Source organism: Eumetopias jubatus, unplaced genomic scaffold (assembly GCF_037043125.1).
Source record: "Eumetopias jubatus isolate StellerSeaLion01/CBP00866 unplaced genomic scaffold, mEumJub1_p1.0 scaffold_8, whole genome shotgun sequence".
NCBI lineage: Eukaryota > Metazoa > Chordata > Mammalia > Carnivora > Otariidae > Eumetopias > Eumetopias jubatus.
In genome coordinates this window covers 83,775,961-83,848,049 of record NW_028274814.1, presented here as the reverse complement: position 1 = coordinate 83,848,049, position 72,089 = coordinate 83,775,961, and the positions used below count along the sequence as shown (strand labels likewise).

The window sequence follows — 72,089 nt, the reverse complement described above, 5'->3', positions numbered from 1 at the left end:
TTCAAGCTACCAGGTTTCCTTCTCCTCAGAGAGTGGAGGATGGATTTTAATTACAAATAATGGTTTGCTGTAACTTGTTCAAAATCAAAAAATAAAAGTTGTTAAATCAAATGGTTATGGGATCCAAATATTTTAAGACTTTCTCTAAGACCTGAACTGACATCATGTTACCGAATAATTCCAGTATGTATTACTAATTATTTCACTGATATATTATCATCCTTTATAAGTAAGCCCCTCCACAAGATGTCTGGTTTGCCTCCCATTTTAACTGACTACCATCATTCAATTGAGCCTTTTTTCTCTAAGTTGAATTTTTAATCTCAGACGTGTATTGACTGACAGATGATGTTGGACCTCATATATTACTAGGTGTAAGCCAAATAGTTATAAGAATTTTTTTTGTGTGAAAAAAAAATAAGGGTTTGCATCATGGGAATTCCTACCACTAGAAAGCTCCATATGCAAACCATAGCAAGAAGTGTTCTCATTAACTTCATGAAAAACCAATACACGTCAAATAAATTGATTTTTACATAGTTGTCAAAAGGCCTAATGTAAAATAAAAGAGGAAAATGAACACTAAATGCCTTAGAAAATATTCAATTAATTATTTCTTTGTCATACAAAATGTCTAGTTATGATAAAATGCACATTTTATTTGAACACTGTTTTAAAAGCTAACTCAGTGTTATGTACCTTATTTTATGTGTTTAAGTTGGGTAAAATATTTAGTCAGTGCTCTGATTGGTAGGACACTGGAACCCTTCTAAATTATTCAAACATATTTACTTATTCAAAAAATATTTATCGAATACCCATTACATGGCAGATGCAGGTTCTAAATGAGGAGGATAGTGACTTCTGGTCAATGTCTAACAACTGCCTCTCAGGGGGTGGAAGTGAGGGCTGCTCTGTAGAGATGATCGTGTTCTAAGATGTGAAGTCCCCCAAATGGCCGGTTGCAAGCTACTGATGTGGGCTTTCTGAATGCAGAATTGAGAAGACACAAGCACTGCTGGCTCTTGGGAAGTGTATAGGCAGGCCCTGCACCGTGTTGCTGGGACCACAGCATTTGTCTGCAGAGGAGACAGAGATCCCTGCTCTCCTGGGGTGAAGGATGTGAGAGAATACAGACAATGAGCTATAAGCATGATTGATTTGTAAATTATAAGGTCTTTTATAAATTAATAACTATTTTTTGAAGGAAGAGAAAACTAAAAGCCTTGGAAGTCTGGGGCTACTATAATTTTAGGTAGTGTCATTGGGGGAGGCCTTATTGGGGTGACATGTGGATATCTGGGAGAGGAGTGTGTCTGGTTTAAGAACCATCTAGTGTAAATGCACTAAGGCTTTAGCAGGAAAATCATGTTATTTGCAAAGAAAGACTTACTTGTTTCTTCCTTTCCAATACTCCTAAATGTATTTGTGTTTGTTCTGCTAGTGCCCTGGATAGAACCTCCAGTATAGTACTGAATAAACACAATGATAGCGAGCTTGTAACTGATTTTTGTTAAAATGATTTTTCAATGAACAAAGTATATTATGAAACAAATAAGGTTTTGCATCATTTGCATTGAAACGAATTGTATGTGTAAGCTATTATATCAAAATTGCCGGAAAAAGTAAGAGAGTGTTATAACGCTTTGTCATGACTATATTTATGGTCTTTGTATAGTAAATTAAAAATGTTAAACATGACTTAATATTTTCTGAATTTCTAGAAAGTGTTTTTTCTGATGAAATCATAAAACAGTTTCTCTCTTATGCTTTTGTTCTGTCTTTTTCTGTCTCTTAATTTTATAAGAATCATTGTGGAAAAATTGGAATTTAAAAATATTTAAAAGAAGGAAATGAGGTCAGTCTCATAGTTACAGAGTGGAAAGACTGGCTAAAGGAAGGGAGATGCATGACAAAGGGATTGGAATATAAATGGAAAAAATATATATATATTCAAATATCCTCAGTATACTGCTGGCAATAGAAATATAAGCAATGAAATAAAACTCTAGTGAGACTATGTGGATATTCATAGACTTTCGAGGGGCCCTGGTTTTTGTTTAGTTGTTCTTCATTATGCCTCTAATTTATGACAACACTTTTTTTTTTCATTTGCTTGAGAAAATACAATCTTCCTTGCCCTGTCCATGAAGGCTCACTTGACTTGCTGGTTCCTTAGGCTGTAAATAAAGGGGTTCAGCATGGGGGCTACTGAGGTGTTTAGCACAGCAACTCCCTTGCTCAGAGACACTCTGTCTTTTGCTGCTGGATTAATGTACATGAAAATGCAGCTGCCATAGGAGATGGAGATGACAATCATGTGGGATGAACAGGTGGAAAAGGCCTTTGTCCTCTGACTAGCAGAAGGAATCCTCAAAATTGTTCTGATGATATATATATAGGACAGAATTATTAATGCCAAGGTGAACAGTAGAGTAAACACAGCACAGGAAAAACACACTATCTCTAGGAATTTTGTGTCTGAGCAAGAGAGTTGCAGCAGCGGAAAATAGTCACACGTGAAATGGTCTGTAACATTGGACTTACAGTAATCAAACTGTATGAACAGCACAAGTAATGGGAATATGATTAAGAATGAAGCCAACCAAGAAGCAAAGACAAGGAGTATGCAGACCCTGGGATTCATGATGGTCATGTAATGCAGAGGTTTGCAGATGGCAATGTAATGGTCATAGGACATGGCAGCGAGAAGGCAAAATTCAGTGACTCCCAAGAGGATGAAAAAAAAGAACTGAGCCATGCAATCATTAAAGGAAATGGTTTTATCCCCTGTAATCAGGGTGCCCAGGAACTTGGGTATGCTGACAGTTGTGAATGAAACCTCTAGCAAGGAGAAGTTTCTGAGGAAGAAATACATGGGAGTCTGGAGGTGGGAATCCAGCAGGGTAAGGGTGATAATGGTCAGGTTTCCAGTGATGCTGAGCATGTAGGTGATGAACAGAAAGACAATCACCCCCTGAAGCTGTGGATCATCTGACAATCCCAGGAGGATAAACTCTGTTATTTCTGTGTGGTTTTTCATTTTTTTCTTCTCTTGTATAATCTAGAGGGGGAGAAAAAAAGAAGCAGATTGTAGAACAGAGGATTGTCCATGGATAGTTCTGGAATTTGTCTCTGGAAATAAACATATTATGCCTTACTGATTTAATTAATAGATCTTTAAGACAACTAAATAAAGTAGGTAACATGTTTTAAAGCAAGTTTTTAGCATATGCTGTACTCTATGGTTTACATAGAATGTTTCTCCATAAAATCCCTATTTCACAGATTGGAAACTGAATCTAAAAAGAGTTTTAAAAATCTTATCCAAATCATGTACCCCAAATTAGAAGAACAGGGGTTTTAATTAGTTTTTATTTTTTTGCATGTTTGATAACTGGAATAGAAACGCTGCCTGTTGATACAAATGTACTTCTTTCAAGGGTCCCCTTCTTAATGGGACATTACTTGTCCTTTTTCAACCACAATGAAAGTGTTTCATTTCCTCATTTTGTCTCCTAATTTCCTGTATTATTACTTACTGTACTAGTGTAATATAGAAAAGAGAGATATGTCAGGAAAAGGTCATTCAAATGGAGATGTCTGCAAAATTTGAAATTCACTGAAGTTAAATATTTAACAATGAGACACATTTCTGTGTTTTCACTCTGGCTCACATTCTCCTTCAAACCACCTATTCCTGATCTCAAGCCACAGACAATGACTTCATTGACATAATGTCCTCAGATACTACAGGGTATAGAATATGAAAAGCCAGAGCAGAAATTTAGTAGGTTGGATCTACATATTTCATGAGATAAAGAAGCAAAATTGTATGAATATCTAAAATAAACATTGTCTTCTACAGAACGGTTTTTCCTTCAAAGTTTTTTCCATCTAGGGGCGCTTGGGTGGCTCAGTCGTTAAGCGTCTGCCTTCAGCTCAGGTCATGATCCCAAGGTCCTGGGATCGAGCCCCGAATCGGGCTCCCTGCTTGGTGAGCCTGCTTCTCCCTCTCCCTCTGCCTGCCGCTCCCCCTGCTTGTACTCTCTCTCTGTCAGTCAAATAAATAAATAAAATCTTAAAAAAAACTTTTTTTTCCATCTAAATGTTAGTATAGTCTCTCTCTATATGTATTCTACTTTCTAGCCCATATTATATTTTTGTATTTTTCCTTTTATTTACATCAGCATTCATTTATAGAAGCTCTATTTTGTCAACACCCTGGAGTAATCAATGAATCAGTACATGAAATCCCTTTATTTTCTCTTCCTGAATAATAATAATAAAATAACAACAACAACAACGACAGTAACGCATTGTAGAGTGAACCTAAAAGTTTCCTCAATAAATTGAGCCAGTCTATTATCTAATCCCTTATTCTGTGCATTCTCATTAAATAGTAAAGTTTTCGATTCAGAGTCATGGGAGAAGTTTTGCAGTAGGATATTTAGTTTCAAGATGTAGGTTTGTTGATTATTGGTATATAATGACATAATCCTGTGAAATTTCTTGGTCTTTTTTTCCCTTATTTGCCTGAGTTCTCTTTTCAGTCACTTCACTGGTAGCAAAAAATATTGCTGTTAATTATTTAAGGCAAATTCCAACTGAGATGGATAGTGCCTACTGGGAAAGCATGTGAGAGTCACAAGAAATGAACATTTCTTTTGCTATTTCTCAGAGACTGGAGGAAACAGGCTGAAGAACACTAACAAGAGAAACAGACATCACAATGACATATTTTGTAAATAAACTTATGGCAATTCAAGTGTATGATGGATATTTTAATTATAAAAGTCATTGTTCTCAATGAACAATCCTCTGTAATTAACAGCTGTGTATAGACTCTGGTCTCTCAACCATTTCTGTGATGTTTTTGCTAGAGAAATGAAACATATATACCTGAGACTTGAAGATGTAATTTTAGGCCTTCCTTCCTAACTACTCATCCATGTTTCTTTTTCCCAGTCACATATAAGTTACGGTCACAAGTTTAGTATGCTCTCTGCTCCTTCTTGTTTCAGTGAATTCTAACCTGTCCTGGATAGTTTATTTTTATTTATTTATTTATTAAATTTTATTATGTTATGTTACTCACCATACATTACATCATTAGTTTTATTTTATTGCTGAATTACCTGTGTGGCTCATTGAAAGTGAAATTTAATCTATTTAATGAACAAATACTTGCGAGTGTGTTAAATGAAATAACTGATATGTGAATGAAATAATAAGCACCAACCAATTACTTACTTAAATAAATGACTTTTAGGACAGTTCTGCCATTTCGTATGAATTTTAAGGATGGCCTTGTTGAGAAAAGAACAGTATCATCCCCTAAATTGTCCAATTTCAAAATGCAACAATTTAAAAAGACCTATTAAGGATTAAGAAATTGCTTTTCCTTACTTTTTCAATAATTGCAGTAGTGGTAAGAAGATCCCTAAATTCCACAATATAATTGGAAACTAACTTTATTATTCTGCATTCTCTATGTGTGCTGAAATCTCTCTTCTTAAGTTAAAAGTCCTAAAAAAGTTGTGAACACGTATATCCTCAAGGCGATTTGCACCCATACCGTTAGTACACAGTTTTCTAATCTATCTTTTTCTCTTATTGACACTTTTTCTTGGTGTTAGGTCTATATGCCAGGCTAATTTGTCAGAGAAGAGAGCAAAATTGTGGTTTAATTTGATATCTTGATTAATTGTTCGGTGTATATCAAGTACTAATTTTTTTTGTGGAATGATTCGTTCCAGTTTTGATGAAAAAAGGTTTAGTGACATTTAATCTCATGTAAGAACTTCATGGTGACTGAATGCAAAAAATCTCCTAAGAACCAATGTAGATTTTTTTTTCAGATTATTACTTTAGCAATGCCTTAGAGTATTACCCAAATTAATTTGAATGCAGTTTACCTGAATCCTCTGAAAAAAAGAAATGACTTTGCTTTTTGTTCTAATGGAAAGGGGAAGTTTGAATCCCAAGTCAGATCAGAGCACCAACCATGATGAATAGGAATAATGAAGGAAAAACAGTAATCACCTAAATCACTTTGCAAACTGTCGGTTTTCATAGAGATGTTCTACTTATATCCTGATTATCTCAGTTTGTTAACTAAGTATCTACATTTGCAAATAATTTTCAACTTAAAAAAAAAGGAAAGGAATTCTTATAAAATGTATGGCATCAGAACTTAATTTATAATGTGTGGTATTATTGGAGCAACTTGTGGGCTTTGCATTCAAAGAGAAATAGATTAAAAATGTAATTTAGGGGGTAGCCTGGGTGGCTCAGTCGCTAGGCGTCTGCCTTCGGCTCAGGTCATGATCTCAGGGTCCTGGGATCCAGTCCCACATCGGACTCCCTGCTCAGTGGGGAGCCTGCTTCTCCCTCTTCCACTCCCTCTGCTTCTGTTCTCCCTCTCACTGTCCCTCTCTGTGTCAAATAAATAAATTAAAAATCTTTAAAAAAATAAAAAATAAAAAAAATGCAATTTAGGGGCAGCTGGGTGGCGCAGTCGGTTGAGTCTGACTCTTGGTTTTGGCTCAGGGAGTGATCTCAGGGATGTAAGATAGAACCCTGCCTTGGACTCTGCACTCAGTGTGGAGTCTGTCTGAGATTCTCTCCCTCTCCCTCTAAAATATATAAGTAAATCTTTCTTAAAAAACTGCAATTTAGCCACATTATAGTATTGGGAGTTTGGACAAGTTTCTTAATCTCTCTGACTTTTAGGTTTTATTTTTTTGTATTTTTTTTGAAATGAGAACAATATATCATGGAATTAGGGCTAATTTAATTACAAGTAAAATTAAATTGTACAAAAATATTATAGCATGTATTCCTAGATATCAGTTATTATTATCTTATTACTAAAAATAAAATCAACAATCACATTTGAGGAATACAGCCCCATTGAAAAAAATCACAAAAACCATTTTTGTGCTCACTCATTTAAGAGACAGTAATAACGCTGATGATCTTATCTTATTTACTCTTTTTGATAATCCTATGTTAATTTGAAGAAACTGACAATGAGAGAGGTTAAATGACATAAACAAGATCAGACAGCTACTACATGTTAGACCTGAAATACTAGTCTCTTTCTGCCAGGAAATGGAGCGTGGGCTACTTAGTTAACCTATATTCAGTGGTTTCAATCTTAAAACTTACAATCTTCAATTAAAACTCAGAAAAAGTAATTTTTTGAAAATTAATAAAGGAATAAATTATTGTGACAAACAGGAAATGTAACATGTTCATCTTTCATAACGCTAGATACATATAGAAAGAAATAGCAACCTCAAATTATTCTACATGATCTGATGAAAAGTTGAGTTAAGCATTAATGAATTAGTGCTAAGAAAAGGAAATTTGTCATTGGTTTCAGTTTTATAATCTTACCTCTATTTGTCATACAAATGTACTGCATCAGCTGGTTGAAATGATACAAAAAACACATTGACAACTATTTCATTTTTAGGTTAAGAGATTCAGTATTCCTAAAAATCACTCTCAATACATTTGGAATTACTTTATTTCTATAGTTAATATTCTATTACACATTTTCCATTGCAGCTATGGGAGCAAAAATAGTGAAGAGAAGTTAGATTTGGAGTTACTTTGGGCCTTTCTGGACAAAGATTCTATACGGATTTTCCCCTGCATAAGGCACATATTTTATTTACCATATATGCCCATGTCTCACAGCAAATACTCCAGTGAATCAAATGTGACAAGAAAGGCCTTGAGGAAAGTACACTAAGGATTATACAAATGTTATCAACATTTGCATCAATAATGGAACAAGAAACTTTTGGAATAATGCTCAAAGAGATAGAAAGGGCATAAGAAGTAAGCCAGAAGCATATGGAATATTTTGCATATGATCTAAATGAGAAAATAACTAATGTGCGAAGCTTTTGGGAGAGGTTTCCTGAATTTCCTAAGTCAGGATTTCTCTCAAGAATAGATTGATTCCTACCTCAGGGTCTGAGCTCAGCGCAGAGTTGGCTTGGGATTCTTTCTCCCTCTTCTCTGATCTTCTCCGTGCTCATGCTTTCTCTCTCTCTCCCTCTCTAAATAAATCAATAAAATCTTTAAAACAAATAACAGACACTGTTCTGAAATCTATAAATAAAGAAACCTGTCTCTCAGTTCAGAACTTTGATACTACACCAAGCTATTTTTAATGAGGAAACTTACTCCATTATACTAAGTGATATATATATTGATCTCATTATGTTAGTCATTTTTGAATATGAATTAATACAAAAGTTTACTTTCAACATTTTATAATTTTTCTGTCGAGTGAAATGTTCACCAAAAGTCCAAAAATAGTGACTTTTATCTTGTTAAATACTCTGTTATTCTGATTCAACCACAGTATTTAATAAATTATGTGATCAAAGTAATTTGAGGGTTATGATCTAATTGTTCATATCACAGCTAATCAGTATAACCAATATCCATAAAAAGAGCTATTTTAACAGATATCTTTTTATTTTATTTTATTTTTTATTTTTTCTCTTTAAATTTTATTGTTATGTTAATTACCATACATTACATCATTAGTTCTTGATGTAGTGTTCCATGATTCATTGTTTGTGCATAACACCCAGTGCTCCATGCAGTATGTACCCTCTTTAATACCCATCACCGGGCTAACCCATCTCCTCACCACCCACCCCCTAGAACCCTCCGTTTGTTTTTCAGAGTCCATCATCTCTCATGGTTCGTCTCCCCCTCCGATTTCCCCCGCTTCATTCTTCCCCTCCTGCTATCTTCTTTTTTTTTTCTTAACATATATTGCATTATTTGTTTCAGAGGTACAGATCTGTGATTCAACAGTCTTGCACAATTCACAGCGCTCACTATAGCACATACCCTCCCCAATATCTATCACCCAGCCACCCCTTCTCTCCCACCCACCCACCACTCCGGCAACCCTCAGTTTTTAACAGATTTCTTTAATTTGCTTGATACAGATCAAAATTCATGCAAAGAACATATAGAAATGTGAGATTAAACAGAAAAGTAATGTGTTCTAAGACATATGAAACATTCAATTTGCAGTACTTCATATAAGAAGTCGCAAGTCACCACTTGGGTCTAACAATAAGAAAAAGATGAACAGCCTGAAAAATCCACTGTTTTAGATCCTTAGAGTGGGCAAATCACTGCCCTCAAGATTGAAAATCAGACAGATAAACCCAAGAAGTGAAGGTTTCAGGGAGCAGAGGCTCATGAGCAGAAACTGCCTTAGGGTCCAGTGCTAGAGTCGGAAAACCTGAAGTATAACTGACTATTTGTGGAGGCTCAGTGAGGAAACTCAGAGTTAAAAGCTCTGGGGGGACCAAGATATATGAGGCCTCCACCATATTGTGAGATTTACTTCCAAGAGCTCAACCAGATTCAGACGGGCAGTGTCAGAAAAATCACCGTGTGCTTCAGGGGAAGAGGAAAGGGACCATTTTGAAATCCATGAGAGTGGTGTGTTCTTAAGAGAGCCAGCCCTCACAGAAATATAGCTGACCAGAGCCTAACACTAGAGAGCTTAACTGACCCCGGACAAGGCAATACCCAGCTCCACTATCCTCTAGCCTTCCATGTGGGAGAAGGGAAATACCCAACTCCAGCCCACTCTAACCTTCCTATTCTACTTAAGTGGGGAGAAAAAACTGAGAAACATATATGAAGTTCACAGCCCAGAGGCCTAGGCTCACTAAGAGACTGAGCCCTAACCGTAGGACTATAGAGTGCTTCCCTCTCCCTATGCCTGACCGTCCCATTTCTAAAGGTCTACGTGCTCTGGTTCTTTTTACCCAGTGCATCCTGTCTGGGTGTCAAGAAAACAGTACAAGCAAAACAAAGGCAAAAAATTGTTTTTAAAGAGGCAGAGAATGATTTAGAACCAGACATGGCAGAGGTGTTAGAATGATAAGACTGGATATTTGAAAAAACTATGATTAATATGACAAGGGCTTCAGTGGATAAAGTAGATGGAATACAAGAACAGAAGGGAAAGATAAGCACAGTTACAATCCAAAAAACCCCAAGCAAACAAACAAAAAACCAAACACCACCATCACCAGCAACAAAAACAATCCTGGAGGAAATAAAGAATTCTTTGGACAGACAGAGATTAAAGGTGTGTGTTGTCAGTATCAAGGCTTGAAGGAATTGTTAACAGCAATGCTTTAAAAAGAAGGAAAATAATGTAGTTCACAAAGTCAGATCTACATAAAGTAAGGAAGAGCGTTGCGGAAAGAATAGTGCAGGTAAGATAAACAGAAATTGTTAACTTAGGGCACTTGACATCTTCCAGGTGATTGTGGGCTGCTGAGAACAAGAAGGATCCAGATGGCAAGATGTTACCTCAAGGACCTGAGTTCACACAGACAGAAACAGAGCGAGGAAGAGATCACAAACATCATCAAAATAAGAAAGTGGGCAAAATCTGCTAATTGGGAATATCCGCATGGAAGTCTGAGAAGACACATCCTTGGAAAAGGTTTGAGAGGCCCCCAGAATTTTACGGACTGAAGTTGGACTGATTGGTGATGGTCTTCCTCGGCACAAACCCAGGTTTGCAAGACTGTGAGAGATGGTTGTTTTTTCAAGTATGTACGTATCAACACAAAGGTACAAGGAACATGAAGAAACAGACAAAAATGGTCCAATCAAAAAACAAAATCATCATCAGCAGACTCTAGAGAAATATAGGCACATCTGACAAATTCTTCAAAATAACTGTCATAAGATGCTCAATGAATCAGGAAAGTGGCATGTTTTATTGTTTTTGTTTCAAATCTTTAATAAGTATAAATATTTTTTAAAAAATGATAGAGAACATGGAAATTCTATAAAGAGTGCTACTCAATATCATGACCACTATTTACCTTGTAATATGCACTAAATTTCACAAAATATAAAGCTCTGCATTTAAAGTGCAAATTGCAACTACTTATTATTTCTAAGAACTGAATTTCATATAATTCCTATATTAATATAGGAACTCTAGTTTTTTTAAATGTTAAGAGATCACCAATGAACACCTTGAAAATACACAAGAAATCACACACTAGTTTTCAAACTACATTTGAAGTATGATGTGGTATTATATGTACCGTTTAAGGAATTTATTAACAGAATTAAAACTATTTTCTACATTGTGCTGTAGAGTATGTCTTATAGAAATACATTTCATTTCCACAAAATTTTGTAGGAGAAATAAAGTTTACCATATTTTAAAATCAGTCAATTAACAACGCATTGGAGAAACTTGGGTATAGAAGTGGAAGAAATGAGCTGGGAAAATATTTAATTAACTATAATGTGGCATATAAGAGACTATAGGAAGAAGCATACTGATAGAGATATTTAGGAATTTCAGGATTTTTCCTAGTTACTCTTTACAGTGTCCTCCCCCCCAGAAGAAATCTTTCATTTACTTGAAGAAAATACTACTTTATGGACCACATCTTTGAAGGCTTGTTTTACTTGCTGGTTTCTCAGAGTGTAAATGAAGGGGTTGAGCATGGGGGCAACAGAAGTATTGAGAATAGCTACTCCTTTTGTCAATGATGCCTTTTCTTTTGCAGAGGGATTAGCATACATAAATATACAGCTTCCATAAGAAATGGAAATGACAATCATATGAGAGGAACATGTGGAGAAAGCCTTTTTTCTCTGACAGGCAGATGGGATTCTCAAAATCGTTCTGATAATATACATATAAGATAAAATCACCAATGCCAAAGTGAATAGCAAAGCAACCAAAGCAAAGTAAAAGCCAATTACTTCTAGGAGCCATGTATCTGAACACGACAGTTGTAGAAGGGGAAAATAGTCACATGCAAAGTGATCGATGACATTGGAAGCACAGTAATCCAGCTGGAGTAGAAGCATAAGGGGTGGGAAAATGGTCAGGAACCCGCCCAGCCACGCACAGAGCACAAGCAGGGTGCAGAGTTTCCTGTTCATGATGGTGGTGTAATGAAGGGGCTTGCAGATGGCAACGTAGCGGTCGTAAGACATGGTAGTTAGAATGTAAAATTCTGTCACCCCCATGAAAATAAAGAAAAAGAGTTGGGCTGCACAGTTGTTGTAGGAAATAGTCTTATCCCTGGTGATAATTGCCCCCAGAAATCTAGGAATACACACAGTTGTAAATGAGATTTCTAAGAAAGAGAAGTTTCGGAGGAAGAAATACATTGGTGTCTGCAGATGAGGGTCCACCAAGGTTAGGGTGATGATCGTCAGGTTTCCAGTGACACTTAATAAGTATGTGATAAATAAGAAGAGGAAAATCACAATCTGAAGACCAGGATCATCAGAGAGGCCTAGCAGGACAAACTCTGTGATCGCTGTGTGGTTCATTTCTTTCTCTCTCCTTTTCTTCTTTAAAGGTATTTAGGTGGCAAGAGAATTAAAGGGAGGACATGAAAGGTGTAATTCATGATAATCAATATCACCATCATTGATACAATTGTAAAATATATTCTATAGTCCATGCTGATCTTATTTTCTTTTGATCCTCTTGTTTGCCTTTGGTTGTAATACATATTTGTGAGTTCTGCTTTATTAATTTTCTTATTTGAAATGTAGCAGGAGAAGTTTGGAAATCTTTATAAATAACCCACATCATCGAAAGATGGTAAATAAAGTCAGTACTTGCTTTGTCCAATTTATGCATATCATTGCATTTTTGTTGAAAAATTAAGACAAATATGCATTTTTCTTTCTTTTCTGTCATGTATTTATTAAAGGATACCACACCTAAAAAAACAGAAATGGATGATCTTAATTTCATCATAAGGTAAAAGTGAAATTTAGAAGACTAAAGTAACAACCACTATAGTTATAGGTTTTATGATATGAGAAATCAATTAATAATATTCTTAACAAATAAAGCTAGGGATTGATTATAAATTATTTAAATTGATTAGTAATTTTATTTTCACATTAATACTTTTAGGTGTAGTTATCCATATTATATGAGAACGTTCTATACATATTATGTAGTAATATATATGTATTTACCATATGATTGAATAAATAACCTAAATATTTTATTTAACAGAGAACATATTCACTTACTTCCTGGTTTGTCTTGTAAGTCCACTGAAATCATTAATGTCTGACATCTTTGTGACTTGCTAAAAATGCATATATAGAAACATTCTTATATTTGAGCTTAAAGGGACATACAATATTTATTTTTTTATTTTACACTGAAGTACAAATTGAGAAAGTACTTGCCTCAGAGCTTAGGAGTGCTGTCACCCAGATTTTCTATTTGAAAATTCTTTCTTAGTTATTAGCTTTATGAAAAATGTTTGCGTCTCCTGTAACTCTGCCTCAGCCTTATCTTTTACATGAGAACACTGATCCATAAAGATATTCCAGAAACATATAGGAAAACGTCTGCTATTTCTACTAACCTACTCAGCTAATTCCCAGCTGTGCTGGATATCCGGTGCTGTAGATTTTGATTGTTAAATTTATGACAGTCCTCTCTTTTGTTTTAGACTGTCAAATTTGTGTGTGAAGAATAGAATGCAAATTATTGCTTCTCTGCCAGACTCCAGCAAAGTTCACCCTAATCAAATTTGATTTACTTTGTCTCTCTTTTATGATGGCTCAAAGAAAATCGTTCAGGAAATAAAAATGAAATGCCAGAAACCTTAAAAAATGTGGAAATAATACCATAGTCCTCTTCAGTAATGTTCATCTAAAAACTTAGGAAAGCACTATTTAAAGAGAGTACTGAGAGGGATATAACATCATTGGGGTAGGAGTGCAGATACTTAAACTAGATTAGCTTCCCTTCGCTTGGACTTAGAGCTCAAATTTTCCAAGTCTACTTGTTTTGACCTCAAAAGAAAGTTGTTCATTGATCTCCTGGGAACAAGGCCAAGTCCAGGCCAGACTATATATTTAAAGACCATGAGGGATTTCTGGAAGCCATCCTTGCATTTCTCAGTAGCTTTTTAACTCTTCTCTATAGTGAATCTCCCTTGAGAATGGTTGTGTTCATCTTTGTATCCCACAGAAGACCTATCATGCTGACTTCTCCAAAATAATTACTTCCATTAATCACAATTACTTAATATTTCTTGAGTAACAAAACATTTGCGAAATATTTCTTACAAAAATAAAAATCATAATCTAATTTATATTTAATCTTCTCAAAATATGAATTTTTCAACTTATACCCTTTTTGCTGTTGTTTATCCTTAGGCTTTATTAATGTTGAGGCATCAGGAAGCAAGGCCATTTCATAATTCTAAGTTAAATAATAACTATTAAAATGCACATATAATACTCACATTTTTAAAAAACATGATTACATTGGTTAACCAATTTAATCCTTTTTACAAGTAGCAATATTTAATTGGAGTGTCAATTTGCCCATCTTATTTTTCATCTTGGTCTTTATCTTAAATGGTGCCTTCTTGTGTGCTAATTTAGGGAGGCTCAGAACGAGCCTTCCTGCATTCTGGTCAGGGCATCCATTAACCTTCAGGGGGCTTGGATCACATAGCCTAAGGGAGGTCATTGCTCTGGCATGAACAAGACGGCAGACCAAAGATGGAGTCAGGATTATCATCACACCTATGCATAGATATGATATTATAACTACTTAATATTAAATAAGTGTTATATATCTAAATAAAATAACAAAACATGCATTTAACATAAAATACACAATAATGAATTTATATAATGAAATAATAATACAGTCACCAATTTAGAACTAAGTCACAGTTAGGATGCAGTTTGGAAATTACTTCCTAGAAGAGGGGAATTAGAACAGAGTGTGGTGAAAAATGGAAGGAAAAGGTAGGCATAACTCAAATTTATGACTATGCATACTGTATTTATTTAACCTAGTTACAGGAGCCATCAGTAAAGGTGCATGCTGGCAGATGTGGCTTTATATCAGAGGGAGTGATACCCCTGTTCACTTCATTTATATTTTTTACAGCTTTTTGACGTATAACATTGTGTAAGTTTTAAGGGTACAATGTGTTGATTTTATAGACTTGTGTATTGTGAAATGATTACCACGAATAGGGTTAGTTAAAACATCTACCACTTATATATTTACCTTTTCTTTTTTGTGGTGAGAACATTTAAGATTTACCCTCTCAGCAACTTTAAGTATATAATATGGTAATCTCGTAGATCAGTTTTGTCGCAAGAATGAAATGGTGTCATGTTTTTACCCTAAAAGCCCAATTAATAGGCAACAAGAAACTCTTATATTCATGAAGGGCACATGTGCAGTAATGCTCACTTGACTGCATGCTCATTCCCATGATTTCCTGTAATTGCTGTTTAGATTTAGAGGCTTAATCCACGTTTGGGAACTTTTTTTGCAAAAATTTAAGTTTGGGAATTTTTTTGCAAATTTCAACAGGAGATACATGTTTAGTTGTCTTCTGTTTTTATTCTTAGCAACCATTATTGATCAATAGCTGGGTCCTTTAATTCACTATGTGTTAAAAATGGTTATGTTCTTAATCTGTCATTTACCATCTGCTTATTCCTTGTTACAGTTTATACAAAAAAGCCCAGATGAATGCCTACTTTATTTCTTTTTTTTAATTTTATTTTATTATGGTATATTAATTACCATGCATTACATCATTAGTTTTTGAGGTAGTGTTCCATGATTTATTGTTTACATATCACACCCAGTAATCCATTCAATATGTGCCCTCTTTATTTTTTATTATGTTATGTTAATCACCATACATTACATCATTAGTTTTTGATGTAGTGTTCCATGATTCATTGTTGGCATATAACACCCAGTGCTCTATGATGTATGTGCCCTCTTTAATACCATCACCAGGCTAACCCATGCCCCCACACCCCTCCCCTCTAGAACCCTCAGTTTTTTTTTCAGAGTCCATAGTCTCTCATGGTTCATCTCCCCCTCTGATTTCCCCCTCTTCATTTGTCCCTTCCTACGATCTTCTTCTTCTTCTTTTTTAAACATATAATGTATTATTTGTTTCAGAGGTACAGGGTTGTGATTCATCAGTCTTACACAATTCACAGAGCTCACTGTAGCGCATATTGTCCCCATTGTCCGTCACCCAGGTACCCCTATCCCTCCCACCCCCACCACTCCAGGAACGCTCAGTTTGTTTCCTGAGATTAAGAATTCCTCATATCAGTGAGATCATATGATACATGTCCTTCTCTGATTGATTTATATGCTTAGCATAATACCCTCTAGTTCCGTCCACATCATTGCAAATGGCAAGATTTCAGGGTTTTTTGTTGGCTGCATAATATTCCATGGTATGTATATACCACATCTTCTTTATCCATTCATCTGTCAATGGACATCTTGGCTCTTTCCATTGTTTGGCTATTGTGGACATTGCTGCTATAAACATCGGGGTGCATGTACCCCTTTGGATCACTACATTTGTATCTTTGGGGTAATACCCAATAGTGCGATTCCTGGGTCATATGGTAGCTCTATTTTCAACTTTTTGAGGAACCTCCATACTGTTTTCGAGAGTAGCTGCACCAGCCTGCATTCCCACCAACAGTGTAGGAGGGTTCCCCTTTCTCCGCATCCTTGCCAACATCTGTCGTTTCCTGATTTGTTAATTTTAGCCATTCTGACTGGTGTGAGGTGATATCTCATAGGGGTTTTGATTTGGATTTCCCTGATGCTGAGCGATGTTGAGCACTTTTTTCATGTGTCTGTTGGCCATTTGGATGTTTTCTTTGGAAAATTGTTCATGTTACCTGCCCATTTCTTGATTGAATTATTTGTTCTTCGGGTGTTGAGTTTGATAAATTCTCTATAGATTTTGGATACTAGCCCTTTATCTGATATGTCATTTGCAAATATCTTCTCCCATTCTGTCGGTTGTCTTTTGGTTTTGTTGACTGTTTCCTTTGCTGTGCAAAAGCTTTTTATCTTGATGGAGTCCCAATAGTTCATTTTTGCCCTTGCTTCCCTTGCCTTTGGCAATGTTTCTAGCAAGAAGTTGCAGTGGCTGAGGTCAAAGAGGTTGCTGCCTGTGTTCTCCTTTAGGATTTGGATGGACTCCTGTCTCACATTGAGGTCTTTCTTCCATTTTGAGTTTATTTTTGTGTGTGGTGTAAGGAAATGGTCCAGTTTCATTCTTCTGCATGTGGCTGTCCAATTTTCCCAACATCATTTGTTGAACAGACTGTCTTTTTTCCATTGGACATTCTTTCCTGCTTTGTCGAAGATGAGTTGACCATAGAGTTGAGGGTCCATTTCTGGCCTCTCTATTCTGTTCCAATTGATCTATGTGTCTGTTTTTGTGCCAGTACCATACTGTCTTGATGATGACAGCTTTGTAATAGAGCTTGAAGTCCAGAATTGTGATGCTGCCAGCTTTCCTTTTCTTTTTCAACATTCCTCTGGCTAATCGGGGTCTTTTTGGTTCCATATAAATTTTAGGATTATTTGTTCCATTTCTTTGAAAAAAGTGGATGATATTTTGACAAGGATTGCATTAAATGTATAGATTACTCTAGGTAGCATTGACATCTTCACAATGTTTGTTCTTCCAATCCATGAGCATGGAACGTTTTTCCATTTCTTTGTGTCTTCCTCAATTTCTTTCATGAGTATTTTATAGTTTTCTGAGTACAGAACCTTTCCCTCTTTGGTTAGATTTATTCCTAGGTGTCTTATGGTTTTGGGTGCAATTGTAAATGGGATAGACTCCTTACTTTCTCTTTCTTCTGTCTTATTGTTGGTGTATAGGAATGTCACTGATTTCTGTGCATTGATTTTATGTCCTGCCACTTTACTGAATTCCTGTATGAGTTCTAGCAGTTTTGGGGTGGAGTCTTTTGGGTTTTCCACATGCAGTATTATATCATCTGCAAAGAGTGAGAGTTTGACTTCTTCTTTGCCGATTTGGATGCCTTTTATTTCTTTTTGTTGTCTGATTGCTGTGGGTAGGACTTTAGTATTATGTTGATTATCAGTGGTGATAGTGGACATCCCTGCCATGTTCCTGACCTTAGGGTAAAGCTCTGAGTTTTGCCCCATTGAGAATGATATTTGCTGTGGGTTTTCATATGACTTTTATGATATTGAGGTATGTGCCCTCTATCCCACACTCTGAAGAGCTTTGATCAAGAAAGGATGCTGTACTTTGTCAAATGCTTTTTCTGCATCTATTGAGAGGATCCTATGGTTCTTGTTCTTTCTTTCTATCAAAAAGAATTACAGACCAATATCCCTGATGAACATGGATGCAAAAATTCTCACCAAAATACTAGCCAATAGGATCCAACAGTACATTAAAAGGATTATTCACCACAACCAAGTTGGATTTATCCCTGGACTGCAAAGTTGGTTCAACATCCACAAATCAATCAATGTGATACAATACATTAATAAAAGAAATCCAAAATCTGTAAGGAGCTTATCAAACTCAACACCCAAAGACAAATGATCCAATCAAGAAATGGCAGAAGACGTGAACAGACATTTTTCCAAAGAAGACATCAAAATGGCCAACAGACACATGAAAAAATTGCTCAACATCGCTCGGCATCAGGGAAATCCAAATCAAAATCTCAATGAAATACCACCTCACACTAGTCAGAATACTAAAATTAAGAAGTCAGGAAATGACAGATGTTGGTAGGAATGTGGAGAAATGGGAACCTTCCTACACTGTTGGTGGGAATGCAAGCCACTCTGGAAAACAGTATGGAGGTTCTTCAAAAAGTTGAAAATAGAGCTACCATATGATCCAGCAATTGCACTACTGGGTATTTACCCCAAAGATACAAATGTAGTGATCCGAAGGGGTACGTGCACCACGATATTTATAGCAGCAATGTCCACAATAGCCAAACTATGGAAAGAGCCATGATGTCCATTGACAGATGAATGGTTAAAGAAGATGTGCTGTATACACACACACACACACACACACACACACACACACACACACACACACACAATGGAATATTATGCAGCCATCAAAAGGAATGAAATCTTGCCGTTTGCAGTGATGTGGATGGAACTTGAGGGTATTATGCTGAGCGAAGTAAGTCAATCAGAGAAAGACATGTATCATATGACCTCACTGATATGAGGAATTCTTAATCTCAGGAAACAAACTGAGGGTTGCTGGAGTGGTGGGGGGTGGGAGGGAGGGGCGGCTGGGTGATAGACATTGGGGAGGGTATGTGCTATGGCGAGTGCTGTGAATTGTGCAAGACTGTTGAATCACAGATCTGTACCTCTGAAACAAATAATACATTATTTGTTAAAAAAAAAAAGAAAGAAGAAGAAGATAGCAGGAAGGGAAAAATGAAGAGAAGGAAATCGGAGGGGGAGATGAACCATGAGAGACTGTGGACTCTGAGAAACAAACTGAGGGTTTTAGAGGGAAGAGGGGTGGGAGGATGGGTTAGCCTGGTGATGGGTATTAAATAGGGCACGTTCTGCGTGGAGCACTGAGTGTTATATGCAGACAATGAATCATGGAACACTACGACAAAAACTAATGATGTAATGTATGGTGATTAATAGAACATAATAAAAGAAAAAAAAAAGAAAGATACCTCTGACTGAGAGAAGTTAGTAATTACTAGCACACGTAAACTGTTGGTAGGATTAAATGAGTCAATACAAAGAAAACAGTAGATCTAGAATGTAGGAATTGCTGAAAAATTTTATGTTATCTTTGACCCCCTTCTACCTTCTTTCTCTTCCTCCTCATTAGCATCATAATTACTATAAATAGTACAAATATTTTAATATGTCTGAGTTTCTAATCTTTTAAAATATTTAAGAGATATTTATATTTTATTCCCAGCCCCTTGGTGATTGTGTTTATTTGATTTCATGGAAATGACAAATAGAATCAAAATTTTCTAACATTCATTTCTATTACTAGGTAAGAATGAAAAGTTCAGAAATCCGCACCTATCCTGACGCTCTTTCCATCAAACTAAATGCCCAGTGTCTCTTCAAAGGAAAACCACTACCATTCAAAATCATAATCACTGACCCAATTGTATTACTTCATCCACATACATTTGAATAAAACACTTGAATTTACAGAAAATTCTGAAACAATATTCAGTTGATCAAATTTACTGAGTTCAGTGATTGGGAAACTTTAATATGGGAATGGAAAAAAAGGGAAAATACATAACTCTAGTAAAGGAAAGGGAGGTTTAAGAAAGTGTGAATAATAGTATTTACAAGAACTTCATTCTTTGAATGCTACTCATACTTTCATTTACTGGAGAAAAATATAACCTTTTGGATAGTATCCTTAAAGGCTTGCTTTACTTGCTGGTTCCTCAGGGTATATATGAATGGATTCATCATAGGAGCAACAGAAGTATTTAAAATAGCAACTCCTTTGGTCAGTGATGCCTTTTCTTTTGCAGAGGGGTTGGCATACATGAATATGCAGCTTCCATAAGAGATGGAAATGACAATCATGTGTGAGGAACATGTAGAAAATGCCTTTTTTCTCTGACTGGCAGAAGGCAGTTTCAGAATTGTTCTAATGATGAACATGTAGGACAGAATTATTAATGCCAAAGTGAAAAGCAGAATCACTATTGCAGAGTAAAAACCAATCACTTCCAGGAGCCACGTGTCTGAGCACGATAATTGCAAGAGGGGAAAATAGTCACAAGTAAAATGATCAATGACATTGGAGCCACAGTAATCTAACTGGAGAAAAAGAATAACTGGTGGGAAGATATTTAAGAATCCTGCCAGCCAAGCACAAAAGACAAGTAAAATGCAGACTCTTCTGTTCATGATGGTTGTATAATGCAAGGGTTTACAGATGGCCACGTAGCGGTCATAAGACATGGCAGTTAGAAGATAAAACTCAGTTATTCCCATGAAGATGAAGAAAAACAACTGAGCTGTACAATTACTGTATGAAATCGTTTTGTCTCTGGTGATAATTGTGACCAGAAATCTAGGAATACCAACAGTTGTAAAAGATATTTCTAATACAGAGAAGTTCCTGAGGAAGAAATACATAGGGGTCTGTAGATGGGAGTCAACCAAGGTGAGAGTGATGATGGTCAAATTACCAGTGACACTTAATATATATGTGATAATTAAAAAGAGAAAAATCAGAATCTGAAGCTCTGGGTCATCTGATAGCCCCAGAAGAATGAATTCTGTCGGTACTGTGTGGTTTTTCATTGCTGATCCTTTCATCCCCCCTTTAGAATGGAAAATGTATCTTCCCCTATAGGACATAAAAAAGTTAAAACAGGATTGAGGTTAGAGTATAGAATCTTAAGAATATCCATGATGATGAATAATCTATGAAATCCAAAAACAAATGTTTTCCTTCAGCAACTCTGTCCAATTTCTACTGGACCTCACATTCAAGTAATAAATATTATTTGAAGTTAAATACTGATTTCTTTTTTTTAATTAAATATTTTATTTTTTATTTTAATTTTTGTATTATGTTCAGTTAGCCAGCATATACTACATCATAAGTTTTTGTGTAGTGTTCAACGATTTATTAGTTGTATATAATACCCAGTGCTCATCCCAACATGTGCCTTCCTTAATACGCATCACCTGGTCACCCCATTCCCCCATCCCCATCCCTTCTGTAACCCTCAGTTTGTTTCCTGGAGTCCAGGGCCTCTCATGGTTTGTCTCCCTCTCTGATTTTTTCCCATTCAGTTTTCCCTCTCTTCCCCTGTGGTCCTCTGCTCTATTCTTATGTTCCGTATATGAGTGAAACTATATGATAATTTATTTCTTTTTGTTGAAAATACACTATCACTGGCCGTGGATAAAAAATAATATCTTGTGCTAACATTTAAGCGGAAGCCTTAAATATTCTAATTTTTTAAGAAATTAATATTCTAATTATTCTTTAAAATATTTAGCTCAGTTTATAAAAACATGAAAATACTCTAATTGTATTTTTCTTTTCCTCAATATTATAAAAACTGGACTGGATTTTGGATAATCTAAATATAGCATTTGAAATCTCACGGGGGCATTTACTTTTACCTCCACATTTTATATTTTGAGTTAGTTAAGAAAACTTTCACAAGATTAAACATTTAGTCAACACAGTAATCATCTCGGTGTAGAACGTGCATGTTTATCCATGGGAATGTTTTGTTGGCATTCTCTCATAAATTACTTTCTCAAGGTTTGGTTGATGCTATCACCCTCTTATTTTTTTTCCTTTTCTGATGAAAAGGCAGAAGGACAAGAAGGTAACCTTCTATTACTAAATTAAATAATTGTCTAGAAATAGTTTAATTCATACAATGCATAATGCTTTTCTTTTCCTTTTTTTTTTTTTTTTACAATACAGCTATGGAAAAGGAAAAAGTAGATGGTCAAAATAATATTAACTGGGAAGCAGATATTCTTTCCAGTAGGGAATTTTCAAAATAATCCTGTTTCTGTAACAGAATACAATTTCAAATTAGAAAAAAGTCAACAATCCAAGATTTATTTCTGTGATTTCATTAATAGTTTCTTGGTAGTAAGCAATTATTTAATTTTTAGTATTGAAAGGGTTGTAATTCCATAAACATATGTACAAACACTTTTTAAAAAACATTTAAGTAAAATGAGGAATATATATATTGACGAAAAAATTTACTTACTTCCTGATTCTTCTTGATGATTTAGTCTCAAATTTTATCATCTGATTTGCTTAAACATTTACACAATTTCAGAGCTGGTAAATCGAGTTAGCAAAATATTTGGTTTCTATTGTGCTTTCAAAACAAGTGTGTTGATTTAACTTTTTCTTGGTTCTTAAGAAGTATAATTCTCTTTGACTCTCAATGCCCTTCATTCCTGATACTATAAAATGCTGACAGCATTTTATTATAATACAACTCTTTCTTGCTTTTCATCTCTCACTCAAACTCCATGTACAAATTCAGTTACACCTGGGTTGACTGGTACTCTTCCATTTGCCTCTTTTCATATAATACAAAACACTTATTGATTAAATCATTTTTCTTTCTATTCATGCAATCGTTTAAAATCAGTATTTTGTAATTCTATGATTATAGATCTATAAAATGTAAGTAGTATTTTCCTTAGGTTCAGGGACTGCTATATTTTCCTGCAAACGCTATTGTGAAAATCAGTATTTTGTAATTCTATGACTATAGATCTATAAAATGTAAGTAGTATTTTCCTTAGGTTCAGGGACTGCTATATTTTCCTGCAAACGCTATTGTGAAAATCAGTATTTTGTAATTCTATGACTATACATCTATAAAATGTAAGTAGTATTTCCCTTAGGTTCAGGGACTGCTATATTTTCCTGCAAATGCTGTTGTGAAAATCAGTATTTTGTAATTCTATGATTATACATCTATAAAATCTAAGTAATATTCTCCTTAGGTTCAGGGACTGCTATATTTTCCTGCAAACACTGTTTTGAAAAATAGAAAATACGGGATGTTCTTCTCTATATATGCATAGAAATGGAACTGGACTTATTTTACCTGTGTCTTTTTGTTGGCCCAGGGGAACTCATTAAGTAAATAGGGTGCCAAGGAGAAGAATCATTAAAGATACAGGTGAATCATTTCAATAAATATTGATTAAAAATTATAAAAAGCAAAATGATTGAGGTAAGTAGGCAAATATACAAACAACGTGATTCTGGGTGTGTGAAAGCTTGATTTAGAATTTCACTCTTCCATGATTGTACAAGGAATTCACATTTTTCTCCCAGAAACTGGACTAGTCTTCAGTAGAATTAGTATGCTTATATCCTTTGAATTTTGGCAACTTAGAGAAGATTTCTTTACCAGAATGAAATGGTGGAAAACACTGCTATGGATTTCTAGTATGACTTGATTGTCTTCTGAAAAGAACAACCTATTAAAGACTGATGAGAAGGTTTATACCTATATTGGCCCTTTGAATTTAGGGTAACCCTTCAGAGCCCCTCCTTAATGTGGCTTTTATTTCATTTAAAATTTTTTTTCTTTAAATTTTGTATTGTTATGTTACTCACCATACATTACATCATTAGTTTTTGATGTAGCGTTCCATGATTCATTGTGCATAACACCCAGTGCTCCACGCAGAACGTGCCCTCTTTAATACCCATCACCAGGCTAACCCATCCCCCCAACCCCCTCCCTCTAGAACCCTCAGTTTGTTTTTCAGAGTCCATTGTCTCTCATGGTTCCTCTCCCCCTCCGATTTACTCCCCTTCATTCTTTCCCTCCTGCTATCTACTTCTTTTTTTTTCCTTAACATATATTGCATTATTTGTTTCGGAGGTACAGATCTGTGATTCAACAGTCTTGCACAATTCACAGCACTCACCATAGCACATACCCTCCCCAATGTCTATCACCCAGCCACCCCATCCTTCCCACCCCCACCTCTCCAGCAACCCTCAGTTTGTTTCCTGAGATTAAGAATTCATCATATCAGTGAGGTCATATGATACATGTCTTTCTCTGATTGACTTATTACAGTCAGCATAACACCCTCCAGTTCCATCCATGTCGTTGCAAATGGCAAGATCTCATTCCTTTTGATGGCTGCATAATATTCCATTGTGTATATATACCACCTCTTCTTTATCCATTCATCTGTCGATGGACATCTTGGCTCTTTCCACAGTTTGGCTTCTGTGGACATTGCTGCTCTAAACATTGGGGTGCATGTACCCCTTCAGATCCCTACATTTGTATCTTTGTGGTAAATACCCAGTAGTGCAATTGCTGGATGATATGGTAGCTCTATTTTCAACTTTTTGAGGAACCTCCATACTGTTTTCCAGAGTGGTTGCACCCGCTTTCATTCCCACCAACAGTATAGGAGGGTTCCCCTTTCTCCGCATCCCCGCCAACATCTGTCGTTTCCTGACTTGTTAATTTTAGCCATTCTGATGGGTGTGAGGTGGTATTTCATTGAGGTTTTGATTTGGATTTCCCTGATGCCGAGCGATGTTGAGCACTTTTTCATGTGTCTGTTGGCCATTTGGATGTCTTTTTTGGAAAAATGTCTGCTCATGTCTTCTGCCCATTTCTTGATTGGATCATTTGTTCTTTGGGTGTTGAGTTTGATAAATTCTTTATAGATTTTGGATACTAGCCCTTTATCTGATATGTCACTTGCAAATATCTTCTCCCATTCTGTCGGTTGTCTTTGGGTTTTGTGGACTGTTTCTTTTGCTGTGCAAAAGCTTTTTATCTTGAGGAAATCCCAATAGTTCATTTTTGCCCTTGCTTCCCTTGCCTTTGGCGATGTTTCTAGGAAGAAGTTGCTCTGGCTGAGGTCAAAGAGGTGGCTGCCTGTGTTCTCCTTTAGGATGTTGATGGACTCCTGTCTCACATTGAGGTCTTTCAACCATTTGGAGTCTATTTTTGCGTGTGGTGTAAGGAAATGGTCCAGTTTCATTCTTCTGCATGTGGCTGTCCAATTTTCCCAACACCATTTGTTGAAGAGACTGTCTTTTTTGCATTGGACATTCTTTCCTGCTTTGTCGAAGATGGGTTGACCATAGAGTTGAGGGTCCATTTCTAGGCTCTCTATTCTGTTCCATTGATCTATGTGTCTGTTTTTATGCCAGTACCATACTGTCTTGATGATGACAGCTTTGTAATAGAGCTTGAAGTCTGGAATTGTAATGCCGCCAGCTTTCCTTTTCTTTTTCAACATTCGCTGGCTATTCGGGGTCTTTTCTGGTTTCATACAAATTTTAGGATTATTTGTTCCATTTCTTTGAAAAAGGTGGATGGTATTTTGACAGGGATTGCATTGAATGTGTAGATTGCTCTAGGTGGCATTCACATCTTCACAATATTTGTTCTTCTAAACCATGAGCATGGAACGTTTTTCCATTTCTTTGTGTCTTCCTCAATTTCTTTCATGAGTATTTTATAGTTTTCTGAGTACAGATTCTTTGCCTCTTTGGTTAGGTTTATTTCTAGGTATTTTATGGTTTTGTGTGCAGTTGTAAATGGGATAGACTCCTTACTTTCTCTTTCTTCTGTCTTGTTGTTGGTATATAGGAATGCCCCTGATATCTGTACACTGATTTTATATCCTGGCACTTTACTGAATTCCTGTATGAGTTCTAACAGTTTTGGGGTGGAGTCTTTTGGGTTTTCCACATAAAGTATCATATCATCTGCAAAGAGTGAGAGTTTGACTTCTTCTATGCTGATTCAGATGCCTTTTATTTCTTTTTGTTGTCTGATTGCTGTGGCTAGGACTTCTAGTACTATGTTGAATAGCAGTGGTGATAGTGGACATCCCCGCCATGTTCCTGACCGTAGCGGGAAAGCCCTCAGTTTTTCTCCATTGAGAATGATATTTGCTGTGGGTTTTTCATAGATGGCTTTTATGATATCCCTATACTCTAAAGAGTTTTGATCAAGAGAGGATGCTGTACTTTGTCAAATGCTTTTTCTGCATCTATTGAGAGGATCCTATGGTTCTTGTTCTTTCTTTTATTAATGTATTATATCACATTGATTGATTTGTGGATGTTGAACCAACTTTGCAGCCCAGGATATATCCCACTTGGTTTTGGTGAATAATCCTTTTAATGTACTGTTGGATCCTATTGGCTAGTATTTTGATGAGAATTTTTGCATCCATGTTCATCAGGGATATTGGTCTGTAATTCTCCCTTTTGATGGAGTCTTTGGCTGGTTTTGGGATCAAGGTAATGGTGGCCTCATAAAATGAGTTTGGAAGTTTTCCTTGCATTTCTAATTTTTAGAACAGTTTCAGAAGAATAGGTATTAATTCTTCTTCAAATGTTTGGTCGAATCCCCCTGGGAAGCCATCTGGCCCTGGGCTCTTGTTTGTTGGGAGATTTTTATTTACTGCTTCAATTTCTTTAGTGCTTATAGGTCTGTTCAGGTTTTCTATTTCTTCCTGGTTCAGTTTTGGTAGTTGATACATCTCTAGGAATGCATCCATTTCTTCCAGATTATCTAATTTGCTGGCATATTGTTGCTCATAATATGTTCTTATAATTGTTTGCATTTCTTTGGTGTTGATTGTCATCTCTCCTCTTTCATTCATGATTTTATTTATTTGGGTCCTTTCTCTTCTCTTTTTGATAAGTTTGGCCGGTGGTTATCAATCTTATTAATCTTTCAGTGAACCAGCTCCTAGTTTTGTTGATCTGTTCTACTGTTCTTTTGGTTTCTACTTCATTGATTTCACTCTGATCTTTATTATTTCTCTTCTTCTGTTGGGTTTAGGCTTTATTTGCCATTCTTTCTCCAGCCTCTTTAGGTGTAGGGTTAGGTTGTGTATTTGAGACCTTTTTTGTTTCTTGAAAAAGGCTTGTATTGCTATATACTTTCTTCTTAGGACTGCCTTTGCTGCATCCCAAGGATTTTGAATGGTAGCGTTTTCATTTTCATTGGTTTCCATGAATTTTTTAAATTCTTCCTTAATTTCTTGGTTGACCTATTCATTCTTTAGTAGGATGCTCTTTAGCCTCCATGTATTTGAGTTCTTTCCGACTTTCCTCTTGTGATTGAGTTCTAGTTTCAAAGCATTGTGGTCTGAAAATATGCAGGGAATGATCCCAACCTTTTGGTACCAGTTGAGACCTGATTTGTGACCTAGGATGTGATCAGTTCTGGAGAATGTTCCATGACCAGTAGAGAAGAATGTGTATTCTGTCCTTTGGAATGGAATGTTCTCAATATGTCTGTGAAGTCCATTTGGTCCAGTGTGTCATTTAAAGTCTTTATTTCCTTTTTGATCTTTTGTTTAGATGATCTGTCCATTTCAGTAAGGGGGTGTTAAAGTACCTTACTATTTTTTTATTTTTGTTGACGTGTTTCTTTGCTTTTGTTGTTAATTGGCTTATATAATTGGCTACTCCCATGTTAGGGGCATAGATAGTTACAATTGTTAGATCTTCTTGTTGGATAGACCCTTTAAGTAGGATATAGTGTCCTTCATCTCTTATTCTTGTCTTTGTTTTAAAATCTAATTTGTCTGATATAAGGCTTGCTACTCCAGCTTTCTTTTAGTGTCCATTAGCATGGTAAATGGTTTTCCACCCCCTCACTCTCAATCTGGGGGTGTCTTTGGGTCTAAAATGAGTCTCTTGCAGACAGCATATTGATGTGTCTTGTGTTTTTTTTTCCAATCTGATAGCCTGTGTATTTTGATTGGGGCTTTTAGCCCATTTACATAAGGGTAACTATTGAAAGATATAAATTTAGTGCCATTGTATTTCCTGTAAGGTTACTGTTACTGTATATTGTCTGTGTTCCTTTCTGGTCTATGTTCCTTTTAGGCTCCTTCTTTGCTTAGAAGACCCCTTTCAATATTTCTTGGAGGGCTGGTTTCGTGTTTGCAAATTCTTTTAGGTTTTGTTTGTCCTGGAAGCTTTTTATCTCTCCTATTTTCAGTTAGAGCCTAGCTGAATGTAGTATTCTTGGCTGCATATTTTTCTCATTTAGTGCTCTGAATATATCATGCCAGTCCTTTCTGGCCTGCCACGTCTCTGTGGATAGGTCTCTTGTCAATCTAATGTTTCTACCATTGTAGATTACAGGTCACTTCTCCTGAGCTGCTTTCAGGGTTTTCTATTTGTCTCTGAGACTTGTAGGTTTTACTATTAGATGTTGGGGTGTTGACCTATTTTTATTGATTTTGAGGGGGTTCTCTGTGCCTCCTGGATTTTGGTGCTGGTTTCCTTCCCTAAATTAGGGAAGTTTTCTGCTGCAATTTGCTCCAATATACCTTCTGTCCCCCTCTCTCTTTCTTTTCTTCTGGAATCCCAATTATTCTAATGTTTCATCTTATGGTATCACTTGTCTCTCAAATTCTGCCCTTGTGATGCTGTAGTTGTTTATCTCTCTTTTTCTTAGCTTCTTTATTTTCCATCATTTGGTCTTCTATATCACTAATTGTCTCTTCTGCCTTATTTATCCTAGTAGTTAGAGCCTCTATTTTTGATTGCACCTCATTAATAGCCTTTTTGATTTCGACTTGATTAGAGTATAGTCTTTTTATTTCTCCAGAGAAGGTTTCTCTAATATCGTCCATGCTGTTTTCAAGCCCAGCTATTATCTTTAAAATCGTCATTCTGAACTCTAGTTCTGACTTCTTTCTAATGTCCATATTGATTAGGTCCCTAGCAGTCGGTACTGCCTCTTGTTCTTTTTTTTTGAGGTGTTTTTTTCTTCCTTGTCATTTTTTCCAGAGGAGAATAGATGAATGAGAAAACAAAATGCTAACAGGGTAACAACAACCCCAGAAAAATATACACTAAACAAATCAGAAGAGATCTCTGATCACTAGGAAGGTCCTTCATTGTCTCTGCACCTCAGTTTTCTATTATTTCTTAGTGCAGATTGATTATGATTGATAGATGAGAATATTTGAACATGGGACAAAAGGAAGAAGTGGGAAAGGATGAATGAACCACTAGCTCACAAAGAGGACAATACATAAACATTGAGATGTGTTGAATTTATAACTGATACACATTGAAATAGGCATTGAAAATATTTATTCAAAATATTTCAGTAGAGATAGTGACACTCATTTTCTACTTATGAAATTTCCATTCCTTTGCCTTTAGTTTTGTATCTAAATAGTGAGCCTTTTCATATTTTATTCAGCGCTTTTATTGATTACCAGGCATTGACCATAAAATTATCTCATTTTTTCAAACAAGCAGACAATACAAAACCCTCTGAGGTCAGTGCTATTACTATTCAGGTAAAGAAAGACTCTGAGGCAGAAAGAAGTTAAAGTGTCTGGTGTCCACCACTTGTGTATTTGTGAGCAACGCAATCTTTAGTGACTTACTTACAGGAAAAGGAAATGAATTTCTATCTCATAAAGCACTGCCCCTCATGAAATATCCTGTTAGACATGTTTCTTCTCCATATCTTTTCTCAAATTCCTAGATGCTGGATTGTCTCTCTTTCCTCCTTGAGCACTCTCTCACTCTCTAACTTTCTACCTTTACTGTTTTATTCCTAGTTCCAAATAGTTCTCTAGCTTTTCTTTAGGCCTCCTAATAATTTACTTTGAATGAACACTGATTACACCTGTTACCTTCCTATCCACAAGCTAGTCGGACATCTGCTTTTTAATAATGTGTCAATTACCTCCGTGTATTCTGAGGTTGATGAGTGACTATGTTTTAGGTCAATGGAACATCGTTCAAGCTACCAGGTTTCCCTCTCCTCAGAGAGTGGAGGATGGATTTTAATTACAAATAATGGTTTGCTGTAACTTGTTCAAAATCAAAAAATAAAAGTTGTTAAATCAAATGGTTATGGGATCCAAATATTTTAAGACTTTCTCTAAGACCTGAACTGACATCATATTACCGAATAATTCCAGTATGTATTACTAATTATTTCACTGATATATTATCATCCTTTATAAGTAAGCCCCTCCACAAGATGTCTGGTTTGCCTCCTGTTTTAACTGATTACCATCATTCAATTGAGTTATTTTTCTCTAAGTTGAATTTTTTATCTCAGACGTGTATTGACTGACAGATGATGTTGGACCTCATATATTACTAGGTGTAAGTCAAATAGTTATAAGAATTTTTTTGTGTGAAAAAAAATAAGGGTTTTCATCATGGGAATTCCTACCATTAGAAAGCTCCATATGCAAACCGTAGCAAGAAGTGTTCTCATTAACTTCATGAAAAACCAATACACATCAAATAAATTGATTTTTACATAGTTGTCAAAAGGCCTAATGTAAAATAAAAGAGGAAAATAAACATCAAATGCCTTAGAAAATACTCAATTAATTATTTCTTTGTCATACAAAATGTCTAGTTACGATAAAATGCACATTTTTTTTGAACACTGTTTTAAAAGCTAACTCAGTGTTATGTATCTTATATGTGTTTAAGTTGGGTAAAATATTTAGTCAGTGCTCTGATTGCTAGGACACTGGAAACCTTCTAAATGGTTCAAACATATTTAGTTATTCAAAAAATATTTATCGAATATCCACTACATGGCAGATGCAGGTTCTAAATGAGGAGGATAGTGACTTCTGGTCAATGTCTAACAACTGCCTCTCAGGGGGTGGAAGTGAGGGCTGCTCTGTAGAGTTGATCGTGTTCTAAGATGTGAAGTCTTTCAAATGGCCTGTTGCAAGCTATAGATGTGGGCTTTCTGAATGCAGAATTGAGAAGACACAAGCACAGCTGGCTCTTGAGAAGTGTATAGGCAGGCTCTGCACCGTGCTGCTGGGACCACAGCTTTTGTCTGCAGAGGAGACAGAGATCCCTGCTCTCCTGGGTGAGGGATGTGAGAGAATACAGACAATGAGCAATAAGCATGATTGATTTTTTAAATTATAAGGTCTTTTATAAATTAATAACTATTTTGTAAAGGAAGAGAAAACTAAAAGCCTTGGAAGTCTGGGGCTACTATAATTTTAGGTAGTGTCATTGGGGGAGGCCTTATTGGGGTGACATGTGGATATCTGGGAGAGGAGCGTGTCTGGTTTAAGAACCATCTAGTGTAAATGCACTAAGGCCTTAGCAGGAAAATCATGTTATTTGCAAAGAAAGACTTACTTGTTTCTTCCTTTCCAATACTCCTAAATGTATTTGTGTTTGTTCTGCTAGTGCCCTGGATAGAACCTCCAGTATAGTACTGAATAAACACAATGATAGCGAGCTTGTAACTGATTTTTGTTAAAATGATTTTTCAATGAACCAAGTATATTATGAAACAAATAAGGTTTTGCATCATTTGCATTGAAACGAATTGTATGTGTAAGCTATTATATCAAAATTGCCGGGAAAAGTAAGAGAGTGTTATAACGCTTTGTCATGACTATATTTATGGTCTTTGTATAGTAAGTTAAAAATGTTAAACATGACTTAATATTTTCTGAGTTTCTAGAAAGTGTTTTTTCTGATGAAATCATAAAACAATTTCTCTCTTATGCTTTTGTTCTGTCTTTTTCTGTCTCTTAATTTTATAAGAATCATTGTGGAAAAATTGGAATTTAAAAATATTTAAAAGAAGGAAATGAGGTCAGTCTCATAGTTACAGAGTGGAAAGACTGGCTAAAGGAAGGGAGATGCATGACAAAGGGATTGGAATATAAATGGAAAAAATATATATATATTCAAATATCCTCAGTATACTGCTGGCAATAGAAATATAAGCAATGAAATAAAACTCTAGTGAGACTATGTGGATATTCATAGATTTTCGAGGGGCCCTGGTTTTTGTTTAGTTGTTCTTCATTATGCCTCTAATTTATGACAACACTTTTTTTTTCATTTGCTTGAGAAAATACAATCTTCCTTGCCCTGTCCACGAAGGCTCGCTTGACTTGCTGGTTCCTTAGGCTGTAAATAAAGGGGTTCAGCATGGGGGCTACTGAGGTGTTTAGCACAGCAACTCCCTTGCTCAGAGACACTCTGTCTTTTGCTGCTGGATTAATGTACATGAAAATGCAGCTGCCATAGGAGATGGAGATGACAATCATGTGGGATGAACAGGTGGAAAAGGCCTTTGTCCTCTGACTAGCAGAAGGAATCCTCAAAATTGTTCTGATGATATATATGTAGGACAGAATTATTAATGCCAAGGTGAACAGTAGAGTAAACACAGCACAGGAAAAACCCACTATTTCTAAGAATTTTGTGTCTGAGCAAGAGAGCTGCAGCAGGGGAAAATAGTCACACGTGAAATGGTCTATAACATTGGACTTACAGTAATCAAGCTGTATGAACAGCATGAGTAATGGGAATATGATTAAGAATGAAGCCAACCAAGAAGCAAAGACAAGGAGTATGCACACTCTGGGATTCATGATGGTCATGTAATGCAGAGGTTTGCAGATGGCAATGTAACGGTCATAGGACATGGCAGCCAGGAGGTAAAATTCAGTGACTCCCAACAGAATGAAAAAAAATAACTGAGCCATACAATCATTAAAGGAAATGGTTTTATCCCCTGTAATCAGGGTGCCCAGGAACTTGGGTATGCTGACAGTTGTGAATGAAACCTCTAGCAAGGAGAAGTTTCTGAGGAAGAAATACATGGGAGTCTGGAGGTGGGAATCCAGCAGGGTAAGGGTGATAATGGTCAGGTTTCCAGTGATGCTGAGCATGTAGGTGATGAACAGAAAGACAAAGATCACCCCCTGAAGCTGTGGGTCATCTGATAATCCCAGGAGGATAAACTCTGTTATTTCTGTGTAGTTTCTCATTTTTTTCTTCTCTTGTGTAAACTTGAGGAAAAAACACAAACGGAAAGATTAGAGAAAGGGAATTACATATGGGTAGTGCCTGAATTAATATCTGGAAGTAAACAAATTTAATTTAATTTATTTTAGTTTAATTTAATTAATTTGGGAGATCTTTAAGCCAACTTGATAAAAGTAGGTAACATGTTTAAAGTTAGTTTTTACCATGTGGCACACTCTGTGTTTTACATAGAATATTTCTTCATAAAATCGTTATTTCACAGATTGGGAACTGAACCTAAAAATATTTAAAAAAATCTTATCCACATTATGTACCTTCATGAGAAGAACAGGAATTTTAACCTACTTTTTTCTGAATGTTTGATAACTGGAATAGAAATGCTTCCTGTTGATTCTTAAGAGTAATTCCCTGAAGGGTTCCCTTCCCATTGGGAAAATCTTTGTCCTTCTTCCAACCAGAAATTGTCTCATTTCCTCATTTCTGTCACATAATTCCCTGTATTATTACTTGGAGTATATGATGAAACAGCACATGAAATCCCTTTATATTTTTTTCCTGAATAATAATAACAGTAATAACATAATGTATTTTAAAGCAAAGCTGAATTTTTCTCAATAAACCAAACCAGTCCATTTTCATACCCCTCATTCTGTGCATTCTCATTAAATAGTGAAGGGTTCAATTTAGTGTCATGAGAGAAGTTTTGCAATATGATATTTAGTTTCAAGATGTGGAATTGTTGATTTTTGGTATATAATGCATCATAATGCTGTAAAATTTCTTGCTCTTTTTTCCCCTTACTTGCCTGAGTTCTCTTTTCACTTCACTGTTCAGCAAAAATATTGCTGTTGATTATTTAAGGCAAATTCCAACTGAGATGGATAGTGCCTACTGGGAAAGCATGTGAGAGTCACAAAAAAAATGAACATTTCTTTTGCTATTTCTCAGGGACTGGAGGAAACAGGCTGAACACTTACAAGAGAAACAGACATCACAATGACATATTTTGTAAACACACTTATGGCAATTCAAGTGTATGATGGATATTTCAATCATAAAATTCATTGTTCTCAATGAACAATCCTCTGTAATTAACACTGTGTGTACTCTTTGATCTGTAAATTATTTCTGTGATGTTTTTGGTAGAGTGATGAAAAATATATCCAAGACCGTAAAACATCATTTTGAGCTTTCCTTCCTAACTACTTATCCACGTTTCTTTTACCTAATCACACGAAACTTATGTCACAAGCTTTGTAGTCCCATTTGTCCCTTTCTTTTCTTTTTTTTTAAAGATTTATTTATTTATTTATTCATGAGAGACAGAGGAGGAGAGAGAGAGAGAGAAGCAGAGGGGGAAGCAGGCTCCCAAGGAGCAGGGAGCCCGATGCGGGACTCGATCCCAGGACCCTGGGATCATGACCTGAGCTGAAGGCAGACACATTTGTCCCTTTCTTTTCAATGAATTCTACTCTTTCATGGATATCTAATTGTTGAATCAAGTGTGTCATTCATTGAAAGTAAAAATTAACATATTCTATAAAGAGCTACTTACTATTGTGTTAAATAAAATAACTGGAAATGATTTTTAGGACACTTCTGCCATTCCATATGAATTTTGAAAAAAGAACAACATCATTCCCCAGATTGTCTAATTTAAAGAAACAAACAATTTTTAGAGGCCTACTAAAGATGAAGAGATTGTTTTCTTTATTTTTGTAATAATTAGAAGAAGTAGTAAAAAGCCCCATGATTCAACAATATAACTGGAAACTAACTTTATCATTCTGCATTCTCTCTTCTTAATTTAAAGAGAGAGAATTCTTTAATTCTGTGTGCTAAATTCTCTCTTCTTAAGTTAAAACTCCTTAAAGAAAGTTGTGAATACATATATGCAAGGAAATTTGCACCCATAAATTAGTACACAGTTTTCCAATTCTCTATCTTTCTCTCTCACTTGACACGCTTTTTCTTGGTTTCTAGATTTATATGTTAGGCTAATTTGTCAAAGAAGAGAACAGAGTATTGGCTTAATATGATATTTTGAATAACAGGTCAGTTTTGTAACAGCCACTAATTTTTTTTTTCTGCAATGATTCACTCCATTCCTGACTGTGTTTGTTGACAACTAATGTCATGCAAGAACTTCATGGTGACTGAGTACAAAAAAATCCCATGAAGAACCAATTTAGGTTTTTTTTCAGATTATTACTTTAGCAATGCCTCAGAGTGTTTGTAAAATTGGTTCAGAATCCTGTTTCCCTGAGTCCCCTGGAAAAAAAAATTACATTGTTTTTTTCCTAATAAAAAGGGGGAGTTTGAATTCCAAGTCAGATCAAAGCACCAACCAGTAGGAATAGGAATAATGAAGGAAAAGCAGTAATCATGTAAATTACTCTCAAAGTCTGTAGGTTTTCATAGAGATATTCTGCTTATATCCTGATTGTCTCAGTTTGTTAACTAGGTATCTATATTTGAGGATAATTTTTAACTTAAAAAAGGAAAGGAATTCTTAAAAAACATATGGCATCAGAACTTAATATTTATTTATAATGAATGATATTGGGGCAACTTGTGGGCTTTGCTTTCAAAGAGAAATGAATTAAAAATGCAACTCAGTCACATTATAGTATTGTGACTTTGGACAAGTTAATGTCTCTGAATTTTAGTTTTCCTTTCATTTAAAAATGGGAATAATATTTCATGGAATAATCATGAGGATTAATTAAAAAAAAAGTAAAATTAAATTATACAAAATTTGTATAAAATGTACTCCCAGACAGTGGTTTTTATTATCTTTATTTTCCCCAAAATAAAATCAATGAACACGTTTGAGGAATATAGCCCCACTTTAAGCACCAAAAATCATTTTTGAGGGTACTCATTTAAGAGACAAAGAAAGACTGTATGCACTTATCTCATTTACTCAGTATGAGTTATCTATGTTAATATGAAGAAACTGACAATGAAAGAGATTATCATAAACTAGATCAGACATCAGATGTTAGTTCATAGTAGAATTGGAATTCCTAACTCTTTCTGCCTGAAACCAGAGCATGTACTACTTATTAAACCTGTATTCAATGAGGAAGATCAAATTCAGAGACAATAATTTTCTGAAAATTAATAGAGGAATAAATTATTATGACAAACAGGAAATGTAACATGCTCATTTTTCATAATCCTTGATAAATACAGATAACATAACAAACCCAGATTATTCTATGTATTCCGATGAAAAGTTGAGTTAAGCAGTAATGAGTGCTGAGATTTTTCATTATCTTCAACTTTACAATCTTACCTCTATTTGTCACACAAATGACTGCGTCAGCTGGTTGAAATGATTAAAAAAAAGCAAATTGACAAATATTTCGGTTTTAGGTTAAGAGATTCAGTATTTTTAAAATCAGTCTTTCCCAATACATTGGAGTTACTTTATTTCTGTAGCTAATATTCTTTTACACATTTTCCTTTGCAGCTATGGGAGCAAAAATAGTGAAGAACAAGTCAGAGTTGGAGTTACTTTGGGCCTTTCTGGACAAAGATTCTATATGGATTTTCCCCTGCATAAGGCATATGTTTTATTTACCATACATCCCCATGTCTCACAACAAATACTCCAGTGAATCATGTACCAACAAGGGCCTAGAGGAAAATACACTAAGGATTATACAAATGTTATCCACAATTGCACCAATATTGGAAGGAGAAACTTTTGGGATAATGCCCAAAGAGATAGAAAGGGCATAAGAAGTAAGCCAAAAGCATATGGAATATTTTGCATATGATCTAAATGAGAAAATAACTAAATATGCAAAGCTTTTGGGAGAGGTTTCCTGAATTTCCTAAGTCAGGATTTCTCACGAATGGAGGCTCCCACTTCCTCTTTTGCTGAGTAAAATACTGGGACGACTTAATGTTATATGAAAACATTACATTTTTATCATATACTAAAATGTCTCCACAAAAGTGGCTCTCCAAGCTGGTGGTATCAAATAAATTATTCAGAAACACTGAATATAGAACAATAAAAAGAATGGGATAGAGTTCAGTGCTCAGTGATTTCCCATATAAAGGCAAGAAAAACTATGGATTAAATATTCATTGAACTCTTCAATCTTTTCCAAGAATCACTTGAAGTCATTCTCTTATCATAGTAATGGTGCTAATTCTTGAGAAACATCTACTACCCAGAAGGTCCCTTTCCATTTGAAAGATGTGCTCGGTTTAACCCCATAATTAATGGAAACATAAATTCTAGGAACTTGGCAGGATTTTACAATTCTGATTTCTTTCTGTTTCATATTAGAAATGACAAAAAAAGCAGTCTGTTGAATCAATCACTATTTTTTTCCTTCAACAAGTATCTTTTGAGGATCTGCTATCTTTAACTAGTATACAAAGACTGGATAAAATGGAATCAAAATAGATAAGATTTCCATTGCTACACGATTTCCAAAAAGTCAAGGTCAAGCAAATGAGAGAAAATGTGCTGAAAGTTATAAATAAAGTAACCTGTCTCTCAGTTCAGAACTTTTTTTAGTACACCAAGCCATTTTTTTAATCAGCAAATTTACTCCATTATACCAAGTAATATATACTATTGATCCATTATTTTTAGTCATTTTTCGAATATGAAATTATACAAAAGTGTACTTTAAACTTTTCCTGACTTTTTTGTTGCGTCACATGTTCATCAAAAGCTGCCACAAAATAGTGATTCTTTGTTAAATATTCTAAATTATTCTGATTCAACCACAGTATTTAATAAATTATGTGATCAAAGTAATTTGAGGGTGATGATCTAATTGTTCCTATCACAGCTCATCAGTATAACCAGCATATCTATAAAAAGAGCTATTTTAACAGATATCTTTAATTTCTATTAAAATTTTCATATATACATAAGTTTGTTACTTTCAGGGCTTAAAACGTCCAAAAATATTTTTAGTTTGATATATAAGTGCCTATAATATACAAGAATATCAATGGGAGGCAGTGTACCACAAGGATTTTTTTTAAATGGAGTTTTAGATCCAAGAGAGATAGGTTGAAATTCAAGCTTTGTTATCTATTCACGTTGGCAGATTAGAAAATTGTTAAAGGCCTTTCTTTCTTCATTTCTAAAATGGGTTTAACAATGCAAATTTTTAACAAATTAAATAAAACATAATATGTGGAAATCTCTGTTTCTGTAAGAAGGAGCCTTACAGAACCTGAGACAGATCAATATTCATGCAAAGAACATATAGAAATGTGAGATTAAACAGAAAAATAATGTGTTCTAAGACATATGACACATTCAATTTGCAGTACTTCATATAAGAAGTCAAAAGTCACCACTGGGGTCTAACAATAAGAAAAAGATGAACAGCCTGAAAAATCCACTGTTTTAGATCCTTAGAGTGGGCAAATCACTGCCCTCAAGATTGAAAATCAGACAGATAAACCCAAGAAGTGAAGGTTTCAGGGAGCAGAGGCTCATGAGCAGAAACTGCCATAGGGTCCAGTGCTAGAGTCGGAAAACCTGAAGTATAACTGACTATTTGTGGAGGCTCAGTGAGGAAACTCAGAGTTAAAAGCTCTGGGGGGACCAAGATATATGAGGCCTCCACCATATTGTGAGATTTACTTCCAAGAGCTCAACCAGATTCAGACGGGCAGTGTCAGAAAAATCACCGTGTGCTTCAGGGGAAGAGGAAAGGGACCATTTTGAAATCCATGAGAGTGGTGTGTTCTTAAGAGAGCCAGCCCTCACAGAAATATAGCTGACCAGAGCCTAACCTGCTGGGACACTAGAGAGCTTAACTGACCCCGGACAAGGCAATACCCAGCTCCACTATCCTCTAGCCTTCCATGTGGGAGAAGGGAAATACCCAACTCCAGCCCACTCTAACCTTCCTATTCTACTTAAGTGGGGAGAAAAAACTGAGAAACATATATGAAGTTCACAGCCCAGAGGCCTAGGCTCACTAAGAGACTGAGCCCTAACCGTAGGACTATAGAGTGCTTCCCTCTCCCTATGCCTGACCGTCCCATTTCTAAAGGTCTACGTGCTCTGGTTCTTTTACCCAGCGCATCCTGTCTGGGTGTCAAGAAAACAGTACAAGCAAAACAAAGGCAAAAAATTGTTTTTGAAGAGGCAGAGAATGATTTAGAACCAGACATGGCAGAGGTGTTAGAATGATAAGACTGGAAATTTGAAACAACTATGATTAATATGACAAGGGCTTCAGTGGATAAAGTAGATGGAATACAAGAACAGAAGGGAAAGATAAGCACAGTTACAATCCAAAAAACCCCAAGTGAACAAACAAAAAACCAAACACCACCATCACCAGCAACAAAAACAATCCTGGAGGAAATAAAGAATTCTTTGGACAGACAGAAATTAAATGTGTGTGTTGTCAGTATCAAGGCTTGAAGGAATTGTTAAAAGCAATGCTTTAAAAAGAAGGAAAATAATGTAGTTCACAAAGTCAGATCTACATAAAGTAAGGAAGAGTGCTGCGGAAAGAATAGTGCAGGTAAGATAAACAGAAATTGTTAACTTAGGGCACTTGACATCTTCCAGGTGATTGTGGGCTGCTGAGAACAAGAAGGATCCGGATGGCAAGATGTTACCTCAAGGACCTGAGTTCACACAGACAGAAACAGAGCGAGGAAGAGATCACAAACGTCATCAAAATAAGAAAGTGGGCAAAATCTGCTAATTGGGAATATCCGCATGGAAGTCTGAGAAGACACATCCTTGGAAAAGGTTTGAGAGGCCCCCAGAATTTTACGGACTGAAGTTGGACTGACTGGTGATGGTCTTCCTCGGCACAAACCCAGGTTTGCAAGACTGTGAGAGATGGTTGTTTTTTCAAGTATGTACGTATCAACACAAAGGTACAAGGAACATGAAGAAACAGACAAAAATGGTCCAATCAAAAAACAAAATCATCATCAGCAGACTCTAGAGAAATATAGGCACATCTGACAAATTCTTCAAAATAACTGTCATAAGATGCTCAATGAATCAGGAAAGTGGCATGTTTTATTGTTTTTGTTTCAAATCTTTAATAAGTATAAATATTTTTTAAAAAATGATAGAGAACATGGAAATTCTATAAAGAGTGCTACTCAATATCGTGATCACTATTTACCTTGTAATATGCACTAAATTTCACAAAATATAAAGCTCTACATTTAAAGTGCAAATTGCAACTACTTATTATTTCTAAGAACTGAATTTCATATAATTCCTATATTAATATAGGAACTCTAGTTTTTTTAAATGTTAAGAGATCACCAATGAACACCTTGAAAATACACAAGAAATCACACACTAGTTTTCAAACTACATTTGAAGTATGATGTGGTATTATATGTACCGTTTAAGGAATTTATTAACAGAATTAAAACTATTTTCTACATTGTGCTGTAGAGTATGTCTTATAGAAATACATTTCATTTCCACAAAATTTTGTAGGAGAAATAAAGTTTACCATATTTTAAAATCAGTCAATTAACAACGCATTGGAGAAACTTGGGTATAGAAGTGGAAGAAATGAGCTGGGAAAATATTTAATTAACTATAATGTGGCATATAAGAGACTATAGGAAGAAGCATACTGATAGAGATATTTAGGAATTTCAGGATTTTTCCTAGTTACTCTTTACAGTGTCCTCCCCCCCAGAAGAAATCTTTCATTTACTTGAAGAAAATACTACTTTATGGACCACATCTTTGAAGGCTTGTTTTACTTGCTGGTTTCTCAGAGTGTAAATGAAGGGGTTGAGCATGGGGGCAACAGAAGTATTGAGAATAGCTACTCCTTTTGTCAATGATGCCTTTTCTTTTGCAGAGGGATTAGCATACATAAATATACAGCTTCCACAAGAAATCTGTTCATGATGGTGGTGTAATGAAGGGGCTTGCAGATGGCAACATAAGGGTCATAAGACATGGCAGTTAAAATGTAAAATTCTGTCACCCCCATAAAAATAAGGAAGAAGAGTTGGGCTGCACAGGTGCTGTAGGAAATAGTCTTATCCCTGGTGATAATTGCCCCCAGAAATCTAGGAATACACACAATTGTAAATGAGATTTCTAAGAAAGAGAAGTTTCGGAGGAAGAAATACATTGGTGTCTGCAGATGAAGGTCCACCAAGGGTAGGGTGATGATCGTCAGGTTTCCAGTGACACTAACTAAGTATGTGATAAATAAGAATAGGAACATCACAGTCCGAAGACCAGGATCATCAGAGAGCCCTAGCAGCACAAACTCTGTGATCGCTGTGTGGGTCATTTCTCTCTCTCTCTCCTTTTCTTCTTTAAAGGTATTTAGGTGGCAAGAGAATTAAAGGGAGGACATGAAAGGTGTAATTCATGATAATCAATATCACCATCATTGATACAATTGTAAAATATATTCTATAGTCCATGCTGATCTTATTTTCTTTTGATCCTCTTGTTTGCCTTTGGTTGTAATACATATTTATGAGCTTTGCTTTATTTACCAGTTTTCTTATCTGAAATGTAGCAGGAAAAGTTTGTTAATCTTCATATAACTCACATTATTGAGAAATGATAAAATCAGTACTTCTTGCTTTGTCCAACTTATGTAAATCATTACATAATGTTTGAAAAATTTTTTAAATATGCCTTTTTCTTTCTTTTGTTAAGCATTTACTAGGTATACCACCACCTAAAAACAGAAATGAATGCTTTTAATTCCATCACAAGGTAAAAGTGAAAGAAAGCTAAAGTAACAACTTTTATACATCTTATGACACAAGAAATCAATTAATGATTTTCTTAGCAAATATATTATCAATTGTTTATTTTAATTATTAATTTTATTTTATACATTAATATTTTAGGGTGTAAGTTTCAAGATAGTATGAGAATGTTATATACATATTATATAATAGTATATTATGTACATATTTACTGTATAAAAGAGTTAATAGCCTTATTGTTTTTTATTTTTATTTTTTTAAGATTTTATTTATTTATTTGAGAGAGGGAGAGAATGAGAGATAGAGAGCATGAGAGGGAAGAGGGTCAGAGGGAGAAGCAGACTCCCTGCTGAGCAGGGAGCCCGATGTGGGACTCGATCCCGGGCCTCCAGGATCATGACCTGAGCCGAAGGCAGTCGCTTAACCAACTGAGCCACCCAGGTGCCCCTAGCCTTATTATTTTTTAAATAGAGAATATATTCACTTACTTGCTTGTTGTTTTTTCTTGTAATTCCATCAAAATCATTAATGTTTGATATCTTCTGTGACTTGCTAGAAATGTACATACAAAAAATATTTTATTTTTGAGCTTAAAGGGACATGCATCTTTTTTTTTATTTTACACTGAAGCACAAATTGGGAAAGTAACTACTTGCCTCAGATGTTAGCAGCTCTGTCACCCAGATTTTTGTCCAGTGCATTTTCCATTTGAACATTCTTCTTTCTGAGCTATTAGCTTTATGAAAAAAATTTGATTCTCTTGTAATTCTGCCTCACACTTATCTTTTATATGAGAATAGTGATCCATAAAGACATTTCAAAAACATACAGGAAAATGTTGTCTATTCGTACTGACATATTCAGGTAATTCCCAGCTGTGCTGGATATCCTGTGCTGTAGATTTTGGTTGTAAAATTTATGACAGTTACATCGTTTATATTTTAAGCAAATTTGTGCTGTGAAGAATAGAATGCAAATCATTGCTTCTCTGCCAGGCTCCAGCAAAGTTCACTCTAATCAAATTCTATTTGATTAGATTAGATTTCCTTTGATGGCTCAAAGGAAAACAGTTCAGGAAATAAAAATGAAGTGCCAGAAACCTTAAAAAATGTGGAAATAATACGATAGTCTTATTCGATAATGTTGATCTAAAATTTTAAGAAAGCACTATTTAAAGAGAGCACTGAGAGGGATATAACATCATTGGGGTATGAGTGCAGATACTTAAACTAGATTGGCCTTCCTCTGCTTGGACTTATAGCTCAAAATTTCCAAGTTTACTTGTTTTGACCTCAAAAGAAAGTTGTTCATTGATCTCCTGGGAACAAGGCCAAGTTTAGGCCCTATCTGTGCTATATTATGGACCATGAGGGAGTTCTGGAAGCCATCCTTGCATTTCTCAGTAGCCTTTTAACTCTTCTCTATAGTGAATCTCCCTTGAGAATGGTTGTGTTCACCTTTGTATCCCACAGAGGACCTAAAATGTTGACTTCTACAAGATGATTACTTCTATTAATCATCATTCCTTAATATTTTATGAGTAACAAAAAACTATTGTGAAACCTACTTTCTTATAAAAATAAACACAATCTATATTTAATCATCTGGAAATATAAGTTTTTCTAAATATATCCTTTTTGTTATTTATCCTTAGGCTTTGTTGGTGTTGAAGCATTGAGAAGCAGGGTTATTTCATAATTCTAAGTTAAATAATAACTATTACAAAGCACATATTGTGGTCACATTTTTAAAAAATACCAATACACATGTTCATTTAACCCTCATTACAAATAGCAATATTTAATTGCAGTGTAATTTGCCCATCTTATTTTTCAACTTGACCTTTATATTTATTTGTCATATCTTTAATATTCTAATGAGAAATATCACCAAATACTAATATTTTGTTTATTTGAAATTCTGGATAGTGAATTATTATTTTTTAATATCATTCTTTATGTTTCCCAAATATTTTGATAATAAAAATTATATTACATGTACTCAGTTAAAATAAGGCTTTTGTTATATAATTTTGTTATATAATTATATTATATATAATTATATATATAATATATAAAATTATATAACAAAATATATAATTTTGTTATATAATTTGTTATATAATTATATAAACTAATATTTGTTATATAATTATATAAACTAATAATACATATTATATCATAACTAGTTAATATTAAATAAGTGTAATATATCTAAATAAAATAACAAGACATACAGTTAACATAAAAAATACAATTGTCAGTTTGTATAATCAGATAATGACATAGTTACCAATACAGAAGTAAATCACAATTGGAATGCAAGATTTTTTGGAAATTACTTACTGGAAGAGGGGAATTAGAATAGAGTGGGGAGAAAAATGGAAGAAACTCAAATTTATGACAGTATATACTGTGTTTATTTAACCTAGTAAAGGAGCACTCAGTAGAGGAACGTTTTGATTGATGTGGTTCTATATTATAGGGAGGGATACCCTTGTCCACTTCATTTATATTTTTTCAGCTTTATTGAGATATAATTGACATATAACATTGTGTAAGTTTGAAGAGATACAACATCATTGGGGTATGAGTACAGATTGATTTTATACACTTGTGTATTGTGAAATGATTACCATGATAGGGTTAGTTAACACATCTATCACTTATATATTTACGCTTTCTTTTTTGTGGTGAGAACATTTAAGATTTACCCTCTCAGCAATTTTAAGTATATAATATGGTAGTCTTGTAGATCAGTTTTGTTGCAAGAATGAAATGGTGTCATGTTTTTACCCTAAAAGCCCAATTAATAGACAACAAGAAACTCTCTTATATTCATGGAGGGCACGTGTGCAGTAATGTTCAGTTGACTGCATGCTTATCCCCATGATTTCCTGTAATTGTTGTTTAGATTTAGAGGCTTAATCCACGTTTAGGTTTGGGAACTTTTTTTGCAAAAATTTAAGTTTGGGAATTTTTTTGCAACTTTCAACAGGAGATACATGTTTAGTTGTCTTCTATTTTTATTCTTCTCAACCATTGTTGATCAATGGCTGGATCCTTTAATTGATTACGTGCAGCAAAATGGTTATGTTCTTAATCTGTCATTTACCATTTGCTTATTCATTGTTACAGTTTATATGAAAAAGTGCAGATGAAGTCCTACTTTATTTTTATTCAGTAGTCAGAGTTGGTTCTCTAGTATATTTTTGTTGGTATCTTTAGGAATACATCACTCTATAAATTATATATTTGTTGTACGTCACATTAGTGATTGACATAAATATTTCAAAAGAGATTGAAATTGGCATCACTCTCTCTTTGGAGTGCTTTAGCCCTGGGTGAGACCCTTCTCTCTTGGACTGTACACTTTTCCTCTTGTTTCCTTCCCATCTTGTAGGACAAGGTTTTCCAGGCTCATGCTACACTTTTCTGTATTAGAACTGGACTGAGTCATTTCTCCAAAGAGGCCTTCTTATATTGGTTAGGAAATGGTGAATCAAGGTAAGAAACTGGGCACTAGCTGTGATAAATACTATGAGTTTGATCACCCTTTCTAGGTAATTTCAGTGGACAGGAGCAGCAAACATATATATATTTTTTTCAAGTAAAATGTCTATGAGTGCAGTTTCAATGTATCATCAAATTTAGGACTACAATATTTTTATGAAACCCCTTTTACCTTTTATACATTTATATTTTCTTTATCTCATGATGAGAGCCCTGATTATGAATAGAATTAGATAAGATTGTAATATAGCATTAATCTTCATTTGCTTCTTTTCCTCACACTGCACATACAACAGCATTAGAATAACAGTGACAGCAATACCATCCATGATATTCCTACCTAGGAACAATTTAAAAATTTTTAAGCTACTCTTTTTGTCCTTAGATTAAATTCCACTTAGATGTACCGTTCAATTACAACATTTAAGATCTCGGAATAATTCTTCATTTGGCTATCTCACCAACTAAATATATATTTAATTATATTTATTCCAGTTCAGTGTAATGGCTTATGCTACTAAGATACACATTTCCTTCCACTCCTTTCAAACAATTAATTCTGACTTGCCTTCTAAGGATTCCTGAGACAGATTCACTGAGTCATTTAAAATTGAAATTAAAAAATAATACTGAACAGTGGCTTAATAAGAAGGCCAGAAAACATCTTCAGGGCTTTTGTTTTTAAAACATGTTGATGTCCTATCCTTCTAAAATCTTTACTATCAAGTAAATATTAACAGTGATCTTCTGATAAACTAGTCATTGGAAATTTCATTGATGCTCGAGGTTAAAAAAAGGGCTCTATTTAAAAAAGTACATTGACTCTGTTCCTTTGACAATCTGAGAGGGGACCTTTTGACTGTTCCACTTCATTTCAGGTGTTTTAAATTAAAAAAAATTAAAATAATGATATCTGTTTTGCTGGGTAGAAGTCTCCCTTAGTAATGCATTGATTTTGAAAGTCTAGTTTTTTAATCTTATTTATTTACTGATTTAGTTATTCTTTAGTTAAACCTTACTAAAAGTCATTTAAAAAATATGTTCAGAGAGTATCTCCAAAGCAATTTGCTTTTCTGATCATGTTACCCTGTTTCTTTTTCCTTTATTAAAATGTTTAGTAAAGTTACTCATGCTTAACTTAATATATTAGAGAAAAGGAAAAGAATTTAATTAATGTTATGGGCAACATCTAGCTCAGCTTCATAATTGCATTGAAATACACTTCAGGCCCTGCTTATTCATTCTTGACAAATTAACTAGAGCTTGTGTGAAACTTTCCCTCTGCCTGAATGAAACAAAATCTCCAAGGTTGGTCCCACTGAGTGGTTGGAGAATTGTTTTTTTTTTTTTCCTTTGGAATTGTCTTTTACTCTTCTTCATAATTATTTTAGATGACTATTTACCTGAATCAATCTGAATTTTTTATATTTCTTCATTTCAATGAAGATGAGCAGATTTAGTTTTTTGAAATTCATACAATTGCATATAGAAAGAAATCAAGGAAAAAGGAGATCACCAAATCACATTTAATAGTATTTTCAGAAATAGTAACACACATATATGTATGTGTGTTATGCTGAATATCAACCGTCAAAACCTCATGCTCTATAATTTATGTGGCACTTACTTGGACAAACGAATAGCTGTTTTATTTATGTTACTTTTCTTTTAGTTGGAATTAATTCCTAACTTTGGGAAGGATGTTCACTGTTGTTGTGGTTTAACAAAACCATTATTATTTCAGTAATATTTAAGGACTTTTTATTTATCTCATTTAGTTTTTATAACAGAGTTAGTAGACCTTATCTTTGCTTCCAAATGAAGAACTGAGGCTCAGAGTGGCTATGTACCTTACATAAATTCATAAAGCTAGCAAGTATCAAATATGATGTGAAATTAAAGTCTGTTCTCTTAAACAGAATACCACATAGCCTATTGGAAACACACAGATAGAGACATAGTCACTTCCTATCTTTAACTGCAAATGGCTACATTGAAATAATAAAAAAATAGTATCCTATTTTTATACTTTTTGATATAAACAGTTGCAAATTATAACGCCAATACATTCCATTTAATCTGATTAAAAGTTGAGCTAAATAATGAACCAATGATAAGGTTTGAGAGACTTTCACTACCGTCTATATACCTGACTTAATTCTGCTTTTCATAGAGGTTTGCAAACACAGAACGGCTGGAATAGTAAAATATTAGCAAATTCTATAGTTGTCATCTAGAGGAGCCAGCATTTCTGATAGCCTTCCTTTGCCATTGAACAAGTATATTTTCTATTATTGACATTTTGTCTTATCTATCCCATTTTTTTCCTTTGGGGAATATAGTTATTTAACTGTAGAGAGTAAGAAAGAACCAAATATATAAAAGATAGAAAAATATCAGAAAGTGTTTTAAAATTCTTTGGCATGGTTTCTACACAGATTTAACTTGTACAAGTACTTAATACTATGTCTATTCTCTCTGCCACTCACTCAAGGGGATTAATTCAGTGAATCAAAATTGTCAGAATAGGAATATACATAAACTACTAACATATAAAACATTGACATAAGGAAATCCTGTGGGCAGTGTCCAGTGTGACATGAAAAGAAAAACTCCAACAAGGAAACAACCACACTAAGTGTGAAGTTTGTTTTCCTTGACATTATTTTTCAGACAGAGATGAGCAAGCAAATATCTTAATTCCTAATGTAGATCTTGACTAAATGCATCTCTACACCATGACATTTTTTTAAACTGGTAATCTACCACATTGTACTAAGTCCGTTCCTTGATTCCATTATTATTAATCTGCCTCCTAGTGAGAAAATTTTGGTACCATAATACTGTTAGACATTACACATAATACTGTTTTTCCTGTTTACTCTATTGCTCACCAGCAATAGCAGTTGAAGAGTTTCTTGTTTGATTGATTAAAGTTCTAATTTATATGCCAAGTATTATATTAAGAGTTAGTACCCTTCTTGACTAGACTATAATAATATAACTATGTGCAGATAAGACGAGTAAAAACACCAGTAAAATTGTTCTTATTATAGTAAAAGCTATGCAAAATTTGCAAGTCCTTACAGAGTTTCGAACATACTTTTGACCTCAGCCGCAGCAACCTCTTTCTAGAAACATCGCCAAAGGCAAGGGAAGCAAGGGCAAAAATGAACTATTGGGACTTCATCAAGATAAAAAGCTTTGCACAGCAAAGGAAACAGACGACAAAACCAAAAGACAACTGACAGAAGGGGAGAAGATATTTGCAAATGACATATCAGATAAAGGGCTAGTATCCAAAATCTGTAAAGAACTAATCAAACTCAACACCCAAAGAACAAATGATCCAATCAAGAAATGGGCAGAAGACATGAACAGACATTTCTGCAAAGAAGACATCCAAATGGCCAATAGACAATGAAAAAATGCTCAACATCACTCGGCATCAGGGAAATCCAAATCAAAACCTCAATGAGATACCACCTCACACCACTCAGAATGGCTAAAATTAACAAGTCAGGAAATGACAGATGGTGAGGATGCTCAGAAAGGAGAACCCTCCTATACTGTTGGTGGGAATGCAAGCTGGTGCAGCCACTCTGGAAAACAGTATGGAGGTTTCTCAAAAAGTTGAAATACAGCTACCCTATGACCCAACAATTGCACTACTAGGTATTTACCCCAAAGATACAAAGGTAGTGATCCAAAGGGGCACCTGCGCTCCAATGTTTACAGCAGCAATGTCCACAATAGCCAAACTATGGAAAGAGCCTAGATATCCATCAACTGATGAATGGATAAAGAAGATGTGGTATGTGTGTGTGTGTATATATATATATATATATATATATATAATGGAATATTATGCAGCCATCAAAAAATAAAATCTTACCATTTTCAATGATGTGGCTGGAACTAGAGGGTATTATGCTAAGCAAAATAAGTTAATCAGAGAAAGACAAGTATCATATGATCTCACGATATGAAGAATTTGAGAAACAAGACAGAGGATCATAGGGGAAGGGAGGGGAAAATGAAACAAGACAAAACTGGAGAGGGAGACAAATCATAAGAGACTCTCAAACTGAGGGTTGCTGGAGTGGAGGGAGGTGGGAGGGATGGGGTGGCTGGTGATGGACATTGGGGAGGGTATGTACTATGGTGAGCACTGTGAATTGTGTAAGACTGATGAATCACAGATCTGTACCCCTGAAACAAATGATACATTATATGTTAATAAAATAAATAAAAATAAATAAATAAAAGAGAGCAAGCACAAGTTTTTCTTTGTTTTGTTTTGTTTTTCAAATTAGGCTATTATATTGGCTGTTATAGCTCAAGAACTTAGCTAAATCATTCAACATTTCTAAGCATCAATTTACACATTGGTAAAAAGGGATAATCATGTCTAATTTGTCATATAGCTTTAAGGTTAATTATGATATGGTATAGAACATACCTTGTTTTGCATATGACACAGAATATATGCTCTCTATATAAGAGTTACTATTTATGAAATTCTTATCAAACTTTTAGGTGGCATAAGAGTTAGTGGCTGCCTTGGGAAGCCTGGGTGGCTCAGTCGGTTAAGTGGCCAACTCTTGATTTCGGCTTAGGTCATGATCTCAAAGTCGTGAGATCAAGCCCTGTGTCAGGCTCCGTGCCTAGAGCAGAGTCTGCTTGTCCCTCTCCTTCTACACCTCCCCTCACCCTCATGTGCCCTCTCTCTCTCTGTCTCTAAAATAAATAAATAAATAAATAAATAAAATATTTAAAATCTTTATGTTATATATTTTTATAAAAAATAATGCAGAAAATAAGAAGAGTTTATACAACAAGACATAACACATGACTTCATATCTAGAAAACATAGGATACATGACCTTCAAATAGTTTGTAAGTGGTAACATATGCACCCAAGTTTATTAACTGAATGGGAAGAACTGGACAGACACTACAGATAGTATGCAAAAACAATGGTGCTATAGATATTTATTTCATGATTCAAGTAACTATTAAAAGGAAAAATAATTTTATATCAATATGAGAAAAGAGATATTTAAAATAAATTGATTGAAACAGTATTAACTTTAAGTCATTACAGTGTAAAATGTTTTTTAGTGAAGTTTAGTTGACACATAGTGTTACATTAGTTTCAGCTGTAGAACATAGCATTTCAAGATGTCCATACATTATGCTGTGCTCACTGCAAGTGCAGTTGCCATCTGTCACCATCCAGAGCTATTACAATAGCATTGACTATATTCCTTATGCTGTACCTTCTATTCATGTGACTTATTTCTTCCATAATTGAAAATCTGTACATTCCACTCCCCTTCACACATTTTGCCCATCTCCCCACCCCTTCCTTCTGGCAACCATCAGTTTGTTCTCTGTATTTATGGATCTGTTTGTATTTTGTTTGTTTGTTTATTCATTGCTTTATTTTGTTTTTGAGATTCCAAATATAAGTGAAATCATATGGCATCTGTCTTTCTCTGTCTGACTTATTTCATTTAGCAAAATACCCTCTAGGTCAATCCATATTGTTGCTAATGGCAGGATCTTATCTTTTTTTGTGGTTGAGTAATATTCCGTTATATATATATAAATATATATATATATATATATCTCACAACATTTTTATCCTTTCATCTATCAATGTACACTTGGATTGCTTCCATATCTTAGCTATTGTGAACAATGTGGCAAAAAACACAGGGGTTCATATATCTTTTGGAATTAGTGTTTTTGATCGAACATTTTGATTAATCAGAATAGTCAGCAAAATGATTTATCTTCCATAACTACAGGTTCTATATTCACAATCAAATCACGGACATGGAACTTACAGATAGTTTTAAAGGAAGACACAACTCAGCCACATCCATGTTATCAAGAGTGTTTAGCAAATGAGCTCAGCATTTCTTGTAGCTGTGACATGGATATAGGAAGATAGTACAAATTAGTTTAATTTTCATTTTCTTTTATTGAATCTTCATGATAACATTCATTCATATTATCCGAAACTTTGATTTGTTTGTATGAAACAGTATTTCAAGGACCAAATCTTTGAAGGCTTGTGTCCTTTCCGGTCCCTTAGGATATAAATAAAAGTGTTTAGCATGAGGGCAACAGAATTATTGAGAATAGCTACTTCTTTTGTCAATGATTTTTTTTTTGCGGAAGAATTAGCATATATGAAAATAGCAATGGCAATCATGTGAGTAGAACAAGTAGAGAAAAACTTTTTTTTTTCCTCTGACTAGGCGATGTGATGTATACATAGGGCAAAATCACCAATGCCAAAGTAAATAGCAAAGTAACCAAAACAAAGAAAAAGCCGATTACTAATAGGAGCCATGTATCTGAATGAGACAGTTGCAAAAAGGAAAGATAGCCACATGCAAAGTGTTCAGTGACATTGGAAACACAGTAATCTAGCTGGGTGAGGAGTATAAGGGGTGGGAAAATGGTCAGAAACATGCCCAGCAATGCACATAGCATAAACAGGTTACGGAGTTTCCTGTTCATGATGGTCGGATAATGAAGGGGCTTGCAAATGGCAACATAATGATCAAAGGACATGGCAATTAGAATTTGAAATTCATACCCCCATGAAAATAAAGAAAAGTTGGGCTGCACAACTGTTGTAGGAAATGATATTATCCCTGGTGATAATTAACCCCAGAAATCAAAGACTACATATAATTGTAAATGAGATTTCTAATAAAGAGAAGGTCTAGCTAAGAAACATGTAGATGTCTGTAGATGAGAGCCCACCCAAGTTAGGGTGGTGATAATCAGGTTTCCATTGCCACATAACATGTATGTGATAAATAGGAAGAGTAAAATCACAATCAGAAGTCAGGATCATCAGAAAGGCTCAGCAGGACAAACTCTGATCATTGTGTGGTTGTTTATTTCTTTCTCTTCCATTTTTATTTCTTTTAAAGATATGAGACAACATTGATGAATCTGGAAGACATTACCCTAAGTGAATCAAGTGGAAGGACAAAAAATTGCATGATTTCACTTATGTGAGATGTTAAAATAAGTCTATCTCATGGAAATGGAGAGTAGAATGGTGGCTGTCTTGGGATGGAACAAGGTGGGCAATGGGGAGTTGCTGTTAGCTGGTACAAAGTTCAGTTCTGTAAGATGAATAAGTTCTCAAGATGTTGAAGATGAATACTATTGAAGAACATTGTTGTACTACATTTTGCCTACAGTTAACAATACTGTATTATGCCCTTAAAAATACAAGTGGGTAGATCCCGAGTTAGGTGTTCTCACCACTTTATAAATATAATTTGTACTTATTCACAATTATTGCAGTTACATATAGAGATCAATATTAATAATAATCACTACTATTTACTGATAACTAATTATGTTATGTGCTTGATAGATTCATTTTCATCCCTATGGTATGTTATATATGCCAGATCTATCTGACACTTGATTTACCAGTGGGGAAGTATATGTTGAGAGGTTATAGACACCCTAAATTTGTCAACTATTTGCCTTCTTTCACATACAAATTATACTTCAGATAGGATGAAATTGAGAAACCATTCATAAGTTTTCTCTTACATTTTGAGTCCCTTTCAGTTTTCTATTACTTATTTTATTTTTTTCTCAACAATTCTTGTGCTATATTTCTCAGTTGAATATATTGCATAGAAATCATTAGGAATGTTGCACCACTAATTAGGATTATAGTATATTTCAATTACTAAAAAATGGTTTATATTATTTAGAATACTTTATCGTATCCATAATCTTCTTTCATTTACTCTCTCTCACACACACACATACATACACATACATCTTTCCAAAATACTTTAGGCCCTTAATACCTTAAGTAGAATGAATGGAAGAGAATTTTAACCTGTGTAATTCTAATTTTATATGCAATGGAAAATTTTACTCTGTTATGAAGCTTTTACTTTCTACAAAACTTAAATGATTTTACTGTTTAGGCATCAAATAATTTAGACACATGCCCAGTTTCAAACTACTCCAAAATTAGGAAAGGAGCTATATATAAATATTTCAGCATAGTCAGAAAGTGGAGCTTACATTCCATGGAATTAGAGAAATTGAACTTATTCTACATACCTAAGACACTATTTCATCACTACTTTCTGCAGTATGTGTATACATTATGTATGTATGCATTTACTTGTATATCCACCTATGCCTAAACCTATACTTAGTGAGTCATAACGGGATTTGGAAATATGGAGATGTATTTAGCACCATGCCTACAAAAGTATATATGTTAAATATCTATGCTTTTTTAACCAATAGAAATTATATGAACACACCCTATTTAGTGAGCAATGTTTCTTGTTTTTTAAATGAAAGCATTCACATTTTTCAATAAATCATATGGCATTTGAAGAATTTTTTTTCCTAGAGAAATTGCAAGATGGTGAAGGGATTTCTGACAAAGATCAATGAAAATCACAAAATTATATTTTCTGTATAGAGTAAGGAAAATATCATATCAATATTTACAGTGTATCCTCCATTCTGGGGGATAATTTCTTTCCTAAACAAAATGCAAAGTATAACTTTACAAATTAAAACAATTAATGATCAAGAAGTTGCAACTAATAAAGGGTTCAGAAGATGGGAACCAGAAAGACGTATGAAGTTATTTCAATTGAATGGGAAATAAATTAAATGCGTTTGTAAACTGTTAGAAAGAAAGAATGAATAAGGATGGCAAGAAGGCTACTGTGATATGAAGTTGCTCAAATTTCATGTTTGTATATTCTAAATTGCCCTGCATTGTGAGTGTCTAATTCATGACACCTCAGCATTTCATTTGCTTGAGAAAAATACAATCTTCCTTGCCCTGTCCATGAAGGCTCGCTTGACTTGCTGGTTCCTTAGGCTGTAAATAAAGGGGTTCAGCATGGGGGCTACTGAGGTGTTTAGCACAGCAACTCCCTTGCTCAGAGACACTCTGTCTTTTGCTGAGGGTTTAATATACATGAAAATGCAGCTGCCATAGGAGATGGAGATGACAATCATGTGGGATGAACAAGTGGAAAAGGCCTTTGTCCTCTGACTAGCAGAAGGAATCCTCAAAATTGTTCTGATGATATATATATATATAGGACAGAATTATGATCACCAAAGTGAACATTAAAGTAAAGAGAGACCAGGAAAACCCCATTATCTCTAAGAATTTTGTGTCTGAGCAAGAAAGTTGCAACAGGGGAAAATAATCACAGGTGAAATGGTCAATAATATTAGACCTACAGTAATTAAGGTTTAAGAGCAACATGAGTGCAGGGAATATGATTAAGATTGAAATCAGCATGAAGAGAAGACAAGGAGTGTGTAGACTTTGGGATTCAAGATGGTCATATAATGCAGAGGTTTGCAGATGGCAATGTAATGGTCATAGGACATGGCAGCCAGGAGGTAAAATTCAGTGACTCCCAACAGAATGAAAAAAAAGAACTGAGCAATGCAATCATTAAAAGAAATGGTTTTATCTCCTGTAATCAGGGTGCCCAGGAACTTGGGTACACTGACAGTCGTGAATGAAACCTCTAGCAAGGAGAAGTTTCTCAGGAAGAAATACACGGGGGTCTGGAGGTGAGGATCCAGCAGGGTAAGGGTGATAATGGTCAGGTTTCCAGTGATGCTGAGCATGTAGGTGATGAACAGAAAGACAAAGATCACCCCCTGAAGCTGTGGGTCATCTGACAATCCCAGGAGGATAAATTCTGTTAGTTCTGTGTGGTTTCTCATTCTTCAGTCACTTATTTGTTGTTCTCCTACCAGATCTCTAGGAGAAAACACAAGGAACAAACTCGAAGAGTGAATTAGCAAAGGTCGAAGTGTGGAGCCAGAATTTGGCTGAAAAATTATGTGTTTTCATCTATAGCCGAGATTTTATGAACCTTCAACAGATTCTTCCCGGCCCACCACACATCTGTGCTGAAATCGCCTGTGAACTACTCCACTACATTGTGCGTGTCTGAAAGTTAGGACAGAGTCTGAACTTCAAAGCCTTTGCAACACAGTCCAGTGCTGGAAGTGTCATAGGAGGCTTAAAATAAACACTTGTCTAATTAATTAATTAAGTCATGCTGAGTTTGTTCTTGCATCACAAACACCCATCGGGTGACGTTCTCTATTATATTAATATATATAGAAAGGTTAATGTGAACATCACCGAAAAGGAGTACTTTAAAGGCCAATTTTCAAGGATTGGTGAATACAAGCCTAAAGAAAGTCTACCAAGAGATGGTCCAATATCACAGACTTGGGGGAGGTATACTACACTATTTATGTAAAAATGTTAATGAAAATCAATGAACTGTATTCATTTGCCAACATCAACTAAGCCTGATGGATGCTATTCATTCATTCATTCATTCAGCAGCTTTTGGGGAGAAAAACCTGTGTTTAACAAGGTGCATATGATTCCTCAAGCCTGAAGCCATCCCAAGGATGTACTCATGCAGAGTATGAAGGATGTCTCTAAGCATTTAGCCCATCTTTTTATTTCTGAATGCAGATCCATATTTCCCCTGGAAGAATATGGTTTAGGTTTACCTTAAATTATCTTCCACCCATTTTGTCAAAATCAAGAATCCTTTCTAAGAACCCCTGAGACATACTCTTTGAGCTATTCAAAATGAAAGTTAACAATAATACTTCATATTTGTTAAATAAGATGGCCACAAAATACCTTCAAGGTTTCATTCTGAAAGCATCACTGTTCTGTTCTTTATTCAGTCATCAATAATCAAAGAAAAAAGGAAACGTACTTAAACTCATAATAAGATCATGGTATCAAATACTATTAATTTCTTACTTATGACACTCTAAGGTAAATTGCTACTGCAGAAAGTATATGGGCTCTGCAGTTAGAGAAACATGGGTTAAAAATACAAATGGGCAGCTTAATGGATTTGTGATTTTGAATGGTACTTAATTTCCTTAAGCATCAGTTTTCTCTGTTTACCATGGACATGAAATTTCAAGGACGTTCTGGGAATTAATTGAAATAATATAAATGAAAGTGCTGTATAAACCATGTGGTACAAATATGCTTTAAGAAGAGCTGGTTTATTTATCTTCTTTTAGTTGGAATTGTTTTTCAACTTTGGGCAGAATATTCATAGTAACTGTGATTAAGGAAAGGCATTATTTATTCCAATGACATACTAAGGATTTATATAGTCTATCTCATTTAGCTTTTATGACACACTGATGGAACTTTATCTTTATTCCCAAATGAAGCACAAGGGTAGTGTGGTTTTGTACCTTAGATATATTTGTATCTCTAACAAGTGTTCAATATAATTAGAGACTACCTAAAATTAAAGTCTGTTCTCTTAAAGAAAGTACTACATAACCAATATTCAATTAGAAACATGGCATAGAGATGGTAATTTTCTGCTTTTCATTTAATGGAGAATGAATAAATTGATATAATAAAATATACTAACATCCCTTTACATTTTAAAAAATAAATCCAGTTGAAAAATGACATTCTAATATATCCTATCTAATCTGATTAAAAGTTGAGCTGATAGGTAATGAAGCAATGATACGGTTTGGGAGACTCCGTTGCCTTCCTTATGTCTGCCTTACCTCTGATTTTCATGCAGGCTGACTAACATGTAGAATGGCCATAACATAAAATGTATTAGCAGTTGCCATTGTTGTAATGCAGGGAAAGCAGCATCCCTGAACACATTTCCTCTTAATGAATCCCTTTGCTTTCTACTGTTAATGTTTTTGTCCTAAATTTCCCATTATTTCTTGAGTACAGAGAGTGAGACAGGAGCAAATGTATGACAGAGGGAAAATATCAGATGTTTTAAAACTGTCTGATATGGTTTCTACACAGATTTTATGTAGCATGAGCTTTGTAATGTTTTATCTGTTCTCTCTCCTGATGGCTCATGGGGAATAATTCAGTGAATCAAAATTGCCAGAACAGGACTGCACACAAAACACTAAGGAATATAAAACATAATACACATTAGACTTGAGATTTGACAAGGAAGCTTGGGGGACAGTGTCCAATGAGACAGAAAAAATAACAACAAGCAAACAACCATTCTAAGTGTGATTTGTTTCTCTTGAGAAACAAACAGACCAACAGAGATTATTTTTCAGAGTTACCAACTAAATATCTCAATTCATACTTCAAAACTCTAAAGTTGTCTTTACGCCATGTCATTTTTTAAAAACTGGTAATCTACCACATTGTACTAAGTCATTCATTGTCTCCATTAACTTTAATCTGTCTTCCAAGAAGAATGTTTGGTACTATAATACTGCTAGTACTTTATACTTCTTTTTCTTCTAACTCTGTTGCTCACCAACAATGGCATTTGAGGAGGTTCTTGTTTTGATTGATTAACGTCCCAGTGTATATTCCAAGTATAATATTAGGAATTGGCACCTTCCCTGACTAGACTATAATAATGCAGTCATGCCCAAATGATGTAATGTGAGTGTAGAATACCAATAAAATCGTGCAAATCCTTGGTAAAAGATAAGCAAAATATGCTGGTCCTTAAGAGTTTGGAAAATGTATAAAATAGAGCAAACACAAGTTTTTAGTCATTTTTTCTTTCATTTTTCAAATCAGGTTATCATATTGGCTGTTATAGCTCAAGACCTCAGGCAAATTACTCAACCTTTCAATTTACACATTTGTAAAAAAGAGATAATCACTCTAATTTGCCATTTGGCTGTGAAAACTAAATACGATATGATTTAGGACATACCTAGTTGAGTATATGGCATAGAATAAATGCTTTATACAGAAGAGATATTATTATTTGTGAAATTCCTATTAGACTTCCAGTTGGCATGAGTGTAATGGTGACTGCCTAAATCATATTTTTCATCTATATCATATTTTTAAATATAATACAGATAAACAAGGAGAGTATATAAGACATAACATAGACCTTAAGCCTAACTATAAAACAGAAGACATGACCTTCAAATAATTTACAAGCAGTAAAATAATCAAACCTATAGCTGAGAGGGAGGACTTGGACAAATACAGATAGTAAGCAAAAAATATGGTTGTTACAGATAATATATTTCATTTCTTATAACTTTAAGAAACTGTGATATCAGTGACAAAATAAAATTTAAGAGTAAGTTGATTAAAACTGTTTACTCCTTTTGCTATTACCGTTTACAATATCTTTATTATTCAGAACAATCGGCAAAATGATGTATGCTTTATAGCCATTGGCATTCTATCTAGAATTGTAAGTCAATGAGGAAATGGAATCTATAGATGGTTTGAAAGAAAGACACAACAGTTACTTTTGGTTTAAAAGAAAAATTAAAGTGCTCAGCCTTGCAAGTATCTGTGAGATGGATATTGGAAGAAACTCTAGAAGTTGAAATTTTATTTGTCCTTTATTGGATCTTCACAGTGCTATCCATTCATGTTAATACATCCTTTCATTTGTTTCTAGAAAACAGTACTTTCTGAAGCAAGTTTTTGAAAGCTTGTTTTACCTGCTGGTTCCTCAGGGTATAAATAAAAGGGTTCAACATGGGGGCAATCGAGGTGTTGAGAATAGCTACTCCTTTGGTCAGTGATGCTCTTTCTTTTGCTGAAGGCTTGACATACATGAATATACAGCTCCCATAAGAGATGGAAATGACAATCAAGTGAGAGGAACATGTGGAGAAAGCCTTTTTCCTCTAACTAGCAGATGGGATTCTCAAGATGGTGCTAAGGATGTACAGGTAGGAAAGAATCACTAATGCCAAAGTGAAGAGCAGAGTGACAAAAGCAAAGTAAAAACCAATCATCTCTAAAAGCCCTGTATCTGAGCATGACAGTTGTAAAATGGGGAAATAGTCACAAGAGAAATGATCAATTACATTGGAAGCACAGAAATCTAGCTGGAGGATGAGCATGAGTGGTGGGAAAATGGTAAGAAATCCTCCTAGCCAGGACCCAAAGACAAGCAGGGTGCAGATTTTTTTGTTCATGATGGTGGTGTAATGAAGAGGCTTGCAGATGGCAACATAACGATCAAAAGACATGGCAGTGAGAAGAAAAAATTCAGAAACACCCGTGAGGATGAAGAAAAATAGTTGAGCTAAGCAATTGTTATAGGAAATGGTCTTGACATTTGTAATGATTGCCCCCAAAAATCTGGGGATAGTAACACTGGTGAATGTAATTTCTAAGAAGGAGAAATTCTGCAGGAAGTAATACATAGGAGTCTTGAGATGACAGTCTATCCAGGTGAGGATGATGATGGTTAGGTTTCCAGTGACACTTAATACATAAGCCATAAATAAAAAGATAAAGATTACAACCTGAAGCTGTGGGTCGTCTGAGATGCCCAAGAGAACAAACTCTGTAATCATTGTGTGGTTTCTCATACTGCTTTTTATTTTCTTTAAGCAAAATCTGTTGAGAAACAAAACAGAAAGAAAGAGTATCTGAGTAGTAAAGGAATTGAAGATTTAAAGATTTAAATGTTCATATTATTAACTCCAATGAAATGAAGCATGGAACTTTTTTCCTGTGTACAATTTTGGCACATATATTTTACACATTCTCTCTTAAAAAGGATAACCCATATTCACAGGTCTATGTTAAAAGTCCCCTCATGAGTGACTTTACATAACTCCTGTACCTGTAACTAAATTGTCTATATATGAAATATATTTAATTTTTACTTATTTATTTTTATTTTATTTTAATTCCAGTATTGGTAACACACATTGTTATATTCATTTCAGTTGTACAATATAGTGATTCAACAATTGCATACATCACCCAGTGCTCATCAGGACACGTGCACTCCTTAATCCCCAACCCTTATTTCCCCCATTCTCCCACCCACCTCCCCTCTCGTAATCATCAGTTTGTTCTCTATAGCTGAGTTTGTTTTTTGGTTCCATAAAGGAGGAAAGAATATCCAATGTGAAAAAGACAGTCTCCTCAACAAATGGTGTTGGGTAACCTGGTCAGTTATATGCAGAAGAATGAAACTACACTACTCTCGTACACCATACACAAAACTAAACTCAAAATGGATTAAAGACCTAAATGTGAAACCTGAATGCATAAAAATCCTAGAAGAGAGCACAGACAGTAATTTCTCTGAAATTGGAAATAGCAAAATTTTTCTAGATATGTCTCTAGAGGCAAGGGAAATTCATTTCTGCTATAATAGTTATCACATCTGTAATTTAGATATTGAGACATTGTTTTCCAGTTTCCAAGATTGTGTGCCCTTAGGACTGAAATGCCTAATTCTGAGTTTTAATTTTGATGCCATTTACAAACTTCATTGTCTTTTTTTTTTTCAAACTTCATTGTCTTCTAAGATTTTGGTGGAAGCTGATGACCCAGTCACAATTCCTGAACTTATTAAAAGCTACGATTATTGTTATTCTTAATATATATCCTTTTAAATGTGACCAGAAGAAATAAATGTGTTTCCTATCTTAGAAATATAAAACTAGAATTGCCTTCGTTGTAAATGAGAGTAAAGTTCTTTATTTGTGAGAAATAAAACAGAAGCCAGAGATATAATTTAACACATAGATGAAGCCATATAAATAACATACTTTTTACAACATACTCATCCATTTATATCATCTTCATGTTCCTTATTTAAATTAACAATTGACTTACTTTTCTGGTCCTTTTTTCTTTTCAAACTATGTTCTTTCTCTTTGTCTTTTTACTCTCAAATTTGTCTGAGGACAAGAGGAGTGCATAAGGGAATTTTTTGATCACAAAATATCTCATTGTCTTCTTTCCAGAAGACTAAATAAGTAGAATCAATAAAATTTTCTGTAAAATTTTCTGTAAAAATTACAACTGTGTTGTAAAAAAACCACAAATTATTAAAATGTAATCTATGTTGGCTAACTGAATGTAATAATAAAAAAACTAAAAATTGTAAAAAAAATGGAGCTCATTCTGTTTCAATTTAAAAAAGCAGTTAACTAAAATAAACAGGTTTCTTTTTTAGTAAATTCAGTGAATTTGGTTTTGGAGAAATTTTCAATGCCGAAAGATATAAAATAAAGTATTTTTGTGATTAAAAATATGTAATCTATATGACTTTTATCCATCATGTTCTGTCTTTATTCTTAGCAACCAGATTTTATCTCTGCTATAAGTTCTCAATAGTATTTGCTGTATTATTTTCTTCCTGTGGGGATAAGTGTCAAGCTTACATTGTGCCTTTTCGTCTTTTATTTTTTCCTGACAATCAATATTCTCTTCCTTTAGGAATAGACACATATTTATTTTAACATACCAGCAAAATTGGCAGATCAAAATTCAGAGATTGTTACTGTATTTTGAACAATGACTGAAATATTAAATTACAAAATTAGTAATTGGAAATATACTAATGTGATAACTTGGGGATCCCTGCAATTTATTTCAACAAAATAACCTCTGGAATGAGAGAGAAACACATTCATTGACAAGTTGGAACATACTTACTTTTTGATATGTCTAATGATTCAAATCATAAATATAACCCCAGATTTTCTTATTTTATTTAAAATGTAAGAGGCAGTGCGTTCATAATCTACGTCAGGAGGCTTTTGTCATGAGTTTACCCTTGTTTTTGTAATGTAAAAGCCTCTCACACTGAGAAAATGCAGGCTTGATTGCATGCAAGCTTTCTATAGCCTCTGCTCTAAGTAAAGGAATTTCTTTTTATCACTTTTATCTTTCTGTATAACCCTAAACATTGTTTTGACCTGAACTTCAAGAAGTACTCTTGTAAACCTGTGAGTTCTTTAAGAGATTTCCAGGGAATAACCAAGGTAAAATATTTCACAGCTCCCTGGATAAGATGAAGATTAAATGAATACTATCCAAAAACAAAACAATTTTACCTTGTCTGGTCATTGTATAAATCCCTGAGAGACCAGAGTGAAGAAAGGAAAAGGGGCAAAGAGATAAACTCAAGAAGTACAGTGATGCCATGACATGCATCTTCCCAGAAAGCTAGCAAAATAGTGACATAAAAGCAAAAGTGTATCTACCAGCAACCCAATCAACCTGGCTTCCCTTTGTCTGTACTTAGTTTTCCTGATATGCCCATGGAACTCGATCTACACTCAGGAGATAATTTATTCTCAGTTCCTTTGGGACTGGTTAAATACAGGACTGAGCTGCGCAGGAGTGGACCCTTCAGTGAAGGTAGCACCAGGCTTTTTTAATTTATACAACTCCACGTTTATAAAATAGAATGAATAAACAATTTATTTTTGTTGTGTATTTTTATTATTAACTTTAAAGTGAAAATAGAGCTTTGAAATGAAAATGTCCCAGTTACCAAATTTGTTGTAAAAAAAAAACCCAGAACAAAAAACTAAAAAAACATTTTCCGACTTCAGTGTTAGGCTATTGTCCACCTTCTTCCAAAACCCATTCAGGATTAAATCTTTTGCCAGATCTAAAAGCCTCTCTAGAAATCCTTTATCTTGTCAGCCCTCAGCCCCAACCTGCTTACTCACTCCATGGGACCAATTCTGGATCTCATTATTCCCTTGAAAATGCCTGCTCTGTGCTCAACAAACTTACCTATGTTTTCTTTTTAAAGTTATTAATTTTTTAAAAAAATGTGAGTATAGTTGACACACAATGTTATGTTAGTTTCAGGTGTACAACTTAGTGATTTCACAAGTTTATACATTATGCTGTGTTCACCACAATTGTAGCTACCATCTGTCCCGTTACACTCGTATTACAATATCAATTGTATATCTTCTTTTGTGTGTTTTACTCCCATGACTTACTCATTCCATAACTGAAAGCCTGTCACCCTCTTCCCCTTCACCCATTTTACCCAACACCCCACCCACCTCTCCTCTGGCAACCATCAGTTTGTTCTCCATATTTACAGGTTTGATTCTGCTTTTTGTGTGTTTGTTTGTTCATTTATGGAAACATGTTATTTATTTATTTGAGAGAGAGAGAAAGATAGCAAGAGAGAGCATGAGCAGGGACAGGGGAGAGGGAGAAGCAGGCTCCCCGCTGAGCAGGGAGCCCCATGCAGGGCTTGATCCCAGGACCCCGAGATCATGACCTGAGCCAAAGGCAGACACCTAACTGACTGAGCCACCCAGGTACCCTGTTTATTCATTTTTTTAAAAGAAGCCTTTATGAGGAGAATCATATGGTATTTGTCTTTCTCAGTCTGAGCTATTTCACATATGATAATACCCTCTATGTCCATCCATGTTGTCTCAAATGCAGGATCTCACCCTTTTATATGGCTGCATATTATTCCATTATATACATTTTATATATATATATATATATACATATGTATATACACACAGACACAGACACACAATAACACACACTATATATATCACCTCATTTTATATACACACACACAGTGATAATATATATCACCTCTTCCATATCCATTTATCTATTGACAGACACTTAGGTTGTCCCATATCTTGGCTATTATAAATAATGTTGCAATAAACATAGGGGTGTGTATATTATTAAAATTGGTGGTTTTTTGAGGGGTGATAAATACCCAATAATAAAATCATTGGGTCATAAGGTATTTCTATTCTTAATTTTCCGAGGAACCTCCATAATGTTTCCCAAAGTGGGTATAACAATTTACATTCTCACCAACAGTGCATGTGGGGTCCTTTTTCTCCACATCTTCTCAGTGTGTTACTTTTTGTCATTTTGATTTTAGCCATTCTAACTGGTATAAGGTAACATCTCAGTGTGGTTTTGATTTGCATTTCCCTGTTGATTCATGATGTTGAGCTTCTTTTCATGTGACTGTTGGCTATCTATATGTCTTTGGGGAAATGTCTATTCAGGTCCTCTGACCATTTTTAAAACAGATTATTTGCTTTTGGTGTACAGTTGTATAAGTTCTTTAAGTATTTTGGAATTAACCCCTTATCATATATATCGTTTGCAAATATTTTTTCCCATTCAGTAGGTAGACTTATTGTTTTGTTGATGGTTTCATTTGTTGTGCAACAACTTTTTATTTTGCTGCAGTCCCAATAGTTTATTTTTGTTTTTGTTTCCCTTGCCTTAGGGGACATATCTAGAAAAGTGTTGCTACAGTTGATGTCAGAGAAATTACTGCCTGTGTTTTCTTCTAGGATTATTTATGGTTCCAGGTCTCACATTTAGGTTTTTTATCCATTTTGAGTTTATTTTTTTGAGATTTTTTTTTAATTTGAGTACATGGTGTTGGAAAGTGGCCAGTTTCATTCTTTTACATGTAACTTCCAGCACTGTTTATTGAAAATACTGCTCTTTCCCCATTGTATTTTCTTATCTCCATTGTCATAGATTAATTGACAATATGATCATAGGTTTATTTCTTGGGTCTGTAATCTGTTGTATTGACCTACTGATCTATGTGTCTACTTTTGTGCCACACTGTTTTGATTACTATACCTTTGTAGTATATATTGAAATCTGGGATTGGGATACCTCCAACTTTGTTCTTTCTCAGGATGCTTTGGCTATTTTAGTCCCTACACCTTTTAGGATCATCTGTTCTTGTGAAAAATGCTATTGGTATTTTGATAGGGATTGCTCACTGAGGTCTCAGGCCACTGGACACGGATCCTAGTCCAGTATGGGCTTTTAGGGTAGATGGGAGACAGTGTCCCTGTAGCTCTTTGGTTTTTTTCAAACTATAGCTTTTTTTTTTTTTTCTGCCCAAGGACAGAGGAATCTATTTCTAGTCCCTCAGTACCATCCCTCCCACTTATGTTCCCAGTAAGGGGGTGGGGGCTCCCTTTGTTACTGTGCCTCCCTGTTTATTCTGTGCTCTTGCTTTTGTCTTTGTCTTCGGGTGTTCAGAAGCTGTTCAGTCAGCCCTCAGTTCTTCAGGAGGAATTGTACTACTATTAGGCGTAATTTGGTGTGTTCTGTGGAGGAGTTGTGTTCAGGGTCTTCCACCACGCCACGCCATCTTCTCCCTTCAAAGAAGCAATTTAATATCTTGAAAACTCAGAAGAGTGTTTGGATCTTTAACTTTTCATTTTTAAATATAAGAGTAAATTGCATAGAATACCGGAGGAGACTTGCATATAATTTAGCAGTTTCATTGTTGGTTAAGTTTTAGGAAGTCAGGTTGCTACCAGTATCACTTCATTAGCTACAATGTTAAGTCTATTTGTGTGCTTTCTTTTTCATATATACAAGTACTGGTAAAACATATTATTTGAGTACTAAATTTTGATAGATATTTCCAAATTTCCCTCCCACAGAATAGAATAAGCACCATTGCAAGCTAAGCATCACAGATATTAGAAATCATTTACACATTGTACAAATGGAAAGATGAAATGAAGCCACAATACACTAAATAATGACAGTCATGTAAAGAGCAGATCGCAGTGCCCAGATGTTGAGGTTAAAGAGACCCAATATCTTTGCAAACTTGCAAAACTTATTTAATCTTTCTGAGCATCAATTATTCTACTCATAAAATGAGAAGACTAATAGTCTTAACTACTAGGATAACCTACAGATTAAAGGAGATGATTAGTGAAAGTGCTACAGACTAGTTAGGATACAGGAAGTACTCAGTAGATAAATGTTTACTCTTTTAATTTTATATTCCCCAATTATTAGAGAGGTTGAATTTTTTTTTTAAGATTTTATGAGACAGAGATAGTGAGAGAGAGCACCAGTGGGGAGGAGAGGGAGAAGCAGACTTCCACTGAGCAGGGAGCAGAACATGGAGATCTATCCCAGGACCCTGGGATCATGAGCTGAAAGCAGACACTTAACTGACTGAGCCACCCTGGCACCCCCAAGGTTGAACATTTTTTTGTACCTAATGTAGTTTTAGTGAGTTAAGCATGGGGTTATTCCATATGCTCCTACATGTATGTTTACAAACACATACATTTTAATGAAAGAAGATTTTTCTTGAAAGATGGATCAAACAGTGTCATTTCAATGAGTTAAGCATAAGGCAATCTCCATATGCTTCTACACTTAAGTCTACAGACACTTATATCTTAATGAAAGACATATTACTTGAAAGAATGATTATATACAGTGTAGTTTCAATGACTCAAGCACAGGGCTATTCCCATATATGTCTACACTTAAGTTTATAGACACTTACTGCATAATAGATGTTGCTTGAAAGAAAGATTATAAACAGTGGAGTTTCAATGACTAAAGCACAGCAAAATTTCCATATATTTCTATACTTACTTTTATAATCACTTACATCTTTTTTTTTAACTTTCTATTTAAATTCCAGTTAGTTAACGTACAGTGTAGTGTTAGTTTTAGGTGTACACTATAGTGATTCAAAACTTCCCTACAACACCTGATGCTCATTCCAAGGACTGTTCTTCATCTGCATTACCTGCTTCACCCATTCTCCGACCCACTTCTCCTTTAGTAACTATCAGTTTGTTCTCTATAGTTTAAGAGTCTCTTTCTTGGTTTGTCTCTTTCTATTTTGTTTCCTTTTGCACATTTGTTTTGTTTCTTAAATTTCACTTATGATTTGAAATCATATGGTATTTGTCTTTCTCTGACACACTTATTTCAGTTAGCATAATACTTTAGAGAGATTGAACATTTTTAAAAATTTTATTTTCCATCCATGAATTGTCTATTCCTAACTCATGTTCACTTTTTGGGGGTTATGTCTTATTTACTAGTAGGAGATATTTATGTACTTGAATATAAACATGTGAATTTCTTTTGTTGCACCAAGTTTCAGAACCTCTCCTTAACTTATTTATGAGGTGCTTCTACTAAAAAATATTGTATCCATAATTCTTGGTGACCTATTCTTCTTAGAGCACCTTTCCACACATACTTCAAAATCATATAAATATTATTTATACTCACTATTTCTATGGTTTCACTCTTCCCATTTGCTTCCTAATCCAACCAGAATTTATTCTTATGTAAGATATAAATCTGTTTTTGTTGTTTGTTAAATAAATGATCAACTGCTCTAATATCATTAGGCTGGAGACAACATGAGAATTTGGACAGTGAGTCAGTGCAACAATGCCATGTTATCCCCAGGAAGTAATGTTTCTAGTTCAGAGAACATGGGTCTGAGAAATTCATACTTCTCATTTTTCAGGAAAAATTAAAAAGGTTTCTTAGTACCCTCAATGTAAGTGTCTAATTTTATCAGGGCCAAGACACAGTAATATTTGATCCGTTTTTGCAATTTCAGATTCATTTTATCCCATCCACCCTCACTTTTTCCATTCCAGAATACCTGTGGTTTTTATTTCCTTGTTTTAGTAATCTTAATTTTTCTTCTCCTTTAGTGCATGCAGAGTCACATATGATCTTTTCCCTTTGACACCTCAATTCACTTCTACTCATTCATCAATGATACTTTGTTTGTTTGTTTGTTTTTATTGTGTATTGCTGACACACAATGTTACATTAGTTTCAGATGTATGACATTGCTATTCAGTAAGTCTATACATCGTGCTATGCTCACCATAAGAGTAGCTACCATCTGTCACCATACAACAGGATTACAATAGCACTGACTACATTCCCTCTGCTGTACCTTTTATTCCTGTGATTTATTTATTCCATAAGTAGAAGCCTGTACCTCCCACTCCTCTTCACCCATTGTGCCCATTGCCCCAACACTTCCCATCTGGCATTTGTGATTTTGTCCTAATGTACATTCTCTGTTTTATCCTCTGTATTGATGGGTCTGTTTCTGCTTTGTTTCCTGGTTTACTCGTTCATTTTGCTTTTTAAATTCTACATATAAGTGAAAGCATATGGTATTTGTCTTTCTCTATATGGCATATTTCACTTGGTGTAGTACCCTCTGTGCCCATCGATGCTGTAAAAGGCAAGATCTCATCCTTTCTTTATAGCTGAGTAATATTCCATTGCATGTGTGTGTGTGTGTGTATGTGTGTGTGTGTGTGTGTGTGTATTCATCTGTTAACATACACTTAGGCTGCTTCCATATTTTGAATAATGCTGTAAAAAATGTGGGGGGTATATATCTTTTGGAATTAGTGTTTTTGATAAAATATTTTTATTATTTATGCTACTAAGGAAAATGATTTATGTTCCATAACCACTGGTTTTGTATTCACAATTATAAATCACTTACATGGAACCTACAGATACTTTAAGTGAGAATACAACTCAGCCACTTTCATGATATAAAAATGTTTAGCAAATGAGCTCAACATTTCCTGTAGCTGTGACATGGATGTAGGAAGACAGCAGATTAGAAGTTTAAAATTTCATTTTTCTCTTGTTAAATCTTCATGATAATGTTAGTTCATACTAATCAGAACTTTGATTTCTTTGTATGAGATAATACTTTAAGGACCAAACCTTTGAAGGTTTATGCCTTTCTGGTTCCTTAGGGGGTAAATGAAGGAGTTCAACATGGGGCAACAGAATTATTGAGAATAGCTACTTTATTCAGTGAAGTCTTTCTTCCCCCCTGCTGAGTAATTAGCATATATGGAAATGGAAATGCCAATCATGTGAGAAATATAAGTGGAGTAAAACTTTTTTCTCTCACTGGCAGATATGATGTATATTAGGACAAAATCACAAATGCCAAAGTACAAAGTAACCCAAACAAAGTAAAAACCAATTACTCTTTGGAACCATATATCTGAGAAGATAGTTGTACAAGCAAAAGATAGGCACAGGCAGAGTTATCCGTGACAGTGGATACACATATCCAGCTGGAGCAGAAGCATAAGGCATGGGGATATGGTGAGGAACCTGCCCACCCATGCATAGAGCACAAACAAGATGCATAATTTCTTGTTTATGATAGTGGTGTAATGAAGGGGTCATTAAGAGTGGCAAAAGAGTGGTCAAGGGACCTGGCAATTAGAATGGGAAATTCATTGACCTCCATGAAAATATGGAAAAATTGTTGGACTATACAATTTTATCCTTGGTGATGATTGTCCCCAGAAAGCTATGAATAATATACATTTGTAAATGAGATTTCTAAGAGAAGTTTTAGCTAAGAAACACATTGGCATCTTTAGATGAAAGTCTACCAAGGCTAGAGTAATGATAACCAGGTTGCCAGTGACACATAATATGTATGTGATAAATAAAAAAGGTAAAATCAAAACCAGAAGATCAGTATAATCAGAAAGGCTCAGCAGGACAAACTCTGATCATTGTGTGGTTGTTCATTTCCCTCTCTCTCCTTTTTCTTTTTTTGAAGATATGTGACAGCATTGATGAATTTGGGGGACTTTAGGTTAAGTGAAATAAGTCAGTCACAGAAGACCAAAAATTGCATAATTCCAATTATATGAGGAGTTAAAATTAGTCTAACTCATGGAAATGGGGAGTAGAAAAGTGGCTGCCTTAGGATGGAGCAGGGTAGGCAATGGGGAATTGCTGTTAGCTGGTAGGAGTTCAGTTCTGTATAATAAATAAGTTAAATAATTCTGAAGTTCTGAAGTTGTTGAAGATGAACATTGTTTTCTGCACTACATTTTGCCTACAGTTAACAGTACTGTATTGTAGATAGCCCAAGATGGTGGAGGAGTAGGTGACCTTAGTTGTGTCTGGTCCCAAGAATTGAGCTAGATAGCTATTAAATCATTCTGAACACCTGTGAACTCAATCGGAGATCTAAGAAAAGAATAGCTGCAACTCTGCAAATAGAAAAGTGGCCGATTTCTGCAAGGTAGGAGGTGCAGAGAAGTGAATCTGAGGCGATCTATGGGAAGATAAACCACAGGGGGAAGGAGTCTTTGTCAGCTGGCTATTGGAAAGCGATATAGAAGCAGAGCACAAGTTCAGAACTTGTAGAAGTTTGCCCCATTGAGGGATGTCCCTGCCTGAAAGGTACTCAGGTGGTGATATGGGGAAAAATCCTAGGTGGGACAGTGTGGTCTCAGTGTCTCTGGTGTCACAGGAAGACCTGGGGTGCTTGACTGAGGCAGAGTTCCCAGGCATTGGAGCAGGGAAGCTGGCTGCAATCAGCAAGTGCAGGAGTGGGCTGTCAGCTTGGGGTTGCTTTTATACCATGAACTGCAGCATAGTCACCAACTGCTCTCCAAGCAGGGGCCCAGGAAGTGGCAGAACTGAGGTGAGATCTGCCTTCCTCCCCCAGAAAGACTGTGTGTGTACGAGCTGCAGGACTCTGCGGGATTTGGAGACTCAAAACAGGAGCGTGTGTCAGAGATAGAAATGCTCAGTCAAGGGCTGGGTCAGCATGGATGGATACCAGGGAGACAGGAGTGATTGACTGCTTTTCCTTTAGGACACACTGAGGAGTGGGGCCCTGTGCTTTCAGCTCTGGGCTGGAGACAGAGAGGCTGCCATTTTCATTCTCATCCTCTAGATCAGCAGGGAAAGTGTTCAGAAAACAAAAGCCACATAGAGGAATCCAGAGCAGATTACTTAACCTGGCCCCTGGCAAGGGCCCTGCAGTTGAGACTGGGGCAAAGACACCAGAGAATCAGTGCAACAGGTCCCTCCTCCCCAGAAGATCAGCAAGAACATCTGGGTAAGATCAAGTTTACAGATCATAGAGAACTGCAAAACTCCAGTGCTAGGGGAAAACAGTATATAGAATTTATGTTTTCTTTCCCCCATAGCTCTTTAGTCTTTCAATTTTAATTTTTTTCTCTCCTTCCCTTTTCAACCAATTTTTTATTTAACAAGTTTTTTAAAAAATCTTTTTAAATTTTCAATTTTACATATAGATTCTATCCTTTTATTGTATTTAATTTTATTTTTGTATATATAATTTTTCTTTCCTTACTATTTTAGAATGTAGTTTATTCTAACAGACAAAAATACACTCAGGATATAGTGTATAGCTCTGTTTTGTTCACCTGTTTGTTTATATTGCTTCTTTTTTTGTCTTTAAATTTTCATTTTTATAATTACAATCTATCCTTTCAATGTATTTAATTTTATTTTTCTACATATATGTTTTTCTTTCTTTACAATTTTAGAATCTAGTTTTCTAATAAACAAGACTAAAATACACACAGGACCCAGTGTTTTGCTCTGTTCTGTTCACCTGTCTGATTAAATTTTCTTCTTTTTGTTGTTGTTTGTTTGTTTTTTAATTTTTTATTTAAAATTTTTTATTATTTCATTTTTTTTCAGTTTTGAGTCTCTTCTGATTTGTTTAGTGTATATTTCTCTGGGGTTGTTGTTGCCATTTTAGTATTTTGTTATCTCAACAGGAAAACTCACCTCAAAAAAGAGAACAAGTGGCAGGGACATAATTAGTATAGATATAAGTAAGATGTCAGAAATAGAGTTCACAATAATGACTATATAGATACTAGCTGAGCTTGAAAAAAGCATAGGGGCGCCTGGGTGGCTCAGTCATTAAGCGACTGACTTCAGCTCGGGTCATGATCCCAGGGTCCTGGGATCGAGCCCCATATTGGGCTCCCTGCTCACCCTTCTCCCTCTCCCACTCCCCCTGCTTGTGTTCCTGCTCTCGCTATCTCTCTCTGTCAAATAAATAAATAAAATCTTAAAAAAAAAAGAAAATGAAAAAAGCATAGAAGACACAGAGAATCCCATTCTGGATAAATAAAAGAGCTAAAATATAATCAAGCT

General features: G+C 35.0%; 4 protein-coding genes and 3 pseudogenes across 4 annotated transcripts; all 7 read right to left on the bottom strand.

Moving 5' to 3' along the window:
* Positions 1–2,155: 2,155 nt before the first annotated feature.
* Positions 2,156–3,096, bottom strand: LOC148163771 (olfactory receptor 6C1-like). Its single transcript, XM_088026142.1, has one exon. It carries the CDS (start codon positions 3,041–3,043, stop codon positions 2,156–2,158), a length of 888 nt encoding a protein of 295 aa, XP_087882268.1. The 5' UTR covers positions 3,044–3,096.
* An 8,349-nt stretch (positions 3,097–11,445) lies between these two features.
* LOC148163770 (olfactory receptor 6C3) lies at positions 11,446–12,396 on the bottom strand. The gene has a single exon (XM_088026140.1). It carries the CDS (start codon positions 12,379–12,381, stop codon positions 11,446–11,448), a length of 936 nt encoding a protein of 311 aa, XP_087882266.1. The 5' UTR covers positions 12,382–12,396.
* A 7,882-nt stretch (positions 12,397–20,278) lies between these two features.
* Positions 20,279–21,232, bottom strand: LOC148163769 (olfactory receptor 6C3-like). The gene has a single exon (XM_088026139.1). It carries the CDS (start codon positions 21,230–21,232, stop codon positions 20,279–20,281), a length of 954 nt encoding a protein of 317 aa, XP_087882265.1.
* Positions 21,233–32,272: 11,040 nt separating this feature from the next.
* Positions 32,273–33,235, bottom strand: LOC148163768 (olfactory receptor 6C1-like). Its single transcript, XM_088025723.1, has one exon. The coding sequence runs from the start codon at positions 33,233–33,235 to the stop codon at positions 32,273–32,275; it is 963 nt and encodes a 320-aa protein (XP_087881849.1).
* An 18,254-nt stretch (positions 33,236–51,489) lies between these two features.
* LOC148163767 (olfactory receptor 6C3-like) lies at positions 51,490–52,683 on the bottom strand (annotated as a pseudogene).
* A 1,627-nt stretch (positions 52,684–54,310) lies between these two features.
* LOC148163766 (olfactory receptor 6C1-like) lies at positions 54,311–55,252 on the bottom strand (annotated as a pseudogene).
* A 3,699-nt stretch (positions 55,253–58,951) lies between these two features.
* On the bottom strand, positions 58,952–59,890 carry LOC148163765 (olfactory receptor 6C3-like; annotated as a pseudogene).
* Positions 59,891–72,089: the final 12,199 nt, after the last annotated feature.

Coding starts and splice junctions, on each gene's coding strand:
- LOC148163771 (XM_088026142.1), bottom strand. CDS start 3,043: ATGAAAAACCACACAGAAATAACAGAGTTTATCCTCCTGGGATTGTCA.
- LOC148163770 (XM_088026140.1), bottom strand. CDS start 12,381: ATGAACCACACAGCGATCACAGAGTTTGTCCTGCTAGGCCTCTCTGAT.
- LOC148163769 (XM_088026139.1), bottom strand. CDS start 21,232: ATGAAAGGATCAGCAATGAAAAACCACACAGTACCGACAGAATTCATT.
- LOC148163768 (XM_088025723.1), bottom strand. CDS start 33,235: ATGAGAAACTACACAGAAATAACAGAGTTTATCCTCCTGGGATTATCA.